Consider the following 72,089-nt stretch of genomic DNA (forward strand, 5'->3'; position numbering starts at 1 on the left):
ACACTTTGGGTGTGGCAGTTCACATTCCCTTACCATTGGTGTCTGAGGCACGCGATTTGCACGGAACGGGTGGCATGATAGTCCTTGGAGGCAGGGCTAGACTCCATCCTGTGGCGGCTAAGGCTGTAAACTGGTGGTAGTGCTGGTGGGCGTGCTGACAGTGGTAGTGGGAAGCTCCAGCCCTTCTCCTGCAGCCTCGGATGGCTGCCCACTGGGGCTGCTGCTGCTGGTAGTGGTCCTACTGTCAGCGGGGCAGGTGGCAGTGCTTGCGGCGTGGCCTGTGGCAGTGCTGGCGGCGGTGCATATGGCGGTGCTGGCCATGGTACAGGTGCCGGTGCTGCCAGTGGTGGAGGGAGGTTCCAGCCCTTCTCCTGCAGCCTTGGACGACTGCCCGCTGCGGCTGCTGCTGCTGACAGTCGTGGTGCTAGCAGTGGTGTTTGCAGCGGGGCTGCTGGCGGCGCTGGCCGTGGTGCAGGTGACAGGGCTGGCAGTTGTGCTGGTAGCCACCAGGCCTTCACCTGCGGCCTCCGACGGCTGAAGTGCCTTGCCTGGTGATTTCTGCCCCTTCCTCACCTTGGCAGATGGTGGTATGACCTTGGCTCTGGCAGCTGGAGTTTTTGAGGAGGCCTTGCTGGGTGATTCGTGCTCCTTGCCCTTTCTGCATGCTGGCCCCTTCTTCACCTTGGCAGGTGGCAGAATACTTTTGTCCTTTGCAGGGGTTGGTGGCACACTGGCTGGGCTGACAGGTGCCTTCTCTGAGCCTCTGTGAGTTGCAGGTACCACAGAGGATGGCAACTTGGTGGCTGAGCTGCTGGCCTGGGTTCTGGATACCCTGGCCCCAGGGGAAGGACGGGGGGGGAGGGGAGGGAAGAGGTAAATGTTTGCCAGGAAAATCTTCTTAAAGACACTGGGGCCAGAAGAGGAAGAGGGTTTGGGAGTGGAGGAAGAGGAAGTGGTTGTAAGAGGTGTCTGCTGAGTTTGGGTGCAGGTGCATGGGCTGGATGCTGTTGTGAGGTGGATGGCTGTTGGGTGGGTGGGTGCTTGCGTTAGTGTTCTTTGGGAGGAGTGGTCACAGACACACTGGGAGAGAACACAGGGGACATGTGCATGATTGTGGGGGTGGTGACTGCTTGTGAGGGGTGTGTTGTGATGGGTGTGCTGGTGATGGAGGTAGTGGATGAGGATGTAGTGCATGCAGGTGTGAGTGGAGACGCTACTGGGAGGGAGGTGGACAAAGAGGAGGAGGGGGGCACAGTGGAGGCAGTGGATGTTGGTGTGTCTGCATGGGCATGGTGCTTGTGTGAGTGCCTGTGAGATGAAGTGTGGTGCTTGTGTTTGCCTGAGCGACTTTTGTGTGTTGATTTGGGTGAATGCTGGTCTGAAGTTGTGCTTGGGATAGGCTTGGTTGAGGGCATTGGGACTGGGTAGAGGAAGTTAGACGGGGGAGGCTAGAGACAGGGACAATGGCTGCCATCAGTGCAAAGGCCAGAGACTAGAGTGAATGCCCTCTTGGAATGCATTTGTTTGTTGCAAATGCCTCTCGACACCCTGGATGGCATTCAGTATGGTTGACTGCCCAACAGTGAGGGATCTCAGGATGCCAATAGCCTCCTCACTGAGGGCAGCAGGGCTGACTGGGGCAGGGCCTGAGGTGCCTGGGGCGAAGGAGATGCCCACCCTCCTGGGTGAGCGGGCACGGGAAACATGATGAGGGGCTGCTGGGAGGGCAGTGCTGTTAGGGGGGGTGGTGGCTGTACCTTTTGTTGGGATGGGCACAGAGGTGTCTGCCACCACCAGGGAGCTTCCATCGGAGGAGGAGTCGCTGTCTGTGGTCTCCCCTCCTGTCCCCGTGGTGGTGCTCCCCTCGCTCTCCGTCCCACTGGTGCCCTCAGCCTCAGTGGATTCGGCCTCCAGGCCCATGTGGGATGCAGCTCCCTCCGTCGCCGGTGCCCCTCTCCTCCGCCAGATGATGCTAATGCACACAAGGACAGGGTGACAAAACAAAAAAGGGGGGAGGGACAGAGGATACATTGGTTAATGCCAGCAACAACACCGCCGTTGGCATACACAACACACAGTGAGCAGCCCTTTGCACTAGTCCATGCACTACCAGTTCCTAAGATAGTCACCAGTCCATGGGCTACAATGCCTAACGCCATTAGCTGCACACCTGAAACCACAGGACCCTGCCCTGTAGTAGATGCCCACTAACACTATTGGGGTAGGAGTGCTTCAGAGCCTGCCTAACAAGGAACCTACCCTGCCATCTTCACCCTGGCCTAGGGGCACCCATAGCCCCCATCCCCCACCAAGGTAACTCGTAACGCGTGCAAAGTCTGGATTCAGAATCTGTACTCACCCCCTTGTGGCTGCTGTGATGCCCTCAAGCGCCCATCCAACTCCAGATAGGCCACCGCCAGGACGCGGAACATCAGGGTGGTCATGGTGCGACGGGCACCCATTCCTCGTTGGGAGGCCAGCCCCAGCTGGGCCTCCGCCATCTTCTTTGCCCAGCGGCACAGGTCCTCCCACCTTCCGTGGCAGTGGGTGCTCCGCCTGTCAAAGACCCCAGGGTCCACACCTCCTTGGCGATGGCACACCAAATACCTTTTTTCTGATGGGCGCTGACCTGCATGGAAAAGACAGCAGAAAAGGTAATTAGTAAACCATCCGGGCTGTCATACTCATGGCCCACCAGATCCCTCCCATCCCCTGACGCACATACATTGACCACCTTACATGCTGCACTCTGGCCAGGATGCCTCTGCCCCCCCAACATGTGGCTTACACACACAGCACTCCATACATTCATGGCCCACGCATCATGCTCACAGTGTACTCACCTGTTTGTCTGGAGGACCATAGAGTAACGTGTACTGGGGTAGGACCCCATCCACCAGTTTCTCCAACTCCTCTGCAGTGAAGGCAGGGGCCCTTTCCCCAGACAAATGAGCCATTGTTGCTTCCAGACAGGTCACAGCAGCACGTGCATTGTAGTTCCTCTCTTGTTGAAGGTTAGGTAGCAAGTGAGTGAACAGAGAGAAAATGGCGATGACGTCCGCGGTGGTGCGTACTGTCACCGCCGGCGTACATCGCCATTGGCTCCTGGAACCCATAGGGCCCAATGATAACCAATGCAAAGTTGCGTGGTGGTCATTGACCGCCTACCGCGACGGCGGACAACGCCAGCGGAATTACCTAATTTCCACTTGTCCCTCCTCACATGTCAGGCAGCTGCCATTTCAGGGGGGCACAGGCTATGGCACCTAACTATGTCACAGCAGACATTGTCACAGAAACTGATTGTCGGCTTCACATACTAGTTCTCTAAAGGAAGAAATTCATAATTAGTGTAATAGATCTGTGAAAGTGACCCTCTGCTCACCGTTTTCTTCCATAGGCTCCAACCGCTGAGGCTGAATGTGAGATGGCAGCATCCTCCGGTGGACCTTGCGACAATCGAGGGCAGACACATTATCAGAACCTACAGACTTGATCGTCCAAGAACTGTGTGCCCAATTGGAGCCAGACCTGATGTCAGCTATCCGCCAGCCCACAGGTATCCCCCTCTAGTGTAGGTCCTGTCAGTGCTGCATTTCCTGGCAAGTGGTTCCTTCCAAACAACAGTGGTCATGGCATCAGTGATGTCTCAGCTAATGTTCTCCGACGTGTTGACCAGAGTGTTGTCTGCCCTGCTGAAACACATGCGCAGCTACATAGTATTCCCCCAGGTGGAGGATTTGGCCACAGTGAAAGCTGACTTTTATGCCCTGGGACATATCCCCAACATCATTGGTGCCATTAATGGTACACATGTGGCATTTGTCCCCCCCCCCCGGAGAAATGAACAAGTGTTCAGGAATAGAAAAAGCTATCACTCTATGAATGTGCAGATGGTGTGTTTGGCGGACCAGTACATCTCCCATGTGAATGCCAAATACCCTGGCTCTGTGCATGGCGCCTTTATCTTGAGGAATAGCAGCATCCCATATGTGATGGGCCAACTCCAGAGGCACCGGGTGTGGCTAAAAGGTTGTCCCTAAGGATTAGTATGTGTCTAACAGTTGTCCCTCGATATTTGCAAGTGACTGGTTACCCCAACCTCTCATAGCTACTGACCCCAGTGAGGAATGCCAGGACAAGGACAGAGGAACGTTACAATGAGTGACATGGGCGTACAAGGAGGATTATTGAAAGGACCTTTGGCCTCCTGAAGGCCAGGTTCTGGTGCCTCCATCTGACAGGTGGATCCCTGTACTACTCACCCAAGTAGGTGTGCCAGATCATTGTTGCATGTTGCATAGGCATAGGAAGAAGATGTTGACAACAGAAGCAACATAATACAACAGTACTTCCAGTGACACACAGGTAAGACACTGTAACTTAACTTATCAGTTATCTGTTGGATATTGTACATGGCAGTCTGATTTCACTATGTCTATGGCCACTTACTGTACCCTTTGGCATCTCTATTTTCAGATCTTTGTGGCCCACTCTGGCTCCTGTTATGCGTACTGCTGCCCACCAAAGGTCATTTCAAGGTATATTTGAATGTCATTTGACTTACAATGCTTTGATTATGTTGAACTAATACATATTTGAAACATTTGACAGACTCCAGATTAGTATTTGTTCCAAGGGTGTTTATTTACGTGCTCATAAATAGAGGGGGATGTGCAATGGGCTGGGCTGATGGTGGAGGAAAGTCCAAAGTAGAGTCCAGTCTCTTGGGTATCACAGGTGCATTGTCCAATGGGGCACAGGAAGTAGAGCAATGGCAGTTCAAGGTGGACAGGGTGACAGAGTGGGACAGAAGGGTGACAATCAGGAGAGTCTTATTTCGTGGCGGGGGTCTTGGCAATGTTCTCTGGCTTCTTCCTGGACTGTTTGCGGGTGGTTCTCCTTCTGCAAGGGGTGGGGTGCTGGTGTCTGTTGTTCCTGTGGCGGGCCTCCTGTCCACTAGTGCCGGCGGAAGTGGAAGGCTGTTCATCAGTTTGGCTAGTGTCAGGGGCCCGTTGGTGTGCCACTGCCTCCCTCATGCTGTTGCCCATGTCGCCCAGCACCCCTGCAATGGTGACCAGGATGGTGAAGATGTGTTTGAGGTCTTCCCTGATCCCTCGGTACTGTCCCTCCTGCAGCCGCTGGGTCTCCTGCAACTTGGCCAGTATCTGGCCCATCGTCTCCTGGGAATGGTGGTATGCTCCCAGGATGTTGGTGAGTGCCTCCTAGAGAGTGGGTTCCCTGGGCCTGTCCTCCCCCTGTCCCACAGCAGTCCTCCCAGCTTCCCCGTTGTCCTGTGCCTCTGTCCCCTGAACCGTGTGCCCACTGCCACTGACCCCAGGTCCCTGACCGTCCTGTGTTTGTGGGGTTGCCTGGGGTCCCTGTAGTGGTGGACACACTGCTGATTGACATGTCCTGAGGACAGTGGTATGGGCCCGCTGGGTGGATGCTGTGCTGGTGTTTCTTGACGGGGGAGGCTCTGTGATGGGTTGGGACTGTGGCAGGGGAACCAATTGTCCAGAGGTCCCGGATAGGCCAGGTGGTCATCCTGATTCAGGCGTGCAGAGCTGCTGTTCTCATTGTGGGCCTCTTCCGTGGGGGGACTGGATGTAGCTGGCACCTCCTCTCCGGTGACGTTGAGTATGGGTCCTGTGGGAATGCAAATGCAGTATTAGGGTATTTGCGTGTGCCATCTTGTGCATAGGTGTGTTTCCCTGTATGATGGTGATTTCTCTGTCAGCCTGGCCTTGTGTGAGTGGTGATTTTGTGGGCTGGGTGAGTGGGCATGCTGTGGTGATGGGTGTCCATTCAGGTCTGTGATGGCGGTCCATGCATTGGTGTTACATGCAGGGCTTGGTATTGGGATGAGTGGGTTGTGATGGTGGGGTATGTGTGAGGTGGTGGAGTGATGGGGGTGAGGATAGGAGTAGGAGTTTGTGATGGCATGAAGGTAGGGTGTGGGGAGATAAAGTAGTAAAGATTTGACTTACCAGAGTGCATGCAGCACTGTCCTGCGGATTACAACCACATTCTCTGCCAGCCATTTCCAGCACCCTCTCAATGTTTACTGTTCGCTTTGCAGACAGTGAGCGTTGCGAGGGTGCACCCTGCAGGCAACAGCATTGCTGCGCCTCGATTTTGAATCGGAGACAATGCTGCCACCTGTTTCCCGCTAGGCTGACGGGCAGAAACCGAGAGTTCCGTCCGTCAGCCTAGCGGGAAACACCTAATAGGTCCGCAGGGTAGACCCCATTACAGCAGCAGTCACCCTGTCAGGAGTTTGGCAGACGGGTTTTCACCAAACTCAAAATGAAGCCCATAATTTCATTCAATAAAGTTAAGGCACATAGAGTATATGATTTTTCCAGTTCTACAAGGAATGCACTCCAATACTGAGTTCAAGTGCAACATTTTTCAGCAATAACGTTAAAACACACAGTATGTAGTGCTAAGTGCACATATATAATGCATATTTGTGACGGTAAGGGGGAGCCAAAATTACCCTGCTCCAGTGTTCACATGAGAATTTTATCCCCATATAATTCAGTTTGTTTTAATTGTCGAAACAGAAAATAAGAAGAGACTTAAATAAATCAAACCTCCTTTAGCCAGCCTCAACCAAATTAACTGCAAGCAGTGGCAGCTCCTCTTAATAAACTCGGGGGCTAAACCCCCCCCTCACCACCGTTATCTGGACATTTTGTTTTTATTATGCACGTGAATAATAATAATCCATAAAAAATTGCTTACTTTGTTCATGTCTACCAAAACTCTCTGTCTGATGGCTGGTGCAAGGGCACTAAGGTATCTACACCAGCCTTCAAAGAAAATTACCAATGCTAGTAAAATCCCATTCCTGGCCTTGGGGCTCTGGCCTGCCTCTGTGCCTCCACATGCTAAGTGTCACAGCTAAATGTATACATGGGAGCTGCAGGGTTAAGCCATGCAGTGCCCATGGCTACATGCCAAACAGCCTGTCACCCCACCAATTCCCAACTCATCACAGATTTGGAAAAGGGTGGGGTGAAAAAGCAGATACTGAAATCCAGCCCCTGCAACTGCGCAGGTTTGAGGTTTCAGTGTTATGCCCTAAAGCCGAAAGCTGAAAGGAGCAAAAGTCCAAACAGGACCTGTAGCAAGGTAAGTTATAAAAAAAACTTCAAAGCTTTTATATTTTGTGTACTATACATATGGGGAAGAGTGTGTGTTTGTGGGTCAAAGTGTATCTGTGATTGAGAGTGTGTGCATATTGGATGTGTGTGTCTGTGTGTGTGCGACTGAAAATGAGAGAATCAGTGGAGACATTCAGTGGATAATGATGAGTGATAAGAAGAGTGAGTATGAATGGGAATGAACAATAGTGACTGTCGGGGGAGTTATCCGTCACTGGTGCAGAGATCTCCCTATGAAGATTAATAGTGAATTTTCATTTTCAATGCAAATAATATATAAATATTTTTTATTCAAATGCATTCCCTAAATTCTGTTCACCTAGAACTACGACAGTAACAAATATCAACACACCTGCTCTAAATATTAACATATTAATAAACTTTAACTTATTTTTTTTTACTTTTATGTCAATTATACTTTTGAAATAAACTAAATGAAATGTTAATTTTCCCTCCTCTAATTGGAGTATGATTTGCCCTGAGTGTGTCACATTCTTAGATGAAAGGTATATTTTAATTGATTTGTAATTATTTTTTCAAACGTTTATCATTTATAATATATTTTATTAAAATATTATCTATATAAAAAACAATGTTAAAAAAAAAAAGCTTAATACCATTCAAAGCAATTTAAATAAAGTTCAACTTAAAATGATATTTAAAATACTTGATGTTATGTGTGCTTCTATTTTTTAGTTTTATTGCCTGCCTCCACTGATTTCTTTAGGAGTGTTTTGCAGTACCAGTAAATGGTCATGTGTGGTTCTTGACTTAATGTAAGGCACGGCTGCACTACATATAAACCTGTTTTATCAACAATACCTCCAAAGTAGCAGTAGGTGTGTTTTTTTGTGAATGGGAATAGTCTTACTCATTTGTGGGTGTGTGTCTGCATTAGTATATTCCTTTCTAAACCCCTCCTAATTTTCCTAAATCCCACCCATTTTGTAGTAATTATTCCCCATTTTGCATTCACCTCCCTTGATTCTCCCACATTTACCAATAAAACCCAGTGGTGCTGGAACAATTTTCAGGGTGGGGTACTGCCATCAAGCCCATCACGAGACAGGGTTTTGGCATTCTCTCACAAGGGCGATGATTCTCCTGGGCTGCTAGCATGCCTGCGTAAGATCTTAGATTCTCTTGCATTGCTTCCAGCTGCGTCAGCAGCCAAAATGGGCTGCTCGAGAGGGCAAACTCACTTCTGAAGTTATTACTGTACTCAAAGGGATTGTGAAAAATCCAATTGTTACACAAAGAAATAGAGTAGCAAAGGACCCACACCCATTCATCAAAAGTCTGTTGCATGTTGCTGGTGGTGCATTTTGCAGCACACTGTTGCAAATATACTATTAAAGCATGGTGTGGTAGCCAATTGCCACAGATATCTCCAATGAAATGACCACTAAATTTGCAGATATACAGTTAGCCAAATCAAACTGTAGGATGCATGAACGATAAAATGTGGAAATCAGGTTTCAACAAATATTTGTAATTTGAGCATCCCCAAGTAAATTGTTTTTATTTGTTTAGATCCTATTAACATTTTTGATTCATCACACTTCAGAATGACAGAATTGCTACCCTAACTGATGAGATATTTTGAAAGATGTGTACAGTTGATTTATGGGTATAGGCTTCACATCCTGTTGCCTTTCCCTTCTCACTGGCAAGACGGTCACATAGTGCATTAAAAAAATAAACTCACATATTCCTGTTAGAGAAAGAAAAGTAAACCCCAACTTCAGTTTTTAGACGAAAGAGCAGCAATTTGTCAGACGATGTAGCCTGATATTAAACCTCTGTCTCTTTACTCACAGCAAATGTGACAAGATGAAAACAAATTTAAATGCATCTGTATTGTTAATTTGTCTTCAGAACTCCATAATAACTAGTTTGGGTGTGCTGCAGCACCTCCACACCCCTACTTCCTTTGCCTATATTAAAACATATACTTACGTGTCCGGAGAGCTCTGCCAATGGGGTGGCTAGTACTGAACAGTGAAGATATGAGAGGTGGAGAAGGAGATCTCTGGCAGGAGGTTGGTACATTTAATTTTGGAGTATATAAAGTTGTGCTACATTATATACTATATACTGACTTTGGATCAATTGCATTTCCAACAAGCAATGTATGAGGGCATTGCCCTTTTGTTCCCCTAAGTATGCTTTGTATTGACTGCTTATGCTATGGCAGACAAGTAAATCTTCCTCTCTATACCTAAAAATCACTCAAATTAAAAAAAGAAATGTTATCATATGCGCAACTTCCTGAGCCCTAGGCCTCATCTCTCTCTCATGTTATCAACTGCAGAAAAAGTCAGAAAAGATCTGCCATTGTGTTACATTGTTTTTAAGATGAACATATATTTTATGGTAGGTCAAGCTGTAGCAGTATCACTATAGCACCTTATTGAGTCAATCTTGTGTTACCGCTCTCTGATCTGCTGGGGTGGGTTCCAACTGAAGGAAATCTAACATTTCATTTACAGTTGCAAGGCAGTTGAAAGATGCCAAGGTTTGTAGGGGCTGGTTCTGGGTTACTCCTTTTCATCCAAACAAAAATATATATTAGAATTAAGAGAAAATCTCACTGTCACTGGAGTGTGCAGCCCTAGAGCACACATGCTTACCCAAAGACTCTGCTTCACCCTCTGAGAATTTTGCATATTTCATACTTGACATTAGGCCTCGGCATAGAACTCCGCTCCACCACCTAAGTCGACGGAATTCACGCTCACAAGATTGGGTTTTGGCAAGGGCGACAATTCTACTGGGCCGCTTCTATATGCGCGCAAGATTGCACGTCCTCTTGCATTGCTTCCAGCTGTGCCAGCGGCCAAAATGGGCTGCTCGCAAGTGCAAACTCACTTCTGAAGTAGATTTTCTACTCCAGAGCCACTAAATCTAGTCAAGAAGTGCGTTTTTGAATAGATTTTCTTCTGCAATGGTCCCTGCAATTTGTTTTTCAGATTGAGGAGCCTTTTTTTTCAAACAGGAAGGAAGTGTGTCAGAGACTTTAACTTCCTGTTCTTGTCCAGCAGGCTCCTCCCAGTGCTTTGCCCATCCCCTGGTCACTTTTTACTTGTATTCCGCTGTGGAAGATCACTTTCTATGTCTACTGGATATACCTTTTGATTTAAGGACTTTGTTTTTGTGGAATCATCACACAAGAAAGTTCTAAAATTATATTGAATAAGGGTGTTGTTTGTTTGCTTGGGCATGCACCAGTATTTCTTTGTACTTTAATTTGATTTAAAAAATGTATAGCAGTGAGTGGCCTGGAGTTTAAGTATGGGCCTGGCTATTATTTATTTTTCATTTCATTGACTTTTTACCCTTTGTAAAGGACAACTGTTGCACAGCTCAATAACTTTTCTACATGTTTCCATTTGTAATATTACTTTAGTATGTGGCCTAGATTTCCAAAGGGCCATTAAGCCAGTCATCCCAGGCCAGTACTAGTAGGCATCAGTGCATGAAATAAATGTTTCAGTGGTATATGTTTTTAAAACTTCAGGCATTGGATTTAAAATGTAAAATGTAAAATGTTTGTTTTTTTAACACAAAGTGCATTCGTTGTGGGGTAATAATATTTGATGGCATAGGAGGATGTTGTTTGACCATGTGGCTGGCTGACACCCATTTTGTCCGGCCAGCCATTGTCCTTTGCCACAGGCTTGCTTGTGTTCTTTGTTTTCCAAAGCCTCCTTGCTACTTTTTGTTGTTGTTGTTTGACCATGTGGCTGGGTGGCAGCTTTGCCATAGGCTTGCATGTGTTATCTTTGTTCTCCCTGTTCCTTATTGTTGTTGTTTGACCATGTGGCTGGCTGGCAGCCATTTTGTCCGTCCAGCCAGTGTCCCTTGCCATAGGCTTGCATGTGTTCTTTTTTCTCCATGCTTTCTCCTTGCTCCTTGTTGTCTGACCATGTGGCTGGCTGGCAGCCATTTTGTGCGCACACTGTGCAGCCAGTGTGTCTTTGAGTTGATATAGGCTTACATACAAACATCGTTAATTATTGATCATTTGTTTTTTATGTTTATTTTTCTATTTTATTTTTTACATTTTATTTTTAATTTAATTTGTATACCATTTATTTCATTTTTTTATTTACTTTTTTATTTTAATTTTTATATTTTAGTTTTATTTTTTATAATTTTTTACTTTTTTCAATTTTTTTATTTTCATTTTTATATATATATTTTTTTTTAGTTTTTTCATTTTTTTTAATTTTTATAATTTTTATAATTTAATGTTTTTTAAATAAATGTTTTACTTTTATTTAATTCTGCCTTGTGCCTTGCACCTCTCTCCTACTACCCTATGTGTATCCTTAGAAGATGTAAATAAAGCAAAGAGCTAGAGCTGCCTGTTGTGCTGTCTGCGTTGAAATCCCATTTTTTTATGGTGTGGTGGTGTGTTTTGCCTTTACAGTAAATACTAGATATATTACATAAGTAACCAACCACACTAATATTGCATCTCTCCGTACTATTTTCAACCTGCTGCAACAATGGCTTGCCACATTTTATCTACTACACGTTTTTCCTACTTGGTTGTTTTTAGGTTTACGAGAGAAGAGACCCCACATCACTCGCAGTACTGCCAAAGAGAAGGCCCTGCTGTTACTTCAGTCCACAGGCACCAAACTCTTTTGCTTGTGCAGCTTAGCACCTTTGCCAACCTCGAGCTAGTTAAGATGGCCTCGAAGAAAGTTGCTCCCAAGAGAGTGGCCAGTGAGAAGAAGCAGCTTTCTGCCAGTGGAGTGCCAACTGCAACCTTTTTTGGGAGACGTGTGCCCGCTACCACACCAGCCTCCGGGGAGAAACCTCGGAGCACTCCCACAACAACAGCACCACCCCAAACCAAGCACAAGATGATGTCTGTCAGTGAGGCAGCCACTGCAATCATGGTGACCACAACGAGCAGTGATGTTGAATTGGATTTGTCCCTTTCACAATGTAGTACCCAATCAGTTTAGGAAACAGAGCAAAGTGGACAGCAGCCAGATCTTCCCAAAGTTGGAGCAGAACAGGAGGTCGAGCTTTCTGTCGAGCAAGAACCTCCTTTTTTAGAATCAAGGGCTCCCAGATCTCCAGCAAGAAAAAGGAAGGGTCCTACTACTCCACCACCTTCTCCAAGCACCACTTCTGATGACAATGATAGCGACATGAAGTGGACCGAGCAGAGTGTGGAAGACGACAGGAGAGGCAAGGGAAAAGAAAAGTTCAGAAAGCCTTGGAATCATGGAAGGGGATGATGAGGAGGATGATGATGATGACAACACAGTCATTGTAGAAGCTGTCACAGAGAAGTGTGACATTACTATTCAACTTGCTCCGAGGGATGTGGCACAGACAGCACCACCAGCTCCCATATTTGTAAGGCCCCAGCAGAGATTTGCACCAACTCCTACCTCAGTACAAGTATGCACTGCTGAGAGGGAATCGACATGCACATCACTGCATACTAGATCTATTTTCTGGCGGTAAAGCAAAAGCTATCTACAGGTCTTGGTCCTGAAGACATTTTTAAGAGTGTTCGGCGGTATGCAACAGTAGCTACGTTTGCCATGGAGAAGTCACACACTACTACAAACACCTTGGAGGAATTTAATAGCAAGGTGTCTGAATGGCTGCGACCCCGAAGTCCTTGAGTTGGATTTGTTGCCACGGACAATAGCAGTAACATAGTGAAGACCATGGCAGATGGTGGTTATTTCAGGGTCCTGTGTTGGGTGCACTGCATCAACCTGGTTGTGCAAGACTTTTTTTAAATGGAAGACATAATCAGCAGCATAATGGCCACCTGCAGAAATATTTTCACTCATGTCAGCCATTCTTTTAAAGCCCGTAAATAGTTGCGGATTATTCAGTGTCATAACAGAGTACCAGTTAAAGCCCTGATACAGGAGGTGCCAACACATTGGAACTCAACCTATTATATGTTGCAATGTCTGTTTGAGCAGTACAAACAGATAAATGACTATGTAATTGAAAGAGGAGCTGATGCAATTGGGAGAGTTATGACCATGAATGTGGACAAATGGGGCCTAGTGAAATGCCTCACACAGATGCTGCTCCCTTTTGAGGTTTTCATGCCGTAAGTGAGCTAGGAGGACAGTACAATGGGCCAAGCTAACCCGTTATTGATCTGCTACAGGAGCAGCTAAACCAAAACCCAGAAGGGCATGCCTTGATTACTAGCCTAAGCTATTGCTTGACTTGTAATGCAAGGCTGCACAATGACACCATCTCATCCAAGAGTACACCTGTGCCAGCCTACTTGATCCACGCTGGAAAAAAAAATCTTCCCACTGTCATTCCTTTTTCTGAAGGGGATGTTTCACAATATAAGAGGTGGATTGTTGAGCAAGCAGGTGAACAGGAAGAAGAATGGCTGGAACTTAGAGTCCCATTCCGCAGCCTTCAACTTCCAGAGAGGGTGGTCTTGTCTCATACCCACCAACCCCACCAACAAGAAAACCATTGACAACAGCAACAGAAGAATCGGACCCAACCTCTGCAATGGTTGGTTTCAAGTGAGAGGTCTGAAGTCCAGTGCAGAGGCGAAGGAAAAAGTGGTCGAGCAACTGGCAGCACCAATGGCCATTCAGAGGATGGTCCAGGAGTATCTGGATGACCCGGAAGAGGTATATGTCGATCAAAACCCATTGGTGTTTTGGTATCGGAAGGTGTGCCAATGGCCAGAGCTCAGCAGGCTGGCAGGCTTGTCCTATAGCCAGCGTATCTGCTGAACATGTGTTCAGTTCAGGTGGTGTAGTTGTGAGAAGGACCAGCCTCTCTCCTCAAAACTTTGAGAGATTGACATGCATTTCATACCACCTGATTTACACCATTCCTGAAAGACCCCAGGAGGAGGAAGAGGATGATTGGTCCGAATCAAGTGTGTTAGCTGACCAACTTCTGGTTGACCCACCAGAGTTTGAGGACAAACTCTACTTCCCTGACTGAGTATGCCAATGCCACCACAGTTTGAGGACGAACTCAACTTCCCTGACTGAGTATGCCAGTGCCACCACAGAACCTTTTCATTATTTCTCGTTCAGCTTCTTTTTCTCTTTCTTTGTTTTCAAAACAAATGCCAGTGCAGCATTATCTTTGTGTCAGATTTATGCTGCCCCACCATTGATTTTATAGTCACATACAAGCCCGGATTGGAGTTGACCCATGTGCAGTGAAGAAGCCCCCACAAGACGTTGGAGATGCTACCTGCCTCCCTCACATGCCATTGTCTATCCTATTTCTACATCCTCTAGCAGGGATGACCTAGATGATCATTGATTAAAAGACTAACAGTGCCAATGTCTAATTTCAATGTGTAGATACCATCAAAGAGGAGGTATTATTTTGTTCAACTACCATGCTTGGATTGGAAGTGGTAACTAAGTAATTATTGCACCAACGAATGGTGATTTATTGATGGATTGTGAATGTGTGAGTAATGACTGATGTATGTGGTGGCTGATAGTGAGGGAGCGAGTTCAACAAAACTGCAAACTTGTTTCCGATGAGTTGCAATGTTTGGGGTCTGATGGGTGATCATCTTACCTGAAAGTGAATGGCCTTTCAAAACTAGTGGAATTTACTTTCTCCAGGGTCTACACTTTTTTCTGGTTCCTCCTAACAAAGCAGCCACTTTAGTTACAAATCTACACAAAAAATGCCCCAGTTCTGTTTTGTTCTTCAACAGTAGCACACTTCACAAATCTACCTTGCTCAATTTGGGACTGGGACGGAGTTACTTTAAATCTGGAGGAGGAAGATGGAAGTGTTGTGTAGCCATTTTAGCTATGGTTTTATACATGTAATTTTAGCAAACTAGGCCTGCCTCTGTGTACTTTAACCTAAGGTATATTTTATTCAGATTTGTTTTATTATTTCAACAATAGCCACATTTGCGGTCTTGTTTATTTTCTCTATCTAGCTGTTCTTTGCCTCGGTCAGCACTGCATTCTTAAACAAGACATTTCTTTCACTCTGTGCTTTTCTCAAGACTGCAGCAAGATAGGTTGCTGGCAAAAGTGGTACGCTTTGTCTCCAATGTTCACAGAAACATACACACTCTTACGTGGGGATCCTTTCTTGGAACATCAGATGTTTTATTATAAAAACATCACTTTGACCCATGTACATTAGAGGGAGATTACAGCCAGATGACCATGACTGTATTCTGGTTGCTTTGGTACAGCTGCTTATGTAGACTACAGGCCTCTTGCTCAGGTATGAGGGATGATATCTTCCCAGGGGGAACCTGAAAGGCAGATTTAGAGCTTAACATGCTGTGCTCTAACATCTCTACAAAGCTTAGTGAGAGCATTGTAGCGTTATTCTTGTGTTTTACTCTCCTTGTCACAATTTTAACCTTATTGTGCTTTATCGTCCTAGTAATTGCAATTCATGCTTTTTTATCTAAGATGCAGTTACTTCAATAGAACCTTATTGAACCATACTCTGCCACTTATCGTCTTTGCATATGTGAGACTAATGTAACTGAGAGAAACAGATGAGATCTGAGTGACCACGATTCCCCTGAGGGGTCATGTATGCTATGTGCCCTGTTGTCCTAATCATCCCTGCTCTTGGAAGGAGATGAGGCACTGCTAGTTAGCTTGAAACAACCCAGATTAGGCCGACAGGCATCACATGGTATGGGATCAGACTCAGTCCCCCGCAGTACAGGTGATTCTGCCACCCGAATCCAGTAGTCTCATTAGGATAATGAGAACCTACAAGAAAGAAGGACTCAGGGTGGGACTACCTCAACAGCTAGAAAGGAGAATGTTTTCGACTGCAAAGAGAACCTATGATGATGGTGAAGACTCTGAGGCCTAATACTCACTCAGCTCTGTAAACTGGAGAGAGGTGCGTTGATTTGGAAATGCTGCTGAGTATGTGGTTGCTTCATTTCTAGATCAAACGTGAAACTCCTCTTATGTTCTTGCTCTGCCTCTGAGTCTTCTTGGTACACTCCTGAGTCCTTACTCCTCATGAGGCTTACCTTGCTTTCTTTTGTACTTTTCCTTTACTCTATAATACAGTTACTATTTTTTTCAAAACACATGCCTTCTCTTAGTCCTCTCTTGCATGAACAAAACTTGGAAAGCTCAAGACTCCAGCATACCTACCAAACAGGTTCAGAAAGGTACCAGAGTGATGGACATTCCAAGAAGAATGGAGATGCATCACCCAATTTGGCTATACAGTATCATTTTTCTTTTAACAATCATAATTTTTAGAACTGTTACGGTTACAGTAATCTTCCATATTTCAAAACTAAAAGACATAGGATATACTATATGTAGTCTCACTGAGCAGAAGGACTATTTCTGAGGAATATACTGAACTGTGTCATACTTTCTTACTTGTCCCTTTGTTTCCTTCCACAACAGATTGATGATGGTGTGCTGCTCAACGCCCCAATGAGTATTGTCGTGGTTTCTTTTCTTTCCCCAAATCCACTTTCACATCCATTCATTAAGCCCCTAACCCTCTTCCCCTGGGCTGTGTGATTTATTGAGGTGTGACCTAATTTTATACCATAAATGAATCACACACTTGCTGGGGTGAATGTGGTAAAAGCAACATGACCTTCTACCTTCTATTATATGAGCAACATTCCACACTGGCTCCATCAACATCTTCTTTCATGCCTTGTGTGTGTGTTCCGTGAAAGCTTAACCTGGTCCAAACACTCTTGAGAATAAGCCCACTTCTGACTCCATGATCTCATTTCCTAAGCTTAGTTGTATATTATAGCTCCACACCATTGCTCAGAAAAAAAATATTCCTATATTTTATTATCATACCGAGTCTTCTTTTCTGTATGTCAATACTGTCTTTATGGTAGTATGGTCTCAGACTTCGTACAGTTACTATATATGATGATGATCCACTAGCTATATTTTCTTTCAAATAATTTGACAGTGATGGATAACCCTTTGATTAATCCTGTAGTTGGAGTTTGCATAGGTGGGCATGGCACTTTCTGTCAAGTTCTGTCTTCCCTGTTAGCGTGCAAGCCTGCTACTACTACTACCTACCTATCACCCCCTTAAGATGCCATCTTGGGAAAACCCTGAAGTAAGAAGAATACATTTGCTTCATCTATTCAGGTAGGAGAAGAACTATGGGTTGAAGTGAACTTGTTCCGTTAGTATTTAACTCCTACTGAAGAAGATGTTGTTTTTGTGCACTGGCTTTTTGAAGGCAAAATAGGAAAGGAAAATCATTTCCTAGCGGTCATTAATAGTTGTAGAGAGCAATATAGCAAGAGTCTAAGTAAATGACATACAGCTTGTTTAGCAGATTAAAAATAACATGCAACACTAGAAGACAGCAGTGCAAACTAAAAGTCTAAATCGCCAAAATAAAGATTTGAGATGTACATGAAGTAAAAAAAAATACCCTTTATTATTTAGAAATATAAAACTCTCCCTCTCCACCCACAACAGTCCCACCCCTCTCCCTGACCAAATATAACCCTGTCCTCAGAAAGTCCAATGAAAATGAAGTCCAGACTTTAAGTCCAGCCCAAATCCCTTCCCATTATCTCCACCCACAACCAGTCCCTCTGACCAAAAAAAAAAAAGAAAAGAAAAAAGGGCTTTAAAAAGGGCCCTGCCTATATGTTTTGGTAGCTGGTCGACGCTCTGCTCTATGCTGGCGAGCCGGCTCTCCATCCGGTCTATCCGCTGCAGGATGCGTCGGTGAAATGCCCTGGAGGAGCGGGAGGGTGCAGCAGCAGGTGTAGCCAGGGACCCTGACAGCTGGTGGCAGCACCGGTGAGTTACTGGCCAGAAGGCTTGGAGCTAGCATGCTGTTCTTCTGGGTCCTGGGTCAGAGGCAGTTGTTTCGACCTCTTCCTCCTGCAGGATCACCAGGCACTGGTACTCAGCCCAAATGTTCCCCAGTCTCTGCTGCCGCAGACGGGGCCGATATCTGCTGCCCAGTTGGTGATGGTCTTCGGGCAGGAGTAGCTATATCAAGAAAAAGAAGAATAACAAGACACATTGTAAACAATGGCCTGAACAAACACTTGTTCAATTGACAGATAGTGGGTGGCACACTAGCAATACATTGCTGGTCCCCTAGGGATGACTGAATTTGATGTTATTATTATCCATGATTAGGAGAGTCACAGGGCCTATATTTTATTTGTTTACCTTCACATGCCTCACATAAGAAGCACTAACTGTCTGGTAGAAAAGAATTAAGGCAGAATAAGACCAGATTAAAAAGCTGGTGATTTCTTTTTTTTTTACTTTTAAAGGCTTTAGTAGTAACTAATTAGACACATAGGGCCTCATTATGACCCTGGCGGTACAGAACCGCCAGGGTCAACGGGGGCGGGAGCACCGCCGACAGGCCGGCGGTGCTCCCTTGGGCATTCTGACCGCGGCGGTAACGCCGCGGTCGGACCGGGACAGCTGGCGGTCTCCCGCCAGTTTCCCGCTGCCCAAATGAATCCTCCAAGGCGGCGCAGCATGCTGCGCCGCCTTGGGGATTCTGACACCCCCTACCGCCATCCTGTTCCTGGCGGTTCGCCCGCCAGGAACAGGATGGCGGTAGGGGGTGTCGCGGGGCCCCTGGGGGCCCCTGCAGTGCCCATGCCAATGGCATGGGCACTACAGGGGCCCCCGTAAGAGGGCCCCGCTAGTATTTCACTGTCTGCATAGCAGACAGTGAAATACGCGACGGGTGCAGTAGCACCCGTCGCACCTTCCCACTCCGCCGGCTCGATTACGAGCCGGCTTCATCGTGGGAAGGTTGTTTTCCCCTGGGCTGGCGGGCGGCCTTTTGGCGACCGCCCGCCAGCCCAGGGGAAAACTTGGAATACCCTCCGCGGTCTCTGGACCGCGGAGCGGTATTTTGGAGGGGGGAAGTCTGGCGGGCGGCCTCCGCCGCCCGCCAGACTTAGAATGAGGGCCTTATAGTGGAAAAATAAAAAAATAATTAACTCTCATTATGATGAGTAAGACAATATGCACTATGGAGTACAACTTGCTGTGCCAAATTTTTGGAGGCATGCTAGCCAGCGTTTCAAGTATATTGCTACTTTCTGCAGCTCGGGCAGGTGTAGCTGACAATTAGCTAGCTTTAATTCCAATGGCCCTGCTCTTCCCCCCATCCCTTTCACTTAGTTTAGTTTCTACCCTGACTTCAAAGAGGCTGATGAATAAATAAGATACATCACCCATGTGATGTATAAATTGAGGATATATTTTATCCTGTCTGCCGTAAGTAGAGGGGGGGTGATTCACTACATTACAGGGAAAGGAATGGACTATATAGTTTTAATTTGGCATGTTTGTCACAGAGTGTCCCCTATGTCAAACTTACTAGTCCCACTTCACTCACTGGTCTCGCCCACCATCACAAATTCTTTCCAACAAATTGATTTGCTGGGCGGTAAGGAAAGTAAAGAAACTTGACTTACTGTATGCAGAGTGAGGCAGATGGATTAGGCAAGCAGGTAGAGCTTTCGCTACAGAAGAATAGAGGGGCATCAAGGATCTATCTATAAAAAAGTGCTTACTTCTTTATTCATCCAAGCAATTATTCAGTCCTTTCATTCTTCCCCTAGATACATCCATAGCCACCATGAATTAAGTTTTACATTCTCTCATCCAGTCTTCCACCCAAATTCACAATCCTTTATCCTTCCATTGAGTACCCCCAATATCCACCCTTTCTTTCAATCATCATTTCACCCATTCCTCCATTTTCCTAAGACCAATACTCAACCATGCATCATTTTTCATCCACCAATGCATCCGTTCCTTTAATTCTTTTTACTCATCCTTTTTTTACCCTTCCATTCTTTCCCATTTCTATCAAGCCATAATTTGTAGTATACATTATGTGTGCTTTTTCTGGGTTTCAGATTAAAGAGGTCATAAGTAACCAAAACCACAGCTATTGCTGTAATTCAGGGGGTTCATAAATCCGATCACGAAAATACCCTTGTAGCTAGTGAGTAGGAGTCATTGTCAATAAGTAAGCAATGTGACTTACCAGTGCGTGTCCCTGGCACACTGAGTCTCCCCGTGCTCCATATGCTTCTACAGCGGTCAAACTTGAGCCTGCTCCACCACTGGTGTTTAGGATGGCTATAAAAAAAGGAATACAGTTTTAGATGCCAGATCCCATTCTTCATTTTTAAAATGAAAAAAAAATACAACCACAATCATTACAGTTCGGTTAGCACTGCAGTATCTTCTGTCAAAAATATCACTCTGGGCATTTTTTTGGAATGTTAGAAAATCCAGGTAAACCAAAAGCTTCGCATAATAGAGGAGCAGAGCTATAGCCTATGATTGACGATGACTCAGAATCATTGAAGAGCAACAAAGGGGTGGAATGCAAAATGGTCAATGAAAGACTGAAAAAAGATAATGGTGGGATAACAGGAATTAAACAAAACTTGGATGGGGGAGTTGGAAAAAAAGGGAAACAGTATAAAAAAAGTAAACAAGGCAACATTAACCTGTTAGGTGCGGGCGTCGGCCACTGGCCGACGCCCACACACCCTCCCTGGTGCGGGTCACGACCAGTGGCCGACACCAGGAAGGGTATCAATAAATCCTCGGGTGCGTCGCACCCGAGGATTTATTTTTTTTTTTAAACCCCCCCCGGGAGACACGGAAGCTTCCGTGTCTCCCCCCGCCCCCCCCCACCCACCCCTTTGTGACGTCAGCGCGCCTCGCGGCGCGCTGACGTTGCAAAGGTGTTTTCCCCATCAAAGCAGGAAGCAGCCTTGCGGCCGCTTCCTGCTTTGATGGGGAAAACGGCCTTTCTCACGTTCGGGAAGGCTTTGTAAGAAAGGGGAGACACTCCCCTTTCTTACGAGGCCTTCCTGAAAGTGTTTCCTGGCCCCCCGGTCGCAGCTGTGCTGCGATCGGGGGCCAGGAAACACTTTCAGGTTTCCTGGCCCCCCGATCGCAGCACAGCTGCGATCGGGGGGCCAGGAAACACTTTGAAAAGGCCTCGTAAGAAAGGGGAGACTCTCGCCTTTCTTACGAGGCCTTCTCAAACTGTTTCTGGCCCCCGATCGCAGCTGTGCTGCGATCGGGGGCCAGAAACAGTTTGAGAAGGCCTCGTAAGAAAGGGGGAGAGTCTCCCCTTTCTTACGAGGCCTTCTCAAAGTGTTTCCTGGCCCCGATCGCAGCACAGCTGCGATCGGGGGCCAGGAAACACCACTAGACGCCAGGGATTTCACTTTGGGGGGGCGGCCCCCTCGGAAAACGGGTGCCCCCCCCCCCCGGGGGCATAATTAATAAAAAAAAAAAAAGGTAGGTGCCCCCGGGGGGGGGGGGAGCGGGGGCGCGATCGCGCCCCCCCCCCCCGGGGATTGTTTTTTTTTTTTTTTTTTAATAATAAAAAAAATAAAAAAATGACAGGGGGTCGCCCGTGGGCAGGGTGACCCCCTGTGGGGGCAATTTTTTTTTTAGATGTTGTAGGGTTTCCCTGGGGGCCATTTTGGCCCCCAAGGAAACCATACAACAACTAAAAAAAATAGATCTAGATTTATATGTCTATGTAGATAGATATATCTATGTACATGGATATATCTATAGATATATCTATGTACATAGATATATATATATATATATATAGAGGTAGATCTATATATACCAAAGAGATTTATAAAGTGTGCTACTCACCTGTGAGGGTCTCAAGGCGCTTGGTGGGGGGCGGGGGGAGGGAAAGGGGCTGGGAGGTTCACTGTTCGAAAAGCCAGGTTTTGAGGCCCTTCCTGAAAAGAAGTAGGTTTTGGGTCTTGTGAAGGTGGGTTGTGAGGGCGTTCCAGGTTTTGGGTGCAAGGTAGGAGAAGGATCTGCCCCCGGTGGTGGTGTGTTTGATGCGGGGGACAGAGGCGAGAGAGAGGTCAGCTGAGCGGACGTTTCGTGTGGGGGTGTGGAAGGTGACTCTCGTTGAGGTAGGCAGGGCCTGTGTTGTGGAGTGATTTGTGTGCGAGGATGAGGATCTTGAAGGTGATCCTTTTGTCAATGGGGAGCCAGTGGAGGGATTTGAGGTGTGGAGAGATGTGTTCGTGTCGGCGGAGGTCGAGGATGAGTCGTGCTGCTGAGTTCTAGATGCGTGTAGTTTGCGCTTGAGTTTTAGAGTGGTGCCGGCGTAGAGGGCGTTTCCGTAATCAAGCCTGCTGGTGATTTGTGCGTGAGTGACAGTTTTTCTGGTCTCTGTGGGGATCCATTTGAATGTTTTTCAGTATACGGAGTGTGTTGAAGCATGAGGAGGTGAGAGCGTTGATTTGTTGGGTCATCGAGAGGGAGGAGTCTAGGATGATGCTGAGGTTGCGTGCGTGGTTGGCGGGGGTGGGTGCAGGGCCTAGCGTGGTGGGCCACCATGAGGGGTCCCAGGTGTTTTTGTGTGGGCCAAAGAGGATTATTTCGGTTTTGCTTGAGTTGAGTTTCAGGTGATTGGCTGTCATATATATATCACTTTTGTCAATATGTGTGTGGTTTCCCTGGGGGGAAAAGGGTCCGACTTGTCTAGTGGCAGTTTTAGTGCCATAAAGAAGCGCAGAAGGTTTATATGCCTACTGCAAAGAGCAAATCTGTATTTTATGTAAATAGCTGAGTACATTAGCAAAGTCTATGGAGAGATGAAGGGCACTTTTGCTGGGTGGTAATGAGGGAATCCGAGGAGGAGGGAGTGGGAGCACCAATAATGATTGTTGGACTGGGCGCAGGAGGTGCTAAAGACTGTGACGAATGGTATGTGACAAGGTGTTTTTTGAGTGTCTTGAAAGTACATGCTGATTGAGGGAAGAAGCGCAGGTAAGGTGGCCTCTACTGTTGCACGTATCTCACACACCATCGATTTTGTGACTGTCTACGTAGGCTAGTGTTTTAGAGCAACAGTTTAGCCAATAGCAGAGATGGCATCTTGATGGATGACTGCTGCCTACACTCGGGTTATAGAGGACCGCTCTGACATAGGATCAGAGACTGAGACATCAGATACTGAGACAGCATCTGAGGGATAGGACAATGGCGCAGACTCTGGGAGTGATTTTTCAGTCAGAGGAGTCCCATTCGATAACTCCTCTTCCAGTACATTATGAGGGAGGTGATGAGGACAGTCCTGCTGTCCCTTCGCAAGCTGTGCAACTGGGTAATAGTGGGTTAGGTCAACCCAGAGAGCAGGTGAATGCGGCGGCAAGCAGAGAGAGAGTGCTCTCTTGGGAGCTCCCCAATTTAGTTCAGCCCCAAATTCCACCACCCAAATCATATTGTGGAGACATCAAAATTATCCATGGCAAAACAAACTGGTTTTGTAAGGCAGGCACCTGTGTTTTTGGTCCTGGATTCGGCGGCCATATAGAGAAACACACTAAACCCAAACATTTCTGGAAACTAGACATTCGGGGGAGTCCACAGAGGTGTGACTTGTGTGGCTTCCCCAAAGTTTTCTTACCCAGAATACCCTGCAAAGCTGAAATGTTGAAAAAAAACTAAATTTTTCTCGCATTTCTGTCACACAAACTACAGGAATATGCTGGGATCCACAATATTCCTACCACCCAGTGACTCCTCACCTGTCCTGATAAAAACACTACCCCACTTGAGTGCCTACACCTAGTGTCTGTGTCAGGAATGGATCACCCCAGGGTCAACAGCTGCCTCACGTAAGGACCAACATTGACCGTTGTGTGATCTATTCCTGTCGCAGGCACCAGGCCTAACCACACAAGTGAGGTATAATTTTTATCGGGAGGCTTGGGGGAACGCTGGGTGGAAGGAAATTTGTGGCTCCTCTCAGATTCCAGAACTTTCTGTCACCGAAATGTGAGGAAAACTTGTTTTTTTAGCCACTTTTTGAGGTTTGCAAAGGATTCTGGGTAACAGAACCTGGTCCGAGCCCCGCAAGTCACCCCTCCTTGGATTCCCCTAGGTCTCTAGTTTTCAGAAATGCACAGGTTTGGTAGGTTTCCCTAGGTGCCGGCTGAGCTAGAGGCCAAAATCTACAGGTAGGCACTTTGCAAAAAACAGCTCTGTTTTCTGTGATGTGTCCACGTTGTGTTTTGGGGCATTTCCTGTCGCGGGCGCTAGGCCTACCCACACAAGTGAGGTATCATTTTCATCGGGAGACTTGGGGGGACGCTGGGTGGAAGGAAATTTGAGGCTCCTCTCCGATTCCAGAACTTTCTGTCACCGAAATGTGAGGAAAACTTGTTTTTTTAGCCACTTTTTGAGGTTTGCAAAGGATTCTGGGTAACAGAACCTGGTCAGAGCCCCGCGAGTCACCCCATCTTGGATTCCCCTAGGTCTCTAGTTTTCAAAAATGTACAGGTTTGGTAGGTTTCCCTAGGTGCCGGCTGAGCTAGAGGCCAAAATCTACAGGTAGGCACTTTGCAAAAAACAGCTCTGTTTTCTGTGATGTGTCCACGTTGTGTTTTGGGGCATTTCCTGTCGCGGGCGCTAGGCCTACCCACACAAGTGAGGTATCATTTTTATCGGGAGACTTGGGGGGACGCTGGGTGGAAGGAAATTTGAGGCTCCTCTCCGATTCCAGAACTTTCTGTCACCGAAATGTGAGGAAAACTTGTTTTTTTAGCCACTTTTTGAGGTTTGCAAAGGATTCTGGGTAACAGAACCTGGTCAGAGCCCCGCGAGTCACCCCATCTTGGATTCCCCTAGGTCTCTAGTTTTCAAAAATGTACAGGTTTGGTAGGTTTCCCTAGGTGCCGGCTGAGCTAGAGGCCAAAATCTACAGGTAGGCACTTTGCAAAAAACAGCTTTGTTTTCTGTGATGTGTCCACGTTGTGTTTTGGGGCATTTCCTGTCGCGGGCGCTAGGCCTACCCACACAAGTGAGGTATCATTTTTATCGGGAGACTTGGGGGGACGCTGGGTGGAAGGAAATTTGAGGCTCCTCTCCGATTCCAGAACTTTCTGTCACCGAAATGTGAGGAAAACTTGTTTTTTTAGCCACTTTTTGAGGTTTGCAAAGGATTCTGGGTAACAGAACCTGGTCAGAGCCCCGCGAGTCACCCCATCTTGGATTCCCCTAGGTCTCTAGTTTTCAAAAATGTACAGGTTTGGTAGGTTTCCCTAGGTGCCGGCTGAGCTAGAGGCCAAAATCTACAGGTAGGCACTTTGCAAAAAACAGCTCTGTTTTCTGTGATGTGTCCACGTTGTGTTTTGGGGCATTTCCTGTCGCGGGCGCTAGGCCTACCCACACAAGTGAGGTATCATTTTTATCGGGAGGCTTGGGGGGACGCTGGGTGGAAGGAAATTTGAGGCTCCTCTCCGATTCCAGAACTTTCTGTCACCGAAATGTGAGGAAAACTTGTTTTTTTAGGCACTTTTTGAGGTTTGCAAAGGATTCTGGGTAACAGAACCTGGTCAGGGCCCCGCGAGTCACCCCATCTTGGATTCCCCTAGGTCTCTAGTTTTCAAAAATGTACAGGTTTGGTAGGTTTCCCTAGGTGCCGGCTGAGCTAGAGGCCAAAATCTACAGGTAGGCACTTTGCAAAAAACAGCTCTGTTTTCTGTGATGTGTCCACGTTGTGTTTTGGGGCATTTCCTGTCGCGGGCGCTAGGCCTACCCACACAAGTGAGGTATCATTTTTATCGGGAGACTTGGGGGGACGCTGGGTGGAAGGAAATTTGAGGCTCCTCTCAGATTCCAGAACTTTCTGTCACCGAAATGTGAGGAAAACTTGTTTTTTTAGCCACTTTTTGAGGTTTGCAAAGGATTCTGGGTAACAGAACCTGGTCAGAGCCCCGCGAGTCACCCCATCTTGGATTCCCCTAGGTCTCTAGTTTTCAAAAATGTACAGGTTTGGTAGGTTTCTCTATGTGCTGGCTGAGCTAGAGGCCAAAATCCACAGGTAGGCACTTTGCAAAAAAACAGCTCTGTATTTTGTGAAAAAATGGGATGTGTCCACGTTGTGTTTTGGGGCATTTCCTGTCGCGGGCGCTAGGCCTACCCACACAAGTGAAGTATCATTTTTTTCGGGAGACTTGGGGGAACATAGAATAGCAAAACAAGTGTTATTGCCCCTTATCTTTCTCTACATTTTTTCCTTCCAAATATAAGAGAGTGTGTAAAAAAGACGTCTATTTGAGAAATGCCCTGCAATTCACATGCTAGTATGGGCACCTCGGAATTCAAAGATGTGCAAATAACCACTGCTCCTCAAAACCTTATCTTGATCCTATTTTGGAAATGCAAAGGTTTTCTTGATACCTCTTTTTCACTCCTCATATTTCAGCAAATGAATTGCTGTATACCCAGTATAGAATGAAAACCAGCTGCAGGGTGCACCTCATTTATTGGCTCTGGGTACCTAGGGTTCTTGATGAACCTATAAGCCCTTTATATCCCCGCAACCAGAAGAGTCCAGCAGACAAAACGGTATATTGCTTTCAGAAATCTGACATCGCAGGAAAAAGTTACAGAGTAAAACATAAAGAAAAATGGCTGTTGTTTTCAGCTCAATTTCAATATTTTTTTATTTCAGCTGTTATTTTCTGTAGGAAAACCTTGTAGGATCTACACAAATGACCCCTTGCTGAATTCAGAATTTTGTCTAGTTTTCAGAAATGTTTAGCTTTCCGGGATCCAGCATTGGTTTCACACCCATTCCTGTCACTAACTGGAAGGAGGTTGAAAGCACCAAAAATAGTAAAAATGGGGTATGCCCCAGTAAAATGCCAAATTTGTGTTGGAAAATGTGGTTTTCTGATTCAAGTCTGCCCGTTCCTGAAAGGTGGGGAGATAGTGATTTCAGCACCAGAAACCCTTTGTTGATGGCATTTTCAGGGGAAAAACCACAAGCCTTCTTCGGCGGCCCTTTTTTCCCATTTTTTTGGAAAAAACTAAATTTTCACTGTATTTTGGCTATTTTCTTGGTCTCCTCCAGGGTAAACCACAAACTCTGGGTACCATTAGAATCCCTAGGATGTTGGAAAAAAAGGACGCAAATTTGGCGTGGTTAGCTTATGTGGACAAAAAGTTATGAAGCCCTAAGCGCGAACTACCCCAAATAGCCAAAAAAGGGCTCAGCACTGGGGGGGAAAAGGCCCAGCAGCTAAGGGGTTAAAAGTAGTATAGATGTGGGGAGAGGTAAAAGTTAGAGAAACAATAACAATAATAATAATAATAATAATAATAATAATAATAAATAATAGGACTCACTGTAGTAAGCAGAGCCATCAGCATGAGCCCTGGTAGTCAGCACCTCCCAGCTCCTGCCGGACCCGCTGATGTAGTGCCCTTCTTCTTATCCTTGGATGCTGATGTAAGATTAGAAAGAAGAAAAAGAATACATTAATGGTACAGTTAATCTCCACAAATTTTTTATATAATAGGCAAATGCAGTAACATTGTACTTAAATCAGATCGCGTATGGTACTATACTAATATTATCAACTATTGTTGAGTTGTCTATACTCAGCTTTAGGTAACAAGACCTATGTTGTTTACCTGTATGTGGAGGAATATACTGAACACTGGTTAAACTGTGAGGTGTGAGGTCCTTCTTCTCTGAGATAAAGTTTTGGATTAGTTCTTCAACTCGTGCATCAGTGTGTGGATCACTGTCTGAAAAAACACACGGGATCAAATGAGTGCTTTTAAAATCTGATAATCTTTCATCTTTCTAGACCTATGTACTTGTTCATTTTTACTTTAGAACATGTTGCATGTATAACAATGTCTCAGTAATGCACGGCACAGTAAGGGTTTAAAGATAGCACGCAAGAGCTAGACATAAATTGGGGAGTGTTGGTCATGCTGGTAGACACAAGCATAAGGCTTGAAAGGTAGCATGCAAGAGGCAGACACATAGCAGTGCATCCAGGATGGTGCCCTAATAAGGCTTGCAATGTAATCAGAGCTACGCAGCCCTCTGTACCTTTTATGTAGGTAAGTAGTCCCTGAATGTCCCACTTAATCAAATTTGATTGCAAGATTAAAACGTACTACAGTAATAATTCACACCTACAATGCTGCTTTTTTCATTTCTTAAGCCACCATTTCAAAAGGTGTCACAGCAGAAGCCTGTTTTCGTTCTGGAAAAGGATGAAGGCTTGTAAGGCCCCTTAAGAATTTGAATCTTAGAACTGTAAGCTCAAGCTCTAACCCTTTGCCATGTGAGACCACTAGAATCCCCCAAACCCTTCACAGCATACAAATTCAAATTGCCTTGTTTAACGGCACACTATAAAAACCATACGAGGATTCCAGAACATATTAAGTATGGCTTGTTTAACATAAATGATCAATATACAATAGCACTGACAACAGCTACAGCATGCACAAATCCCATTAACAAGCCCTTCGAAAAGCTTGCTCCCAAGCCCATTTGTTTAAAACACCATCTTTCAACACCACAAGGTATTTTACAACACGGTTTACATTACACTCATCTGCTTGAAACTGCACAGAATCAATCTCCTCAAGAGACACAAGAGCTTTATTGCAGACGATTAGAAACAAACTAATTTTTAAACAGAAGGCTTTGTAGCATCTAATAAGTCATTCTAGCTGCACACAGACAGGGTATCTCGTGAATCACTTTTAAGTTCCAGCCTGCTTATATGTGCGCACACACACACGCAAACAAACACACCACCTTTATTTACATATCGACTCCCCTAGACAAATGTGGATTGATTTCATTCTTTGAGAATAAAGCATGAACAAAGCATTTGATCAAACGTAAGTTTAAAAAATGAAGAGATATAATCACCCCTCTTCCATGTTTGCCCATAATGTCTATGTACATAACAACACACACCAACACCTGTGTTTAGATATCAACTCTCCTAGACACGTGGATTGATTTCATTATTTGAGAATAAAGCATGAACAAAGCATGTTATGACACATAAATTTAAAATATAAAGAAATATAATCACCCCTCTGCAATGTTAGTGCATAATATCTATGTACATTTTAATACACATACAATGCCATTAAAAATAAGTGACATAAGAAGCTTAATGTTATAGCGATGATAGTTGAGGCCCCTACAGGACTCAAACTTAAAATAGATAATACAGGATTCTACACCATATTGATTTTACATTGTTTAAACACATACTGCATACATTATCTGTGGTATACCCCAGTAGCTCCCCTCACATATTAGAATTTCTGCCGACTGCTTTCTCCCCTCATGCCTCACTAAGCACGCTAATCCTATTTCCTCAGCCTTTTGAAAACAGTCTTGTTCTCGAAAGGTTGAAATACCCTTTTTATTTAAAACTGAGCCCTGCAAAGCCGTCCTGTAAGAACCGACATTTTAAGCACTGTATTACATTTGAAATTTACAGCATGCAAAAATGGTACTACTGGGACATTTTATTCATCACAGTTTGGAACATTTTCCTGCAAAAATCCTTATCCTCTAAACCTTGCAAAATACTTGTAACAACATACTAATATTTAAACAGAAGCATTGCAAATCTAATTAGACACACAATAACAACAGTGATGCGCCCTTCAGTCAATCTAAAGAAACAGCCCAGGCTTTTACAGTGGTTCAATGATATCGAATTTCCTGTTATAAATCCAGTAATATCCCATTAAAAAACTGTCTAGAATTTGTCACCCCAATAACAATAGGTTTTTTTCTTTCATTTTGCTTTTTAGCCAGATACAATGGTAAATCAAATACACGTTTATTAACATCAATTCATTAATGTAACAAATACATGATCAAATTAATAGATTAGTTCAATGTCTATTGCCTTTTCAAACATGCTGTTCTGCTTAACAAAATAAAACCTTTTCAACTGAGCTATACCTTTCAACACATCATAATGATATATTATATCAAAGTTTTTTACCTGCAGAAAAGATGCTTGAGTGTCTGCCTCTTGAAGCCCTTCAAGGTCTGCACAGCTCAGAGTTTTCTATCCTGTCCTGTCAGAGGGACATCTAGGGTTCCGTTGTCTCAAAAGATGTGTGTTTTCCAGCTGCAGGCAGCATAGACAGAGAGGTCTCCCAGAGGGGTGATTTATACTACAGGGCTCTTAATTATGCGCCCTTTTTACAACAAAAGAGCTGGGAGTTCCCATGGGGGGTTACAGTGGGACCCTAACTCCTAAATTATGCTTACATTTTAATAAAAGGAGGGCTTTATTTAACACAATGAATAATTTATTCATATTTGTTTAACAATAGTTTTAATTTATGCTAACTTTTTCAACAATAGTTTTAATTTATGGCCAGTTGGTCCAACAAAAGAGGAGTTCCCAGGTGTAACAATGCTTAATTTATTCTTCTTTTTTAACAATAGGCGGTTCCAATGCACTGAAACTTGCTGCATGCGTAATGAGGCCCTGTCGCCTTCATAGAGAAGGGGAGTGAGAGTGCTGTAATCCCAGCTACCCGGCTTATCTCATATAAGCATTGCAAACCATGCTGGCAGCTTTGCTCATTTTTCTCTCTCACACTATGTACATATCTTTCTCTCTCACTCATTCACTCACTCTCTTTCTGTTTCTCTCTCTCATTCTCTGCCCCTCACTCTCTGCCCTCTATTTCCCTTTGCCTCTCTCTCTGCTTCTCATTCTCTGTCTGTCTCTGTGCCTCCCTTTCTCTCTCTCTCTCTCTATGTGTGTCTCCTTCTGCCTCGCTCTCTTTCCCTCTGCCTCTCTCTCTCGCTTGTCCTGTCTTTGCCTCTCTCTCTCTGCCTTATGGTGTACCTTGAGCAAAACATGCCCGAGACTTGTTGCACCCCTGCCCAAGAGGGTTGCATTGAAGACAGCTGAGGTGTACTTGTAAGTAGTGATGAATGTTGCTCTAGGCCTCAAGGCGGATTTCTGCCTAGAGGTGCCCACACCAATATTATGCTTTGCTTGCATATATGGGGAACGGCTATAAAACCACACAAGATGCACCGCCATGGAGTTGTACATTAAAAGGTTTGCATTCCACCATCTGGTTGCTACATGCCCCCTTGGGGTAACTCATGGCCTGCCCACTGACTAAAGTCATGTCACATGCTCTTCCAGGTCAGGCTTTACCCTTCCATCTGTGGTTCATCTGTGACATCTCCACTGTCACGTGATTGCACACATGACTAAGGTGGTGTCACACCCCACATGACCACACCAAAGGTCACATGACTAGGGTGATGTCACACCCCAGGTGACCTTCACCAAAGGTCACACGACTAAGGGAATGTCACATCCCACGTGACTACACCATAAGTCGCATGACTAAGGTGATGTCACACCCCATGTGACCACACCACAGGTCACACGACTAAGGTGATGTCACACCCTACATGACCACACCACAAGTCACAGGACTAAGGTGATGTCACACCCCACGGGACCACACCATAGGTCACATGACCTGCACAGTCATATGACACGGATGTGACTCCACATCCGAGACGGACCCCTAGGGGCCTAGAAGTCCCGGCCATGGAAGTTACATCACTTCCAGGGTGGGATAACTGTCACTTTTAGTTTGATGAAAGGTATCATATTATCCTACTAATTTTTATAAAGAAACAGTTATTTAAAGTGGGATGTTAGTCAGATAAATATGTTTTTCTATATCCGTTAGGAACTTAAGATAAGATGGAGTTATGTTTTAATTTTTAGCACTCCAGGCAGAAAAGAAGTTTGACATTTGGAGCACTCCCCCAAACACAGAAAAAAGGCTATATTATGGACTTTTAAAGGCAGGAAAACATTTTGCTATCCATAGCACTCCCCAAGCACAGAAATAAGACTAAGGGGGTCATTTCGACCCTGGCGGTCGGTGTAATAATGGTGGTCGTACCCCCAACAGGCTGGAGGTACATACCGCCACTATTATGACATTGGCGGTTTGGCCAAACCGCCAAGTTAACACACCGACCCCCACCTTCCATCCACCTCCACCTTCCTCTTCCCACGCCAAATCCCCGAATCCCTTACCTACCCAAATCACACGGACCGACCCGCAAGCACCCACCTCAACACACCAGAGCAGCATAAACAGACACAAGCACCAAAAAACACACTGGCACTCAAGCAAACAACAGTCACCCACAGACACAACATCAGTCACCACTTCCGCAGATACCGGCACTGGCCCACACACAACATTAAGCATACCCACAAGTATTACTACAACAGTCAGTGACACACCCACCACACCCAACATACCAGCATACACCACCCCATCAGACACATGAACATACACCACACCCACCATATCCGCAAACACGACCCAAACAGACACGCAGACATCTACCACATCAAGTATACCCACAAACGCAACCCCAACAGACACACACCTACCACTCCAACCCTCAGCACCTCCACCGCTCAGCCCCCAAGACACACAAACACACACACTTACCCATGCAACAGACACTACCCAAGCACAAGCGTACCTCCCACATGTATGCACCCACAACATCCACACTGACATAGCAGACTACCACTCCCTTGACCTCCAAATTCCCACCCGCTTCTGCTGACCGGCCCCATGTACCTAAGAATGTTTTTTTTTTTACTTTGACCTTTCCTCTGTCCTCCACCCCATCCCAAACCCAAGAGGCTATGACCCTCTTCCCAACCCCCCTTCCACCTCCAAGTCCTCCCCTGTCACCCCTGCCCCCCTGCATGCACCCATACTCCTCCCCCTAAGAAGAAGCCCACCCTTCCCAAGAAGCGGTCCACCTTTCTGAAACCCAAGACCAAGCCTACACCTCCCAAATGCAAACCCCTTCCCAAGATGATCCCTGAGGTACCTGCCTGCCCACTTGATGCCCCCATCCTGCATGAACTGTGGGGGTTCAGTGGAGCCGAGTTGGGGCATTGTTGGGGAGTCCAGAGAGTGTTGGGGTCCGAAGCTGTTGTAGATATCCTTGATTTTCCGATGGAAGAAGGCGGCTAGTCTGTTGCAGAGGTCCTGGTGTAGTGGGATGTTAGTGGTCTTAGCTTGTGGTTTGGCAAATTCCTTGATGACAGTGAAAAGTTATTTTGTGTTGTGAGTGGTGGCATTGCTACTATCCTGCAGTGCGGTTTTTCTAGTGGCTCTGATGAGGCCATGGTGGAATCTTGTGGCAGATTTGAAGGCTGCAAGGTCTTCCGGAGATTGCTGTTTCTCCATCTTTTCTCCAGTCTACTGCAGGTGCACTTCGATTCCTGGAGTGCGGAGTGAACCAGTTGGCTTTCTTGGTGGTGTGTGTCTCTGTTGTTGTTCAGAGTAGAGCTAGGGTATTGGCGCAATTGACGATCTAGTGGCAGAGGTTGCATGTTGAGGTGTTGGCATCTGTTGTGTTTGGGGTGGCGAGTTGCTGAGGGTGTTGATGAGTTGCTCCTCTGTGGTCTGGTTCCATTTCCTGTGGAGGGGATGGGTGGTGTTAATGTGAGCTGTAGGTGTAGTGACAGAGAAATGGATGCAGTGGTGGTCGGTCTGTGTTGAGTCATCGATGGTTACGTTGCTAATACCAGAAAAAATGGGGTTGAATATGTGTCCGGCGATGTGCGTTGGTGAGGTGACCAATTGCTTGAGACTGATTGTATAAAGGTTTTCGAGTAGTGAGGAGGTGTTGTGGTCGTTGTGGTCATCAATGTGGAAGGTGAGTTATCCGAGGAGTATGTAGTTGGCAGAGGTGAGTGCGTGGGGGGCTATGAAGTCAATGATGGTGTCGCTAATGGCTGGGGGGGGCGGGTGGTCTGTAGATGAGGGTGTTGTGGATGGTGGCCTTCGGAGAGATGTGGACTTGGAACTGGAGGTGCTCCAGGAGGGGGGAGTGTTCCTGTGTGTTGACTGATAGACAGAGGGTGATATTATGGGCGATGACTAGTCTCCTGCCTGATCTAAAATGTCGGTCTTTGCAGATCAGTTTGTAGTCACTGGTGATGGTGACATCCGCTTCTGATGCTGTGTTTGTCCATATATCGGGGAGAAAGGCGATGTCCAGGTGAGTGGAGTCTTTTAGGTCCCAAAGTTCCACGGTGTGCCTCTGAAGGGAGTGGATGTTGAGGAAGATGCACTTGAGGTGATCTGAATGGGTGTGTGACAGTTCTGTGTCTGGGGGGTTCTGGCGTTTGGAGTGCGGAGAAGGTGCGGTGGCAGTTGCGGCAGGTAGAACGTCCGTGGGTGTCTCTAGGGGAAGCGAGGTGGCAGGTGCTCGAACGTCCTGGGTTCAGTGCGTGGAGGGTTTCAGCCTCATATCATTGGATAGTGCGAGAACAAGGGTCTGTGGTGCTGGGCGCGGTCAAGGCGTGAACGGGCACAGAAGGGCTTGCCTCTGGTGCACCTGTGGTGTGTAAGCAGCACCGCTGCCATTCAGCAGCCACCCTTAAGAAGGGGAGGGAAGGGAGAGGAATTGGTCAGGTGGGATGGTGGGAAAGCGCTTTGAGGGCAGGGGGCGGGGCCACGGGGCAGCAGCGGCAGTGAGGAATGCGCAGGTGTGGCAAAGTTGCAGAGCACCAAAAGAAGGAGCCAGTGAATACGTGCAAAAAGAGAGAGAGAGAGTAAAAAGGAGGAAAAATAGGAATAAGAGGAAAGACAGAAAAACAGACACAGATGGCCACTAGGCCACCAGGGATGAGGCTCAGGCTGGTGCCTGCGGGGGGAGGCAGGCCTCGAGCACAGAGCCGGGAGGCTCTGTCAGTCATACACAAGCAGCAGCAGTAGTGGTCACGCAGGAGGGAGTGATGGATGCTGGCCAGAAAGGTCAGTGGAGCCACCCCTCACTGTGCAGCGGCCACCCTTAAGAAGGGGATAGAGGGAGGAGGGATTAGTCAGCTGGGAGGTGGAAGGTTGGGAAAGTGCTTAGAGGGTGGGGGAAGGGCTGCAGGGGCAGCAGGAAGGGGAGCATGGGAGCGGCAAAGGGGCAGAGCACCAAAAGCAGGAACGACTGAATAAGTGCAAAAAGAGAGAGAACAGGAAAAAAGAGTAAAAACAGAAAAAAGAGTAAAAACAGACTGACACTGATGGCCACTACGCCACCAGGGATGAGGCGCAGGCGGGTGCCTCCAGGTGGAGCGGGGCCTCAAACACAGAGCCAATAGGCTCTGTCAGGCACACACAAGTGGCAGCAGCAGTGGCCACCCAGGAGGGAGTGACGGACGCTGGCTAGAAAGGCAGTGGAGTCATTACGTGCAATATGTCAGGGAGAGATGTTCCCAAACTCCACAACACAATGAATCACCAAATCCAAGGGCAATCACCACTAATGTCTGGCACCCTTTACAATGCCATACTCTGTGTGCATCAGTAGATGCCATTAGTCCCTTGGATGTTGGAGAGACCTTGAGATTTGCAAGTACTTGCTGAAGCCCCTCAACATGTTGCCCCATTTAAAACTATATCATTGTCTCCATTATGGTCATGCAGACCCAGATGTCTGCCTGTGGATGAACTCTTCTACCCAAACACATGTGATTTCAACATAACTGCAAGTCCCTCCATGATGCATGCCAACAGTCAGGTCACAAACCTTACCCATTACATATGTGCAGTGCACTGTTCCACATGATGCTACTTCAAGGACATAGAAATGCACATTGGGGCTCAAACCACCAGGCCTACCTGTCATGTCCCTCGTTTCTACTGCAGTTGTACATGGAAAATGACATGGATGGTGTCAGCCAATAAACAATGGTGTCACACTGCTGTCTGTGGCACAACATGAAATGTACCCCCACTGTAAATGTCCCATTCCTCACACAGTTTGCCATGCACGTATATGTGAGGGATACAGACATCATCCTATCAACATAAGAAGACCTTGCATGAAACAGCAGCTTACAAATGTTTTTCAAAGGAGAAAGGGACACATGCTGACATGTGGCACAAAAAATGTTGGAAACAGTGATGGCACATAAATCATGTCAATGGATATTCCCCACTTTCCAAGGGACAGTATTGATCTATAGCTGCACCCAAAGTACAATGTACACTCTGTCACATGTGTGATGGCCATCTTCACATTACAGACTGCAGTGAGGCACCAGCACCCATCATACACTAAAGACAACTAGCCTCTTGGTGGCAGATGCCAATATACTAATTTACCCAGACACATGCTGAGGAGAATGATCTATTACTTACTTACCTTGTCTGTATCTGGAGTAGTAGTATGTTGCATAGCATTTACACACACTATAAAAACAAACAGTACTTGATTGACCAATGTACACAGCCAAGAGGTTGATGGGTTGTATATAGTTGTGTCCTTGGTCCTTGGGCTAACAGGCAAGGCATATCAGTATACAACACATGCCATATCTACACAATCAATCATATTCTGTGTGACACATGGCTCATCCCTAATTGTCAGGGGGAGCTGTCAGAACATTCACTTGGCAATGTGACAGGCACAAATATACCCTGTACTCACCCCCTTGTGGCTACTGTGCTGGCTGCCATCAGAAGCCCATCAAGCTCTGGAGAGGCCACTGCCAGAATGCATCATGGTCTGACGGGTACCTTGCCCACATTGGGGGACATCTTCAGCTGGACCTCACTGATTGTTCTGGCCCAGCATCTCAGGTCTTCCCACCTTTTCCTGCAGTAGGCACTTTGCCAGCTGTGGATAGCCAGGACCTGCACCTTCCTGGCGATGACTCCCCATAGTGTCTTCATTTGACAGGCATTGACCTGCCTGGATGTAAAAGACAAATAAAGAGATCATGATCACAAGTTTCATCACAAATGGTTGAGTCACATACATGTCAGTAACATCAAGCTAGGACTTTAATATTTGTCAATACTCCCTAAATGTGACACACACAAACCAATAAGTACAGGGATATGACTAAACACATATATATTTGCATCTGCAGACTAACCGACTTCCCTGCTCATGGCCTACAATGACTAAGCTGATATCAGGTAGCCCATGCTCTAGGAACCTGTACTTTGATGTGAGCCTTTATGAAACACTACACACATATGTGGCTTCTGGAGAGAGGGTGAACTCCTTAGGCATGAATGGACCAACACATTAACACTCTGTGAGAATGACTCACTTCATGCAGTCCCTACAGGCAATGGCCACAGTACAAATTCCAACATTATACATGAGTAACAAGTAAGGGGCTGGCATGCTGGGTGTAGTGTTGCACCCGTGACAGAACGGGGTCGTGTGCAGTACCATCATGTTAATGATGTGAGGGGTGTTGCGGACGCAACCCCTCCTTGTTCGCAGTTATGTTGTGGCCCTCGGGTCACATGTGAAGCCCAATAAGGCGTGGCAAGCAGGCATATTTGGTCAGATTTGGAAACAGCAACCATGACCGCTGGGCCACTGAATGATATACACTACACAGTAGTCCTGGCCTCATTTCATCCAGTGCAAGCGACCAGCAGATGCACGACTGCAAACAGGCCATCATGTCTGCTGACACAACAGTGAGTACAGAAAGTGTGTTACCTGTCAATGTGTGGACATGTGAAATAACAAATGCAGACTTGTGACAATTTATGGGGTGGGGTTCTGTGATATGTACGTATAGCACAGAACACTCCTTTGAACATTTGTGTCCATCCTACAGAGATGGCTTCCAACTAACAAAGGCATGCATTGTACAGTTTCTTCTATTATACCAAGCTACTGACTCACATATCATGGCTTCCCAGGAATCCATAACCTGTCTGCACTGTGGGGCTGTTAGTTATGCAATAAGCCTGTACAGGACACAAATGACTTGTTGGAAGGTGCCAATAGAGCTGTGGGAGTAAGGGACCTGTCATGAGTATAGGACACACACTGACAATGATGCTAAGTACACATATGGACTAGATTAATGATTTACCTCTGTACACATTCCTGATCTAGTCAAAGCAATTTGTCATTCAGGGCAGGTTTAGCTACCAGAGTCTCATACTGGCCACATGAGAGGATCTGCTGGGACACAAGGACTGGGTACAGTTCCACAGTTGGAATGCCACAGTGACTTGCCCACAGCCTGGACTAGGTCCAATACTGGGAGATACATGTGACATGCCATAGTCTCTGCAGGCTGAGCTGACAGAACCTAGATGACACTCCATTCCCATGACTTCCATGAATGATAGTACATTATGTAGCCAACAGCAATTTGCCATGTGTTGTGTCTGGCAACCTGAAGGGGCCCGGTGAGTCATGAGATGCCTTCCAAACAACAGTGTAGCAAGGGCAGATGCGATTTACAATATCCGTGGCACTATATACATTGCTCACATGACTCTCAACTGACTCATACAACATGCATACACAGCTCATGCTGTCACGCACATACATGTTGGCTGACATTTACAACAATCAAGAAGAAAAAGATGTCAGTGGATGGCAGTAATGTTTCCTCACCTAGTTATGTGCATCCAACACAAAGGGGATATAGGACCCCAAAAACCTCACACAACACAATGTGACTGAACATAACATATGGCACTGGCCATCAATACCTGCATATTGTCCCTCCCATTTATGTCACACACACTAAAACAACAGGCACATGAGTAGTCAAACTGGCACACATGTGCACATTCTAGCCTGTGAGGTGAGAAAGGATGGTGAGGTACAGAGAATTTTTTGTACTTGAGGTACTTACCTGCTTTTCTGGTGAGCCACAGAGCTGTTCATACAGGGGTAGGACCTCAGTCACTAGCCTCTCCAGCCCCTCTGGAGAGAAGGCAGGGGCCCTATCACCTACTGGACGTGGCATGATCGCTCCCAGAGGTGGCACACAGCAGATCAAGTTGTGGAGGTCTTGTGGGCAGGAGTGTCAGGAGTCAAGTGAGTAAACCTGCAGAACATGGTATTCACATCTACCAGGTATACGGTTGTTACCGCCGGCGGACACAGCCAGTGGCCACGACCATCACTGCAAACAACGTGTCCACCACAGTTGCAACCGGCTGCCACCATAACGACTTCCACTGGCAGTTGCAGGCAGTTCTTAATGTCCAGTGGCGTAAGTCAGGCAGCTGCCACTTTGGATGCCTGAAATGCCATATTGGTCTGTAGAAACTGCATCACACCTGCCAAATGTATTTTTGAGCTCACAAACATGCTTATCCTGTCTTGTCATGTAGGTCCTACTACCCAAACACCACTGTAGTATGCTGTAGGACACAGATGGTCTTTAACAGTGAGGCACAGTCCACTACCAATTTTGGTAATTTTGGCTGCAGGGATAACCAGTCACATCATGTTACCCATCTCTGATTTTGGTCCATATACATGTTGTGACCACGTGTTTGTAAAACCATGCTGGCCACATGTGACCCTTGTGTTATATGCAGCTATGATGTGTACTGCTTGCCATGTCTATCCATTCAGAAATGCCTTGTCACATGATATCATTGACATGCATCATGTTTGTTGCTGTGTACGACTTGACTAAAGTTAGAAATCAAGTCTTGTCATACATAGGTATACAGGGAGAAGGAGGATGCAACAAACTCCTGTCTACCGTCCATTGCCAGATCTTCAGATGATGAAAGAGCGCCACATTATCCTGCTATATCATCTGAATAGGCAAACCATAGTGGACCTATGCCATCGGTTGGAGCCAGATCAGAGGCCAGCCTTCAGTTATCCAACCAGCATCTCACCCATTATACAAGTCATGTCAGTATTGCATTTCGTAGCCACAGGGTCCTTCCAAAATACAGGGGACCTATCAGCTGGCATGTCCCAACTTATGTTCTGCCTGGTGTTGAAGGGTGTCCTCTCAGCAATGTTGAAACACCTGGAGAGCTATATCCACTTTCCGCGATGTGAGTGTTTAGCCGATGTGAAGGCAGACTTTTATAGTATTGCATGCATCTCACGTGAGGTGGGGGCCACTGATAAGTGTGGGTATAAGAAGAGCACCCAAAACCCCTGAAAATCAAATTAATTCTGGAACCAAGAGGAACCTCTGTCAAGGAGAAGAGCTGGAAGCTGGAGGAAGAGCACTGCCCTTTGCCTGTGAGTGTGCTTTGCTGGTTTGGCCTGCAGTAGCTTCTTCTGCCTGAGAGAGAACAAAGACTGACTTTTGTGTGAATTCCCAGTGGTGAAGAATCTCCAAGGGTTTGAACTGAGCTTGCCTCCAGTTGTTGAAGGCTCATGGACATCAAAGACTTCTCTCTGCCAGCACCTGGGCTTTCTGCTGAGAGTCCTGCCTGCCAAGTGGTGCCCTAACCTGTCTCTGGGCCACTGAAAGGTGAAGCTGGTGCAAAAGGAAAGACATCCACACAAAAACTGCCGTGCAGGGAAACTTTCGATGTATCACCCACCTCGCGGCTGAGGAGCGACATGCCGCTGGCCTCGTGGCCAAAATCGACACTCCACCTGCATCGCGGCTAAGAGATCCACCCAACGCGGCTGGAGAAACGATGTGCAACACCCACAGCAGCTGCTGTTAATGACGCAAGCCCCCATGCAGCGTGGTTTCTTGACACCGTGTGACTGGATTTTGAAGCAACATCACTGGGAGCAGAAAATCAACGCAAAGCCTGTCCAGATCGACACATCACTCTCTTGCGGGAGAGAAGAAACAACGAACGCTGACCCGACCGGAGAAGGAACAACGCACGTTCTCGCTTGCGGGTGAGAAATCGACACATCACTGGCCTTTTTCAATGCACACTCGCTCGTCCGGCTTCATTTTTGACGCTACCCAGGTACTTTTGTACGCTAACAATGTTATCACTGTTTTCTAAAGGATTGTAGACTCTTTGGCTTTTGTAAATTCATAACTTGACTTGTGTATGCTGGATTTTTGTTTTTTGGTATTGTTTTGTTCAGATAAGTATTATCTATTTTTCTAAACCTGTGTTGTGTCATTTTGTAGTGGTTTTACCGAGTTACTGTGTATGTTGGTACAAATACTTTACACATTGCTTCTGAAGTTAAGCCTGCCTGCTCGTGCCAAGCAACCAAAGGGGTGAGCAGGTGTTAACTAAGAGTGATTCTCCTTTACCCTGACTAGAATGAGGGTCCTTGCTTGGACAGGGGATATTGACTGCCAACCAAATACACTATTTCTAACAGCCTGCATTTCCTGGTGAGCTGCCTGTGCTGGGAGGGAGGGAAGGAGTGGTCACTCACCCCTGAAAGGGTTGAGCTTGCCCTCTCACAATGCAGTCTCCAAACCCCTGGTGTGTGTCTAGGGCCAGGCCTAGGCAAGGCAGGATCTTACAAACAAGTGGGACTTTCCTCTGAAGTTTGCCTCCTTCAAAGGCAGAAAGGAGTATAAGTAGTGCACCCATAACCGCTGCAAATTAGCACTTCTAGATTAAAGAGGAACCCCTGCCAAGGAGAAGACCTGAAGAGCTGAGGAGAAGTGCTGCCCCTGCCTGTGACTGTGCTTTGTTGGGCTACCCTGCAGTCGATGTATCTGCCTGTGAAAGGGGACAAAGACTGTACTTTGTTGTGCATTCCTGCTTGAAAAGAATCTCCATGGGCTTGGACTGAGCTTGCCTCCTGTTGTTGAAGTCTCAGGGCCATCACAGACTTCCCCTACCAGCACCTGGGCTCTCTGCTGAGACTCCTGCCCTATCCAGGTCCTGGGCCCTTGAAAGTAAAGTTGTCAGACATGAACTGAAAATCCACGCACAGACCGCTGTGCAGGGAAATTTTCAATGCACCTTCTGTGAAGCGGCTGATAAATGACGCGCCTCCAGCTTCACGGCTGAAATCAACACTCCACCTGCATTGCGGTTGGAGGATCGACGCAACGCTGCTGGAGAAATGACGTGCAACACGCTAACGGAGACTGATTACCATGCAAACCCCACGCAGCATGTTTTTTTTTATATTGTATAACCGGATTTTCCATGCAATGTCCCTGGGCATCCAAGTCAACCCGACTCTGCGCGGATCCGAGGTGTCCCGTCCGGAAATCGACACATCGATCTCTTGCGAAGGAGAAAAATTACACATTGCCAACCCGACCAGAGAAGGGAATGACACACAGCCTCACTTGTGAGTAAGGAATCAACGCATCGCTGACTTTTCCTATGCGTGCTCACCCATGTGGCTTTATTTCTTATGCTAACTAGGTACTTTGTGTAACAACAACATTCTCACTGTTTTCTAAGGATTAAGGGCCAGATATAGGTAGATTCCAATTTGCGACTAGGAAATTGCGAGTCAGAGCGACTCGCAATTTGCGAGTCGCAAATTGGAATGTAGGATGGTGTCCCTGACACCATTTGCGACTCGCAAGGGGGTTGCAAAGGCCCACCTCATTAACATTAATGAGATGGGTCGCAATTTGTGACCCCCTTGCGAGTGGCGGCATTCACAGGGATGGTGGCCTGCCCCGGAGAGCAGACCACCATGTCTGTGACTGCTTTTTAATAAAGCAGGTTTTTTTGTTTTGTAATGCAGCCCATTTTCCTTAAAGGAAAACAAGATGTATTACAAAAAATGAAAAATGAAACGTTTTCATTGAATTTTTTTCAGATAAGGCAGTGGTCCATAGGAAAAATGTTTTTAATGCCATTCACAAAGGGGAAGGGGTCCCTTGTGGACCCCTTCCCTTTTGCGAATGGGTTAGCACCCATTTGAAATGGGTGCCAACTGCGATTGCTTTGCGACCACGTTCGCGGTCACAAAGCAATCTAGCATTGCACTGCAACTCGCAATTAAGAAGGGGACTCCCCTTGCTAATTGCGACTCGCAAACCTGTTTTGCGATTCGATTACCAGGTTACCGAATCGCAAAAGGGTTTTTGTGCATTGCTAAGTGCAGTTTGCACGTCACAAACAGCAAAATTCGCTGTTTGCGACGTGCAAATTGTTACCTACATCTGGCCCTAAGATTCTTATTCTTTTGAAAATTCATATCTTGACTTGTATATGTTGGATTTTTGTAGTTTTTATCTTGCTTTGTTTAGATACATATTAGCTATTTGTCTAAACCTGTTATCTGTGATTTTGTAGTGTTTTCACTGTATTACTGTGCGTGTTGGTACACATACTTTGCACATTGCTTCTGAAGTTAAGCCTGCCTGCTCGTGCCAAGCTACCAAGGGGGTAAGCAGGGGTTAACTGGGGTGATTCTCATCTACCCTGACTAGAATGAGGGTCCTTGCTTGGACAGGGGATAACCTGACTGCCAACCAAAGACCCCATTTCTAACAAGTGCCTAGTGGGCTTTGCAATCAGGTCACTCCTTCTGCTTCCCAACATTTGAGAAATGTTATTATCCCAGGTGACTGAAGGGTATTAGAGAGATGGCAAAGTGGGGTATATGGGCAACTCTACTCTGGGCTGGTGTTTGGTTTTGGAGAAACAAAGGCTATTGGATTTTACAGTCGTGTCACTCCCTCTACTTCTCAACAGTTAGCCCATGGTATCTTCCCAGGTGAGAACACTTCAAATGGGAGTTCAAAAACAGGAGTTTTTGGAGAAAAGGAAACTGTGCTGGTGTTTAGAGTTTTGAAAACAGCACCTGCTGGGAGTTGTAGTCATGTCAGTCCCTGTACTACACACACTTGTCAAATGTTCTCCCCCCAGGTGAGTACACTTCAATTGGAAGCTCACAAATAGGGGTCTTTGGACAGGTGACCACTGGGCTGATGAGTGATGTGGCAAAAGGTGAGCTATGAGCATGCATGACAAGGCATTTTGGTGACATTTTTGTGTTGTGACTTACCAGACTCCACTCCCCCAGGTATTCCTGTCAAGCCCTCAGGATGTAGGATGGTCAAGACCTTCTCCTACCATGGAAATAGATATAATGGGGCAGTGGGAGGGCCACTACCAGTCTTCTTGGCCTGGAGCTAGTGCCTTGAGACCAGGAAACGGACCTTGTCTGTGAGGTCATCCGGGTGATGCCTACACTATTGACTCTGCCAACTATCCAGTCCTACATTTCTATTTTCCTACTAAGAGGAGTGTGCTGGACTTGTGCTCCAAAAATTGTGGCTCCATTCTTATGATTTCATCCAACATGACTCTGAACTCATCTTTGAAAAAACTGGGATTTTTTTAACGTGACAAGGTGGAACAAAAAAATAAATAGTATAAGAATGGGTGAAAGTGACTTACTAAACATGGGTAGTGCAAGAGGGTGTGAATCAAGTGAAGTGTGTGTAGGGCGTTGTATGGGATATTGAAAAAAGGGGTGCCTAATTTATGGTGTGTGGATATGTAAATGCACTCTGTCTTGCTGGGTCTTGCTGTGAAGATGTAGAAGATGGTGGTGTGTGAAGGGGTGTGTTTTATTGAGTCCTTTACAGGTGTGTCCAGTGTGGCAATGCGTGTCAGCTGTGTTGTTTTCAAATCCATCCGATGTGCTGTTGTGTATTACTTTAGTGACCTTGGGCCACCATGAGGCCCCCTGTACCCATTCTCTGCCAGCCTTTTCCAGGCAGTGCTACTGCCATGAAATCGCTGGTGGAGAATGAGGTCGAAATTCACAGGGCAGCACTGCTTGCGGCACTACCCTGGTGGATTAGGACTGCAACAACTGGTCAAAACGCTGGGATCTCTGATCCTTGCGGTGCTGACGGTTCCACTGCAGCACGACCGCAGTGGTCTTAATATAGCACTCGGACTGCCGCATTGGTGGCGGTCCGACTGCCAGCACGAGTCTGCCAGACTCGTAATCTTGGCCAGTATGTGTGTTTGAACAATGGCCCAGGAAAGGAAAGTGCCAGCAGTAGCCAGAGTTGGTGTCAAAGTTTAACAACTGGAATGAATGACTGCAGGAGTCAGAGAAAAAGTGTGTAAGTTGGGTACATAATACGCCCAAGAGCAGAGGAGAGCAGAGTCTGGATTCAAAGATGAGACAACTCCTTTCACAGAGATTGGTGTGTGCACCTGTCTCTTTTTAAAGCATGCATGAATCAGTGTGTACGGATGTGCCACATTTATATGTGCCAATTGATTATGTAGTCGTCCCCCTGTCTCTCCTAACCTTAGTTGCCACCTACCATATAGTTATGACAGATTTGAGTGATCACAGTTTGCAAAGCATGGAAATTAAATATAGCTATCCAATGAATAAGGTTGCTGTCACTTATCCCAGAAATATTACCCCAACTAATTATGAGAAGCTTCGATGGTTTGGTGATTCGATCAAAGCTATCGGTATTAATTCAGAGTTGCTGTTGACCCAAATTATTTGTCAACAGGCTCGGGTTCCAACTGGAGATCCTATCTCCCAATGGTCAGCTTTCCTGGATACATTTGCAACTGACTTTCTTTCTGAAAAACATTACATGTTTTACCAGCATAATGCAAAGGAAAAAGCAAGAAATAGAGATAAAATAACAATAACAACTGTTATCATTCAAATGAGGAAAAAGAGGAATAGGCTTTAAGACTTGCAAAAAAGAACCCAACTGATCCTTGCATTCAGAAAGATCTAAAAGAGACAAATAGCCTATGTAGGAAACAGATGTTGGATGAAAGAACAAGGAAAAGGCAGGATTTCTGGGTCAGGGCATTATCTCTAAGTAAAAAAAAGAACTCCCAGGCATTTTGAAAAATGGTAAACAATTTAAATAAACCCCCTACGATCTTGACTAGTTCGGATATTTCTGAACCATTTTGGTACGCTTTTCTAAATCATTATTTTAACCAAGCAAAAGATAGTAAAGAAGTGGTGTTGAGCCAGGGGGAGTTAATAGGGTTTCACGATCAGAGAACCGTCAACACTTTTACCAGCCCAAAACTTAAAGAAGGAAATGACCATTTGTTTACTGCCGCCCAGATCACTAGACTTATTAATAAGAGTAGGCAGGCTGGTGCTCCGAGCCCAAATGGGGTCCCTAATGCCCTATATAAAACAAACCCCGTTTTTTGGGCAGAGAAGTTGGCTGAGGTTTTTAATGATGCACTGCAATTTGATATCATTCCAAATTCTTGGAAGGGTGCTTTCAGTCACCCAAATTTGAAAGGTGATACACATACCAATCCCGAGAACTATCGCTTAATCACCCTAACTGACTCAGAATTCAAATATTATGCTGGCTCCCTTTTGGAGGTTCTCAAGAGTTGAGCAAACAAAAACAACATCATTCCAGTCAATCAGACAGGTTTTACCCAAGGGCAGGGAACAGCAGTTAATATTTTATCTCTTACCACTATTATAGATAAATGTATTAAAAATAAACATCCTGTGTACGTATGTTTCATGGATTTCGAATCTGCATTCAATTTGGTTCAGCGTGGCCAGCTATGAGCAAAACTAACCCAATGGGGTATTCCAGTGCAATTATTAAGAGGTATACAGATGTTATACACTGACACTTGGATTAGGGTTAAAGAAGGGGACGGCTCTTTTTTATCAAGAACAATTAAGACTGAGCGCCGTCTCAACAGGGTTGTGTGCTCATGCCCTACCTTTTTAATCTATTTGTATTCGATTTATCCACTATGTTTAATTGGGTAAATGTGCATCCTCCTAAGCTTAGGGAACTCTCTATTTCAAATTTGTTACATGTGGATGATGTAATACTTTTAAGTCACACCAAAGTAGGATTAGAATGACTGAGTGAAATGATTAGAATTCGCTGAACAAAGTGGAATGGTTATAAATGAGAATAAAACAAAAACTCTGGAAATAAGTAAAAAAATACATAAAACGTATAAGTGGTATCTTCAAGGCCATGAACTTGAACAAGTAAAACACTATAGATACCTGGGGTAATATTTGATTAGAAGGGGTCTTTTACTCCCCAGAAGACTGACATAATGTGTAAAGAAAATGCTCTATTGCTTGCCTTTCATACCCTGCAAAGATCACTAAATGGTCCTAGCTAACACCCTCTGCTTCAAGTGATAACTGCTAAACTGGTTCCTAGTATCACTTATGGTAGTGAAGCTTTGAGGGACAGTGATGCAGCTACAGTGAATGGGATAGTTGGTAAAGTCTTCAGAGCTCTTTTTCATCTTCCAGTAAATGCATCTCAGGCCCAAATCTGGTTGGAATTTGGGTATATGAATCAATTAATCGCAGACAGGGTGCCTTTATAAAAGTTTGGAAACAGTTTCAACAAGCAAAGGGAGTGGGTTAAGTCAGCAGAACCTCCTCAGGGGGTCCGCAACTTCTTAGAAAATTAAGGCCCTCATTTCAAGATTGCGGTAAATGCCGCCTACCGCCGCCATGACGGCTGGCAAAAGATCGTCACTGCGGCTAACAGCTGTCCACCAAATTATGACCACAGCTGGATTTCTGCCACAAGAAGGGCGGAAATCCAGCTGTGGCCATACTAGCAGGTGGTGTTAAGGTGGCACTGCTACTACCAGCAGCACCACACCAGTAGACCGCTGCCAGACGTATTATGAAAAACAGTACGGCCTTGCGGTGTTCTGCTGGCGGGCGCTGTTGGTGGTAGCAGCGTCCCGTCCCCTGCCGGAAGGCCCCCTGGATGCAGGTAAGTCAGGTTTCCGATAGGGGAGGGGGCGGGGGGTGTTGTGGGGGTGTGTGGGGGTGTGTGCATGGATGTGTGAGTGTGTGCGTGAATGTGTGTGTAATGTTGTTTGCATGTGTGTATGCATGTGTGTATGCATGTGTGAGAATGTGTGTATGAATGGAAACGTGAATGCATGTCTGCGTGTCAGTGTGAATGTTGTGTGGATGTGTTTGAGAATGAATGAATGCATGTGTGAATGAATGCGTGTATGCCTGTGTGAGTGAGTGTGTGTACGGATGGATGCGTGTCTGCGAGTGTGCGTGTATGGGGGTTGGCGGATCTGAAGGGGAGTGTGGATAGAAAGGGGGGCATCTGGGGAGGTGGGTGGGCCTCCTACCAGTAACAGGGAAAGAATTCCCGGTCACTGGTAGGGCTTACCGCCATGGTTTTCGTGGTGTTGTGAATGCCACGAAAACCATGGTGGTAGGCAGGGTCATGATGCCGCCGGCGGTACAATAGCATCTGGCGGGCTGGAAATTCTTATCTCCGGTCCGGCGGCTGCTACCGCAATGGCGGTCAGTATGCTAAATGGGTGGGTTGGCTCCAGCCAACCCGCCAATGTCATAATGTGGCGGTATGTACCGCCAGCCTGTTGGTACTGTACAAATTTACATGTTGAAGTGCAATAAGGTGGTCGCAGCCTGGTAGCTGACCTATACATTACCTGGACCTAAATGAAAGTTAATCGGTTGTGAGTACTTCTTACAAACAAATATTGGAGTTTTAGATCCATGTGTAGAGGTCAAGTAAGACTAACTTACAATTATATTTATTAAATGATTTTGCACTGGAAAGAAGTTTAAGTGTTATTTAAGGATAATATTTAGAACTTGGTACTGTACTGTAAAATTATTTTTATATGATTCTATGGTATTTTATGAAATGTGTATTGTATCTTATTGGGGATGGTGTAAAGTTTTTTTTTAACTATTATGCACTTGAATCAATTAAACAAAAAACAAGTGTGTCAAAGGGTCAGGCATCACCTCTCTACCTAATCGTGTTGCTCCTGCAAGCTATGCACAATATCAAGTACCATCAATGGTATGTGTTGCGCCTCATCACACAAGGTTGATCTCTGGTACAATTGTTTCCATAGCTGGCATTAAGATATATTATGGCCATTCTTGGTCTAGCTGCGGAATACTGGCATGCATCACTGATATATAGTGAGCAGCACGACTTACCTACTTTTGGACATTGCTTACATAATGGTGGCTGCCCTGGCATAATAAGGGCCATGAGTGACAAATTGTGGGTGTCCTGGCCATTATGGTACCCGGACTTAGCACAATGGTACTGCATAATGGTGTACATTATTGCCATATCATATATATCTTTGGTGTTACGGGGATTATCCATGTCATGTGATCATAATGCCTGGAAATTTGAAGTACAATCTTTCCATGTGAGGCATTTGTGCATCTGAGTAATTATTTAAAATAACAAGCTGGCATTTAATAATGGTATATTAAAAGCAAAAATTATGTTTCTTTCAGAATCATTTTTAGGTTGAGTATTAGCGTTCGACGTGGTGTATACTTCAGTATACTTATAATGTGGTTAAAGCAATTTCATTTGTCGGTTGCCCTGTCCTGTTGAAAATTCTTGCTCGCTAGTGGTCAGTCCTGCCTTTTTCTCCCTCCTTTTTCTGCTTCGGAGCAGTGACCTAGTATTGTTTTGTTCCACTTTGGTTTCTTTATCTGTTGCTGTGTGGGACTATATTTGACATTTCTTTGGTGCTCCCTTTTAGGCTTGTAGCTGCCTGTGTTTTATTGCAGCATTCCATTTCTCCCACCTCACCCCATGGGGCTGGCATTTGTTTTGGCTTTATTCTAGTGCTATCCTCTACCCTGCCCCTAAAATAGGCTTATTTTACTAATAAGCTTATTTTACTATAAGCTTAATTTAGTAAATAAAATCACCATATGTCCTCACATTGCATCACAGAGAGTCTATCGCTCTTTCTCTTTCTTTGACAACTTGTTTGAAATGTGCGAAACCTATTGCATTGAAAATGCTTGTTTTTATTATTAACATGTACCTTTTATTGCAAGCATGTGGCTGCCACTTTAGGCAGCATGTGCTTTTCGTTTTAGAGGCATCCTGCTTGATAAAATAACCATTGCAACAATGTACTAAGGGCACACACTGCTTGAAGTCTAATTTTACTGGGTACAGATTTCCTTGAAAGCGTCAAGTTGTGGGACACTTTGCTCAGAATGCTTCCGGGTTCGCAAGCCTTGCTGCTGACTGAAAAGATTTTTGTCAGGCAGCGTGTATACCAACACTGATGAGAAACTTGAGGAACATGATTTTGTCATGTCTATTGTGTCAATGGCCCAGCACAACAGAAGGGGAAAAGCTGGTAAGTCGCAGAAAGGATTAGCCATGGGTGTGACTTTCTTTCCCTTTTGAGTAAAAGCAGTGTGAAGAGAACAATATTCTTCTTGCAGGTTTAAGGCCACTTCTGAGAGGAATATGAAAGCAAAATCTAAAAATATACCAAGGCATCAATGCTTAGTTTGTAAAAGTATGAGTGCCTGTGCCCGAAGATCTGAACGTAGCATGTAGAATAGCAAGCCTCACATGCCTCTTTTATCGATTGCCAGACAGTCTTGCAGGTTCCTGCTTTTCTCCCTTTGTGCCGGTTTTTCCACTGTTCTCTTCCTCCATTCTTCCGCTGTGTTTTTTTTTCTTTCTCTCAGTCTAGAGAAATGTTTGATGCTGTCCCATAGAATAATAGAATAAGTGCCGGTGGCCAGCACAGGCTCATATTAAGCACTGGAAAGTGGTGTAAACATGGTAGCTGCGGCCACTGTAATTACATGGCAGGAAAAGATGAAATTATGAGGCAGGGTTGACCAATTTATGTGGCAAGAAAAGTCCAGTTATGAATTTTCAATGCCAATAGCTCTGACTCAAGAAAATGCTAGACCTATTGCATTGCAAATGCTTGTTTCTTTGTGTTACTGATAAACCTGCATGGGTTGGTCAGTAGTGTAATGTTATCATATTTGATCACTATTGTGCAGTGTTATTTAGTAGTAGTATTTTCCTTGAAAAGAAGGATCTCTCAGTATATAGAAGGTTGGATACCCGTGAAATAGATGTTAAAAATATAGTACATTAAAAGATCACGGTATTTAATATATATGTCATACTTTTTTTGTTTATTACTATTATGTATTTGATTTAAAGATACCATTTGATAATTAGTTTGTTATTTTTCTAAGGTACTTTAGGGGTTCAGATGGGTAATGTTTAATGTTTAAAGGGATGTTTTAACATTTGAAATGATTACATTTACTTTTTCCTTTTGGATTAATGTACATTTAATTTATTATAGTTTAATTAAATGAAATTGTTAAGCTCTTGGAGTTCATGAAATGTTAATTTTATTGGGTGGGTAGTGGTTTACTGGTGAACTATTACATTTTACATACAATGTATTTTAATGTGAAATTTGTGTTGTAATTAAATGTACATTATCAGTTTTATTGTTTACTTAAAGTTCAAATATTACAGATTTTTTACATTGATTTTTTAGTCATTTGAAATGAGGTTTGTTTTGATTTTGGCATTTCTGTTGGTTTTGCATTTGTAGTAGTTTATTTTGTAATTGGAGCATTTGGTGTTTAGGTGTATTTAGTGTTTAAAGTGTGTACTTCTTATTTTTTTAAAGTCTGTACTGAAATGTTTTATGTTTCATTAGAATAATATGTTGTTATACAAATAACAGCTTCATGTACAGAGATTTCACATAGGAAATCATAAATCACCACTAATACGAATTTGAGATTTCCTTTTTTAACAATAAACTAAAATGGTTGCAATTTGCGCACTGGCTTCTACCAAATGTATTGACAATTCACAAAATGCGGACTTGTTTTCAGTCACAATTTGACCTAACTCACCAACACGCATGGGGTAGGTTGCGAATTGCGACCCACTACGACTGGACACAATCACAAGGATGTTGGCCACTAGGGTCAGCAGACCACTGCGTCTGTGATTGCTTTTAAACAAAGCAATATTTATTTAAGGAGAAAATAGATTTATAGATCCAAATGGCTCTGCACAACTCAATGTAAGAGACCAGAAATGCTACTGGTCTACAAGTTACAAAACTCATTGAGGCCCTAGGGTGAATATTGTTTTCACAAATTATAAGCAGAACATAAATTATTACAAAAATATAATTATTATTTATGTCATTATCACCACAAGACAATAATCTCACATTAGTTCATATATTCATTTCACTCTTTTCTAAATAGACTTTTTATGATCTAACAATCATAGTCCAGCAGTTGTCAAGATTTAACAAATGTATTCCCACATCCAACACGTGTTTCAGGAGTTGCCACTTTCTCAGGGCTCAAGTGGAAAGGTTGATGTCTGAAGTGAACTTCTGGCTTGTATTCACTCAAAGCAGTGTTTGATCGTCTTAGGCTCTCCTTTCTCCACTGTTCCAAACAGGACACAGCATAAAATCAAAATGAATGCAAATTAATTTGAACTGTATCACAAATTTCAACTATACAATCACTCAAAGTACTTCATCACTCATTTGGTACTCCAATAATGTGTTCACTTTCAATAAATCAGACAGCGGGTGATCAAGTCTATATACAAAAATGTAGTTCATCAAAACTCCTCTTTCATGATGCCAATTTAATGGATTGAATGTAACCACAAAAAGGCTTGTGACTTGATCATGTCCCATCAACATTCTAATTAAAGAATAGGCTTAGCTAGATTCTGAGCTCAAAAATTAGAAGCAAATTTTAATGGTAATAAATCTTGACCAGGCAAAAGTGTTACAAAATATCCATCTGACAAGACGATTTGCAAAAGTTATGTTTAGGTTTTTCTCAAGGAAATTGTTGGATGTGATATGCAAACATCCTTTTGAGACATGTATTTTGTCTTTATTTTGTGGGGGGACTGAGATGCATTATCTGCTGGGGAAGAGGTCTTTATGGTTTTGATATTCTACAGCTTCAGATCTGCAAGTAGTTTTTAAATTGCTTTGGTGGAGTGATTAAGAGATGTTTAGTTTGCTATATATTTATTTAGGTAGTCTTAAGGTTTTGATAATTGTATGTGTGCATAATGCATAGAGTGGGTAATGTTTTAAATATTTTTTAGGAAATGTGATGTACTTACTACATTGCTCCTAATTCTAGTTAATACATAGAAAAGGTCTGTGTTTATGTTGGATGTAATGTTTTGGAATGTGTATAAGTTACTTTTTTGGTTTTGTATTTAAGAAGTATAATATCATATATATATATATATATCATGCTGGTGGTCATTTTCATAGACAAAGCATTTTTTATTTTGCTAATAACTTTGGTGCCATTTGACGAATCGTCATGAACTTTTCCAAACTAGTTTGCAACAAACTTCAACTTCTGTTGTGAAGGTTTCAGGGTGATTAGTCAAGCGGGAGCCAAGAAAAAGAGGGGGTTCTAAAATCAGTTTTTCCCATGTAGTAGCCAGTAGGGATTTTGAACACGATTACAGCTCAATCTCTTTTTGTGATTTGGTGTAAATCTGTTCAGTAGTTTTTGAGTTATTGGAGAAAAAAGTTATGGATATCTAGGGGTTGGGTAGGTCCGCGAATCCGAGAAATCTCATGGTGAGATCTGATTGGCTACCAACACTTCAACCAGAAAGTGCTGTTAGCCATTTTGGGACAGGGACTCAGCTGAGTCTCAAGAAAAACATTAAAAAATAGACAAAGGTGTAGGGTATAAACACCCTGACCCCCTTGGCCTGGTGGTTGGGTCCAGAGGGACCCCGCAAGGGGCCCAAATTCTTTTTTAGTTTTTAATTTTACTGCAAATTCCTGGAGGATCTGTGAAACCACTGTGAACTTTTTCACAAGATGACTGACAACACTTCCTTGTGGAAGTGTTGGCAGAAAATCAGCAAGGGGACAGTTGGATCAGCGTCTCTATATTTTTTGTCCTTGAATTACCTTGAAACTACTGAATGGATTCACATGAAACCACAAAAAGCATAATATGGGGAACATAATTTAACTTTTTTGCCAAATTTGGTGTAATTCCGTTCAGTGGTTTGGGCTGTAGGCATGTCTAAAGGTCCTATAGAAAAATGAATGGGGAGAACGTGTTTTGGGGCCACCCCTATTTCTCGGCCCCGCTTGATGGATCACCTGAAACTTTCAACAGAGAAGCTGAACTTAGCAGAGTATTAGTTTTGAAAAATTTGTGAAGATTCGGCAAGGGGCGCCAAAGTTATAGGCAACACAAGAAATGCTCTGCCTATGAAAGCTAGGTCCTAACCATAACTACCTAGTGGTTTTATAGAAAAATATTTTTTTTACTTGCCTATAACTTTGCCACTGGTTAAAGAATCTTCACAAACGTTTTCCCAAAAATTTGACGCTCATATCAGCTGATGTCTAGAAAGTTTCAGGATGATCGGTCAAGCAGGGGCAGAGAAAAAGGGGTGTTCCAAAACATGTTCCCCCCATGATAACTCCTATAGGGATTTTGAAGAAGAATACCGGCTAAAACACTAGACAGATTTACATCAAATTTGGCAGAAAGCTATCTCTTGGTCCAGAAAGAGCCCTTTTTGTTATTTGGTGTAAATTTTTTCAGTAGTTTTTGAAATGTTAAAGACAAAACAAATTTGTATATATAGGGACGTGAAGGCTCTGGGAACCCTCCTCATCTTGTGCTGAGATCTGATTGACTGCTGACACTTCTGGGACTTGGCTTTAGATGTGTCCCAGAAAAAAAGGTAAAAAATAACAAACGGGGCCAGGGTAGGGACACCCTGACCCCTTAGCTCTGGTGCTAGGGTTTCAGATCGATCCTCACAGAGCAAAAACTTTCCTGTACTCGTTTTGTAAACTGCCCACTGGTGGACAAGGCCCTGGAGGCATTGAAATTGTGAATGTGGGCGGGGGAGTGTGGCCCCATCGCAGCCCTGGGGACAGCCATCTCCCTGGGGCCAAACTGTAATGACTGCAGGGGGCCGCCCATCCCCCTCGAAGCTCCAGGGACGGCCACCTCCCTGGGCCAAACAGTATTAAATGCAGGGGGTGCCTAGTCCTTGAAGCACTAGGGACCACCATCTCCCCTGGGGAAACACGGTATTAAAAAAGGGGGCCATCTGGCCCCCCCAGCCTCGGGGACAACCACCTTCCCGGGTCTAGTTGAAATGTTAGAGTACAGCCATGCAGTCCCCTGGTGGAGCTAAAAATGGCCCTGGGGTCCGCCACCCCTCAGGGCCCAGTCCTGTTATGTCCTGAGGTGCCAGCCCCCAGGACATAGCTGTTTGATCTGACTTGATGGGAGCTTGGACAGCCCCCACCAAGTCAGAGTAAACACTCTGGTTCCAGCACTCGAGAGCTGTCAAACAGCTCTCACTTGCTGGAAGCTGAGGTTTCCTCTAGTTCCCTGCCAGCAGAATTGTGCTCATAGACAGGGAGCTGCATGTTTAGCAGCTCCCTGTCTATGACAGCAGTGCCTGCTCCCCCAGGAGGCAGGGAGCTGGCTGGGACCATGTGGGCCTTCAGGCTTACCCCCGCAGTCCCCGGCGATGGTGACTGGGTTCCTTGGGAGGCACCCAGTTGACATGGCTGGGCACCGGTGGATGGGGTCCCCAGGGCCGATATCGGTCACGGGAGGGAGGCTGTGCAGTCCCCGTACTGCCCCCCCCCCAAAAAAAATGTTTAGGCCAGGCCTCGAGATATGGGTCCCTGGGGCTGAGATCAGCCCAGGGAGGCGGAGGCAACATGGCCTCCCTCCCCACTTAAAAAAACACTAACACCAGGCCCTGGAGATGTGGTCTCCGGGGCTGAAATGGGCCTGGGGAGAGGGCCATGTGGGCCCTCCTCACCCATACCCAAACAATTATAACTATGCCCCTCTTTAGAAACTGCAGCTGGTATTTGGAATAGAATGAAAACATTGAATATTTGAATTACATTGTTTGCTATTTGTTGAATTGATCCAAAATCATGAAATATTTTAAAGCTTTTAAAAGTATTATGACAGGCGATGTGACAACTCCAGTATGGGAAGGTAAAGAGGCACCTTCTGACGGTACATAAGTACATTATATAGCCATGAGTATTGGGTTGCATACATGTTTGTAGCTTTGGTAATGGTGAAAGATCACTGAGAATAAGAGTCCTTTGAGTTTTCCAAGAAATGGTACATTTGAACTAAGAATTATTGAAAGTTTGAGAGAAAAGCCATATGAGAAGAAGCCACCACATAGACCAACACAATATGAAGCATTAAATGCTTGGGAGAAAATAGCACATGCTAAAGAGAGAGAAAAATATCAGAATAATGCTAAGAGATCAGTGTGTAATTCTGCAGATGCTCCATGAGGTAAGCAACAGCAAAGGTGGAGGGAAGCTATAGTTGATGGAGTTCGACTGTATAAGCAATCACTATTTAAAAACCTGAAAAGTCGAAAAAGAATAAAGCACAGGAGAATGAAGATGAAAAAGATGGACATTAAGTCAGATATCAATAGTGATCAAGGGATGAATGTCTTTATATATTATTGGCTGCAAGTCCATTACCTTATGTGGCCCCTGCTACAAATGCTGATGGTGCTTCAGCATCTAATGTCACAGTGGCTACAGCGCCTTTTGGCCCAAATGCAATTCAAATTGAAAGACCACTACAAATGGCACAGCCTGTTGTGCAATGTTACACCCAATGTTGTGCCTGACTGAGTTGAAACTGTTCCTACAGTGATGCGTCAAGGTGATACTGCTCCTGTTGTGACTGACCCCGCACCTATTCCTAGTGTTATAAAAGCACAGCCATTAGAGATTCACACAGCAACTGCTCAAATTAATATTGTTTCAAATACTGTAGTTCAAGGACCTGTCACAAGAGCACCTGCAACAGGGTTGATCACTACATCGCAGAATTCACAGATTGTTGCTTCGATGCCACACAAAACTGTTAACACCAGTAGCACACGGAGAGACAAATCTATTTGAAGATGGGATTTTTCCCTATTGGTTTGAAGAAACTGCATAAAACAAAGAGACAGGAAACCAAAAAAGTAGGTTGTTGTTACACAAGAGACAGAGTAGTAAAGACCATTGAATTTCCAGAGATTAAAAATAGAGTTAGAAGAAATGATTAGATTATGTTTAGATCTTGAACAAGTGAATCAATTCTAAAAATAAAAGCTGAACTACTTGCGCAAAGAGATTACTAGGCATGCAGCAGCTACACATGACAAATTGACTGAGTTGGCCCGAACATATAAAGTTGATCTTTCAAAAAGTGTCCCATTAGAGAAAGGTCTCAGGGCACAATTGGATGGTGAAGCTAATGAGACAATGTGTTCCTCAGGAATGTGACTGCACATTCCTGAATTAGTAAAATGCATTTGTAAATGGGGTGGTTTTGAGAAATTAGAGAGCAATTGGTGGCTTAAGTAAATGGTAAGGCACCACCAGGTCTACCAGATGAAGGAGAAGCTTCACCTTATCCATTAAGAGAGACACCAAGAGGGGATGTTCATGTACCATGAAGTAGAGGAGATGTTGTAGCATTTATGAATAATCTATCCAAATTGAGGGAGAGTCCTGTAAAATGGTAGACACAAGTCAACTGATTTGTGAAGCTTTCGAAAGTGCTGTGGACTGACTTGTATATGATCTTTGATATTGTGGTTTCGAGTGATTGTTGAGCCAAGTGTAAAATTGATGCACAGTGGCCACGTTCAGAGCAACCAAGAGTTGCACTCACTACTGCACCATCTACTGTAGTGATGAATAAATATGATGAGGTGATTACCTTCCTGAAAGAAAACGTTCCTCCAAAGGACACTGATTATCTGAAAATAAAGAGTACATCATAAGAACCAAAAGTGCATGACTAATATGAGCGATTGTTGTAGGCATTTCAGCAATCTGAGTGATATGAGTTGCTTGTGTCACAGTTTGTTCTTGGGTTGAGACCAGAGACCAGTATGCATATACAATAGAGTGTGCTTTGCTGGCAGACAAAGCCGTTGGACGAGATCATGAGATAAGCAAAATATTGTAGGGATGAACAGAAAATGAAGCAGGGGGTATTTAAGGGGGTGTTTATGTTGTCACAAACACAAGTAGCTCAGAAAGTCAGACCAACTATTTGCAGGGAATTCTTGAGGAATGCAAGGTTTTGGTTTTCTAGCTGGAGTCCAAGGTGTTCAAGGAGGTATGATGGTTTCACAGGGAAACGGTTAAGGAGTTCCAGTTGATCTGGATTCTGGTTTAAATGTTGCAAAATTGAAGAAAATTACTTCTTGTCATATCTGTAACAACATCCGGCATTGGAAGAGGGAGTGTAGCCTGAGCCCAGATAGAATGAGTGGTGATAGTCAAATGCAAGGAGGAAATCAAATGCAGATGTAAAATGTACCTGTTCAGCAAATACAAGTACCAATGCAGACACTGGTTCCAATAATGCAGGTCCCACAAGCCCAGATGGTCTCACAGAAAAAACAGATACACCCAGAGCAAATCCAAACCCATTCTAGGCTCAGAATCAGAACCCATTTTAACAGTTCCCTGAGTTGGACAGTGAGAGCCTTGGCTCTGAATTTTGCCATGACGGTGCCTGAGGTAGGAGGAAGATTACAAACTTGTCAAAGTCTTAGAGGTAGACCATAGTATACTATTTGTATAAGGCAAGGTAAATGGTCACCCAGTGCTTTTCGTTATTAACATTGGAGCTACCCATTCCTCTGTTAGAACAGTAGATGTCCCAGGCTTAGAAGATCCAAGTTGTAGGAGTTACAAATAAACAGATCACAAATTCAGTTTCAGAAGAGGTCCCATAAAAAAGGTGCATTTGAAGAGAAATACCAGTATGTGGTGTGTGATTTGAGTCCTATAAATCTGCTAGGAAGAGATTTGTTGTGCAACCTAAATTGCCCAATTTACTGTACACTGGATGGTGTTGAGTTTCAAACTCATGATGAGGATGTTGAATTCAAAATGGCCCCACAAGAAACAGCTGTAGGACTGTATCCAGTGAGGACAGTATAGGATTTTCCCACTGATTTGAGACAGACCGTGAGCTCAAAAGTATGAGATCTTACAGGGAAAGACATTAGACTAATCAAAGGTGTAGAACCAGTCTGCATTACAATGAAGACCAATACAGTTTTTCCAAGAATGCCCCATACAATTTAACACCAGAGACAGAGGCAGGAATAACACCAATGATCGAAGACATATTGAGGAAAGGAATTTTAAGGAAAATTGTTGTGTACCCTTGCAATTCACCTATCGTGGGCTCACAGAAGCCCCATGGAAAATATAATTTTTCAGGACCTTAAAGATTAATGCCATTTTAGTCCATGTTGTCCCATGGTACCGAATCCAGCCACCTTCCTTATACAGATTCTGTGCACTGCATAATGTTTTACGGTTGTGGATCTCTGCCAAGCCTTCTTTCCAATTTCATTGCATGAGGACAGTCAAGTCTTGTTCTTTTTTCGTGTTCTGAAAGAGAGTTTTGGCATGATGCCAAGTTCCACAAAGGTATAATGAGGGTCTTTCCATATTTAGTCAGATTCTGAAGAAAAATCTTAAGTTTCTGTAGATGTATTATAATTCAGACCGACCTACTTGTGATACCATTGCTCTGCTGAACCATCTGGCTGAGAATGGAAATAAGGTATCCCCAAGTAATTGGAATACTGTCAAAAAGAAGTCCAATACTCAGGACATATCATTGAAAAAGGAGTGAGAAATGTGTCACAAGAGAGAGCTGAAATTATTCTAAGAATGAATATACCCAGAAGACAGACAGAAAGCTGAATGTTCCTGGGAATGTTTGGCTACTGTAGAATGTGGGTACCAATCTGTTCACTAGTGGCTAAGCATTTACTGAGTCTGACACACAAAGATGGGCCCAATGATTGAAAGCTTTCCCAGAGCTGAGAGATAATCTCTGTTGTGCTATGCAGTAGGTATGCCTGATTAGAGTAAAATGTTCACATTGTTTTGCAGTGAGAAGGAGGGCTGTGCTCTTTCAATGTTTATTGAGAAGCATGGAGATTCTCAAAGACCTGCGGCCTACTTTTTGATTACCCTTGATTCAGTAGCCACAGGACTGCCTAGCTGGTTTCATGTGGTCACAGTGATGGTGTCAGTATAGAGATGTGAAAACATGATGATGGGACATCCTCTAATGGTTATGGTCCCTCACTTTGTACAGGGTCTGCTTACTGGAGCGAGAACACATTACATGACTAATAGTAGATTTACAAAGTATGAGCAGCAAATCCTTGCCACCAAGAACATCGATTTGAAATGGTGTCAGACACTGAATACATCAACACTATTACAACTGCAATTATTAGAATAATGGGGAAATTGGATATGATTGTTCAGATGTCACAGATTTATACACCAAGCCAAAGCCAGACATGAAAGATGAACCTTTGATTGACCCTGATTATGTAACCCTTGTGGATGCCTCATGTCTGCGAACAAATGAGGTTGTGTGACCTTTGTGGATGGCTCATGTCTGAGAAAGAGTGAGGGTGTCTTTAGAGGAGCTTACGCTATCTTTACAATTGAAGAGGTTGTGGAACCTTCATGGCTTTGAGGTATTCCTCACCACAAGTTGCAGAACTGATTGCCCTTAATGAGGATACACAAATGGATCTGAAGAGGACACTACTTTTTTGCTGTTGTTGTCAGTAGCTGATACATCGGAAGAGCTCAAGAGATTACAGGATGATGTTCCAGAAGCAAACAGCAGGGTTGGATCAGAGCAGGAAGTAGGAAAAACACAACTTGGGTTTCAACACATAGAAGTCCAGTGTTGCCAGGCAGTTTGTTGTTTCCCATTACATGAAGTTTCCATGGCCCAGCACATCTAGGGTGATTTTCAGCTTTCTTTGGAACATTGTATCTACGTATGTTAGTATCATTAATAGGGAGGCAGTACAGTGGACCATTAATCTCCCGATCCCCTGTTTGTATTAGTATTCAGCACAGCAGCTTAGCTGTGGGATCTTTGTTTTCCTAGCATTAGCAGTATTTCATCCCTGAGATGGAGAATTTCCAGGGTTTACGTTTTGATAATGATATGGTGTCTGCGATTCTGCAGACTCCGTCTATTCTTGGTAGTAATGGCTCTGGTCCCTCAGGGAGCCTTAAGGAAGACTGGGACAAATTGTTGGTTTTAAAAATAGATCTTATCAAAACAATCATGCATGGAACTATTATGACAGAATATTTGAGGGGTTGCTGCGAATGGCTTACTTGTGTCCAACATGCCTAGAACTTTTTTACAAGATTTGATATTTAGAAAATATTGGGCCCAGATTGCCTGGAAGTGCACTAAGGATTGGTTAGTCCTTATAATTAATACATCTAAACGGTTAGCTGATTCCATACTAATCCGGATTAATCTGGTGGAGAGCACATTAAGAGCAACGGATTCTTTGTCCACGTTTAAGAGTCGGTTAGCAGAAATCAACTTGAATTGAATGAAACAAAAAAATTCCTGACCCAACAAAAGATTACTAAACTGCAGAAGGACATAAATAAATTCAGCAGAGATAAGGTGTATCCATATATCAAGGAAGATTTTGAGGCTGACACTCAGTCCCGATCTTCAGATGAGTCGACTTCTTCTTTTAAGAAGTCCCATAACTATAGTAGTAGTTCCTCCTCTGATGGTTGGAGCACTGATGACAATATGCCACAACCATATTTTAATTTTCCACAGTTCCCTGCCAGTTCCCTGCCAATCAACCTATAGCATGGCAACCTCTGTACCCTTATTTCTAACATCCTCACCCAATGATGCCTTACATGCTTTTTTTAGGCCGAGGCGTGGCAGAGGAAGAGGCAGACGAAGAGGGAGAGGCAGACACGTGCATTAGGCCAAGGAAGAACCCCAGATGGTGACTAGGAGCCAGGGCAAAAATCAGCCAGTGAGAATTTAATGGTTAACTTGTCCACCAGACCACTTTCCCTTGACAAGATCAATGCCCTGAATAGAGTCCTGGGTTTTGAACCAACCCCCAAAGAAAACTTTTTTCGTCTTAACTGTGAACTGTCTCAGTTTTTTAGAAAGATCCGGTTACAAGTCTTCTTTAAAGACAAACCTGTTGATTCACCGAAGGAGGATTCTGGACTCAAAAAGCCATCTTCCTTTGTACCTCCTTCTACCGCCGTGCCTTGTGCGGTACTTGCATTAAAAAAAGCAGTAATGACAGATGTAACTAAATTATGGCCCAAACAAACCTTTGTCAACATTCCGACAATGGAGAGGAATGCTCTTAAAGTTTTGGCAGCTGACCAATCTATTGTGATAAAGTTAGCAGACAAGGGTGGAGCCATAGTTGTGATAAACACAAGTGATTACAGACAGGAATGCACATGCCTCTTAAGTGATTCCACTTATTATGCTCGCATTACTAGAGATCCTACAGAGAGATCACAGGTCCAGATACGGAGTATGGTTGGGGAAGCTCAAATCAACTCATGGATTTCCCACAGAGAGGTGGAATTTTTGCATACTGTCCATCCACGCATCCCTTATTTTTATTGCCTCCCGAAGATACATAAAGGGAAGGTACCTCCACCCGCACGCCCCATAGTTTCAGGTATAGGGTCTGTTCTAGAGCCTCTTTACATCTTTTGCGATCATTTTCTGCAACCTGTAGTTAGGGAATCCACTACTTACCTGAAAGACACAAAAGATGCCTTGAATTTGATTGAATCCATTAACTCCACTGTGGAAGTCCACACACTCATCACACTAGATATCAAAGCCTTGTATACAAATATACCCCAGGAGCCCACACTGCGAGTAGTGTAGAATGCTCTTCTTGACGAAACATGGACTTCATCCACTCCAGTTCATTTTGTTATGCAATGTGCCAGTTGAGCCATGACTGAAAATTTCTTTCAATTCGAGGATCTTCTTTTCCATCAAATACAGGGGACTTCTATGGGCAGTACTTTTGCTCCCAGTTTGGCCTGCTAGTACATGTATGATTTTGAAAAGCGCTACATACTGTCCACCTCGAATCCTTTCTGTGATAATATCAAATCATGGTGTAGCTATATCGACGATATTTTGATTGTATGGCAAGGCCAAATGGAGAATGTGGACTCCTTTACCATGGTGATCAATAATCTTGATCCCTTTTTTAATTTTCCTCCTCTGTCTCTCTAACTCACATTCCTTTTTTTTTGACCTGATGATTAGTATTGAGGGGGGCAAATTAAAAACATGCACTTACACAAGACAACAGATCACAACAGTTTGCTACTATATGAGAGTCATCATCCAAAAGCATTACGTGACAACTTGCCTTATGGATAGTTTTTGCGATTACGTTGCAACTGCAGCAGTGCTCAGTCCTTTGAGACCCAAGCCACTGATCTTATGTCTAAATAACATGAATGACATTATCCAGGCCATGTAATCAATACAGCCCATAAGCGGGCTCGGAATAACCATAGAGAAGCACTTCTGAACACATCACCTAAGGAACCTGATACTTGTTTGACCTGTGTTTCCACATACACTCCGCTGTCCAATACCATAAAGAAATTGTTCAATAAGAGGTGGCCTATTCTTGTGAGTGGAGGAGAACATATTCCAAAACCTCTGTTTGCCTTTAGAAGGACAACCAATATCAAAGATATGGTGGTACACCCCCGTCCACCATTGAGTCCAGTGGACTCTAAACAGACTACATTGTGGCAGCTCCCCCCTGTTTCACGACATCATCCATGTGGTAATTGTAATGTTTGTTCACTTACCAGACATTTGAACACTCTTGATCTGGAACCCATAGGCACATGGCAGCTTGTTAACCATACCAATTGCCACACCCGCAATTGTATCTATTTGATCACTTGTCCTCGTGGCCTGCGCTACATTGGAATGACTACCAGATCAGTCAAAATGAGGATTAATGAGCACTGCAGCAATATCAGATGTGGTTGTGCCACTACTAAACTTAATGTTCACTTTTTGGAAATTAACCACACCCCTGATGACATGTGGTGGGTAGTCTTAGACCGCCTCAGGTACGTAAGCAGTGGCTTTGGGTTTCTTCTGGAAAAAGAACAACGATGGGTGTTTAAATTGGGCACTCACATCTATGGGTTAAATGATGACATCCCATGGACTAGCCTTTCCCACTAATCCCCTTATCCAGTTGATTCATATGAGTCACTAACCTTTTGACAGTGTCCCTAGGTTGAAATGCTATTCATATTTCTTATGTGGGCCTGAATATTTTTTTACGCCTCAAGGTGCATTATTAGATCTTTCGACAACCTATTGTGACGGGGACTCCTCGACCTGTTTGGTTAACCCCCCTTTTTTTGTAACTGATATTGTCTGCCATTATTTCTGAATTGGGTACCTTATTGAGAATTGTCTATGTAAGGTGACTACGCCCAGCTTATAGTTGCATGCAGTGTGTTTTTTCAAAGTTGAATTTGAGACTGAGCTACTCTCTTTAGCCAATGGCACTCCCCTCATTAAGGGATGATTTCTACCATCTGATGGCACAGTGCCGTTCTTTATCTTTTAGTCCTTTGCTTGTGTTTGTTATGAGGGCCGTGCCGCCGGGAGTCCTTTGTTTGTTGTGGCAGTCACTAAACCTCCTGACTTGGGCTAACCTATCAGCGTGGACTTTGCTGGCCTGCTCCCCGGGGCGATCGGCCTAACTACGCTTCAGAATGTGTTCCCTGAAGGAATGCAGCCTTGGGGTAGGTGTACTCCCGGAAATCCGGCAACCGTGATGTAAGTCACATCGCTTACTTTCTTACAACCCCTCTTATTCTGGGTCTTTGAATGCTTGACAACACGCTTATCGTTATTGGGGTCATTCCGATGTTTAATGAATGAGTAGCCCCATGAACAGGCATCTGTATTACCATTACCTCTACGCCTCAGATGAGTCTATGTGTGCCAAGGCTCATGTGCCGCTGCAGATCCTTTCGAATGTTTGGTTGAATACTTTGGAGAGGTCAGGTATCTGTGGTGTGTTGCAATGTATGGTGGCCCTTCTGCAGTACATGCAGGTTGATTCCATCACTGACCTTAACGAGATTTGTGGAGAGATCATGTCTCAAATGCATGAGAGCCCAGAGTATTCTATCTGTTGAATTTGGAGGATGCCATTGTGAGGCACCTTTATAATAATTTTGTTTTTGTAAATATATTATTATAGTGAATGCGCCGATCTCCCGGCATGCAGATTCTTATGAAGCCTGATCCATAAACGGGGACGGTAAGCAAACTTCACATCCCACACTACCACTAGGCATGAAAGCACTTTTTTGTACACAGAGTGCCACCTCACCGTTTATGTGTACATTGTATGTCATTACATGCTTTGGGTTGGAATTTAGCCCCTTTTTGTTGTTTCTCCACAGGTCCTTCTTTATATATGACTAGCTTGACATGCAGTTGTTTTTAGTAAGCGACCGGAAGTTTCCTGATTGACAGTCTAAGATTCATTGTGGTCTCTGTGTATAGCTGAGGAGAAGTGTTATGTATTTTGGTCCTGATGAAGCATCATCGATCCGTATGAACTCTTGAGATGCGAAACATGTTGACCCATTACAGGGGGTGAAGGTAGTCCCCTCCCCTCTTCTTGACTGTATTTGAGAGCGTGAATGAGCATTATCTCATTTCTCACTCTCCCTTATGTTTTTACCTTGTCCAAGACCCCTCCTTGATCAATAAATAGTGGTTTTGAGTTGGGTTTTCAACCATCTTTAACCTTTTTTTTTTTTGCTCTCCTATCGTTCATGTACCTGTGGGTTGGCACTATCTCTCACCACGGCACAGTACTATTGAGAAAAGATCTCTGGTAAAGAGCCCCCTCTATGGGGTGCCCATCAGACATTGCACTGCCGGTCTGACGAGGAGCAGTTCCAATGATGAAGCATGACATCCAATAGGTTGTGTGAGGGCATTTGCTTCTAGCAATAGGATTGCCCTGTGGATTCCTATAATTTCAGCTTTCTTTGGAACAGTGTATCTACGTATGTTAGTATCACTTACCTTCATCACCTATAGAGGAGGTGACATATCACCACATACCTTCGTCATATGCAATAACATGTAGTATTTTGCTTAGCTTAGTACATAGGCATGAGCACTTTGAATATTAATATTTTAATTGTGACATGATTCTTTCAAACATTCTTTTACAAAAGACCACAAATTTACATCCACAAGCAAAAGAAATAGAGACAGCTTTGCATTATTTTTGACTATTTTTTACCTAGGGTCACTGTTACAGGGTAGGATCACAATTTCACCTGTCTCGTAAGATCATCAGAGAAGACCTTCATCACGATGTTGGAAGAAAGGTGGGCACACATTTCACATAGCAAAAGAAGAAAATAAGCTGTTTTGAAAAATGTTTGGAATAAAGAGGAAGATGATGTCAGAAAGAAAACAATGTATTCTAAATTGAAATTAGACTCAATACAAAAAGGAAAAGTATGTGTTTTCATGAGAAAAAAACAACTTAGAAAGAGACCTGTAGGAAATAGTAATTGTGAACACAAATTTGAATTATCAGAAGGTTCAGCTTTGATATTTCATAATATGTTTTTGGTAAATATTATAGTTTCTTTGACAATGACACCATTACACAGACACACAGGTAGTATAAGTGATGGATAATAATTATTGGAGAAATGTTTATAGTAATCATCCAACCAGTGGGGCTTGTCTTAGATTACAAAAAGATTACAAAGTTTTAAACAGCAGTGAATGCATTGGCAACCAGTACTTCTGGAGCTTTATAAGTTGTTAAAACAGAATTAGTGGGTGTTAGATCAATGGTTTAAAAAAAACACTTAGCAGTAGACATTTTGCTCGCACATTTTGCTCACAGGGAACGGAGTAGTCTGCAAAATGCTGAAAGCTCAGCATTGCTGCACCTATATACCTGATGACAGTAAGAACATTTTAGAATACACAGAGAACACTTCTGATCTGAAACCTGAGATAGAATCATTAAAAACCACTAGTGTTTTAGAGAGTTTAGGTAAAGGTGTTTCTGCAATTGGCAACTGCTTTACAAAAGCAGGACGAAGGATTATCAAAGCAGTAGTAGCACCTATACTCATTTTTAGTTTTTACTTCCTGACCGTATTAGGATTTTACAAAGGTATCATATGTTATCTTTAAAAGAGATAGAGCAGAGAGAACAACAAACACATGAAGAGGGAATTGGAATTAAATGATCACATCAATCGAAAACATAAAGTGTGAAGGAATTTTGGAGTTTGAAGAGAAAAAGAAAAAACTCAAATGAATATGAGAGTGAACTTAAAGATTCAATTTGTGAGGACATTATGATAGTTGATAACCATCAGAGGGGGGAAGTTGTGAATGTGTTTTAAACGCTGAGACAGAGGGCTTTAAACAAAATAAATGCTTTTAAATGCTAAGAAATGTAACAGGAAATCATATTTACATGTCATAGGCCTGAATATCTGAAGCAGCATTTTTTGACAGACAGATCTGTTTTAACATATATATACATAGACATATTTTTCATAATGAATAATAGTTGCATAAAATGTTTTCATTTAATTCTGTAAATGTTTTTACTTACATAAAGAACACAGCCAAATAATAAATAAGAACTAAATTCACTTCAACTTTCATTATTGACTGAAAATACAATTGAAATCGTGATGATCATTTGATGTACAACTCCTGGTTAATCTCAATTAACGAAAAAGACCCATTGGCCCAGAGCAAAACAGCAGGTATTTCTCTCCAGACAAATGGCAAAACCTTTTTTCGTAAACCAATAATTTAACTGAGATCCTCTCTCTTGCAGTTTGCACCTGTGAAAAGTGGTATGTGGGCAGCATAATCCACCCAGTAAAGACACAGGTTTTAGAACATTGCACAGGTATCAGCCATGATCCCAAAGGATATCCTATAGTGAGATACTTCACTCAATTTAATGGTGGGAACAATAAATATAAAAGTTATTTGCCAAGAACACAATAAGGGCTCAAAAGGAGGAGGCAACAGAATACAGTCACCTAGGCGCTAGGAGTCCAGGTACATTCTGGAATTAGACACAAATGCCGCTATTGATGAAGAATTGAATGCACCTCTGGGCTAACAGTTTTCAAGCTCTCCTTTTTTCTCCTGCTTTTACTCATGAATGTTGGTGTTCTATAGTACTTTTAGGTTGTTGTGTTGTCTCCTTCTCCTTCTCCTCACATCCCTAGAGTGTATATTGGTTTTATTAAGTTTTTAATGCATTTTGTTTCCCCCTTTTTTGTACAGGGCAAGTGCAACATTTCCCCCCCCTCCATGGGCACCTCACCCCAGGCCACGCATCACTAAAGGTTGTGCGTGGTTGGGTGCCTACACTGGTTGGCTGCAGGTCCCCTGGCCATGGGCCAGTCCCTGAGGCCAACCCCTGCTGCACAAGGCCAAAGGTGTGGCTTGGGGGTGGGTACCTATGGTGGGTGGGCCTCAGGGCCTGGCCTGTTACAAGCACATTATAATTAGGAAATATAATTTTTTTTAAAACTTTGAAATTCAGTTAATAAAACAATGGTTATAGGGACATTATAGTTAGGTTCAGATTTTACATGCACAAAACCATGTAAATTCAACAGTTATAGTTATACTTATATGATGGCTCCCGCCAAGTGAGAGCAAATACTAACTCTACTTCCAGCAAGCAGCAGCTGTCAAAATGCTCCCGCCTGCTGGGAACAGTATTTTTGGAAGTTCCCTGCATGGAGAGCAATGCTGGTTCCCATTGGAGGCGGGGGAGCCGGTTAGTACCGCACGCGCCTTCAGGCTCCCGCCAAGATCCTCAAAAAATGTCAAACTTTAACTCTCTCTTCCATCCCATAATGGGAAGGAAGAGAGAGAAAGATTGTTTTGGTAATGGTTTCTCAATAGAATGACTTCAAAGCATCACACTAGAGTTAAGTTTTGAGGCATAGCAGAACTGAGTGACTTGAAGCCTTCTGGTAAAGCTTTTGGTCTGTCACTCAGTAGATTGAAGGTTCAAATCTTTGACTGTTATGGTAGTGCGTCTTTGAATGTTAAACATTTCCTGTGAAGTAACATTTACATCTTTTGGCAATCAAAATCTTTAGGTTGAATGTCATTGTTCTGTCTGGACACTGCAGCGTAAAGAGTCACCTGTAGCATAATTGTGAAGATCTCAGACTATCACACTGAAGGTTCCAGTCTAGATGTTCTAGTGGTCATTTCCCCTCTTCAGTTTCATTTCAACTTTGAATATTTAATGTACACACAGAAAGGTGATCTCACTCTTTTTACTTGACAAATATATTTTTCTTTTTGCTTTGTTTGGAAATATCTCATTCTAAGTATATCATTCATCAAAGCCTAAAAAATGTCTCTTGCGCGCTCTCTCTCAATTTTGTTTTCTCTAAATGCAACTCTCTCTCTCCTCTCTCTCACTCTCACACTTTCTCTGGGATGGAAGAGAGAAAGAGAAAGAGAGAGAGAGAGAGAGAGAGAAATTGTTATTGCATTGGTCTCTCCATACCATGACTTCAAAGAGTCACAGTAGCTAGATGTTTGGTTTGAATGTTATAGCTACAATTTGGCACACAGCAGAACAGAGTCACCTCTGACCAACTGGTAAAGCTTTTGGACTGTTACTCAGTAGGTTGAAGGTTCAAATCCTGTTATTTCAGGCAGTGTGTCTGTTTATTTACTCATGTTTTGAATGGTAAACATTCCTAGTAACTGAACATTTACATATTTGTTCTATCAAAATATTTGGGTTGAATGTTGTACCTATGTCTGGACACTGCATGGTAAAGATCTCAGACTCTCACACTGAAAGTTGATGGTTCCAGTCTAGATGTGTCAGTGGTCCTTTACCTGCTTTAATGTCTTTCAACTTCAAATATTTAAGGTACATTCAGAAAGGTGATCTGACTCTTTTTACTTGTCAAGCACATTTTTTCAATTTGTCAGAACATTTCTCATTTTAAGTATATCCTTCACCAATGCCTAAAAAAACTCTCTCTGTCTCTCTCTCTTTCTCACTCAATTTCTTTCTCTAAATCTCTCTCTCCCATAAGGGGAAGGAAGAGAGAGAAACAGAGATAGATTGTTTTTGCAATGGTTTCTCCATACAATTGCTTCAAAGTGTCACACTAGCCAGATGTTTGGTTTGGATGTTACATATAAGTTTTGATGTACTCCAAAATCGAGTCCCTTGCACCCTACTGGTAAAGACCTTGGGCTGTCACTGTGTAGGTTCAAGGTTCAAATCCTGGTATCTCATGATAGTGTGTCTGTTTATTTATTGGTGTTTCAAATCTTATACATTCCTGGTGATGGAGCAAAATCATTGGATTGAATGTCATAGAAATGTCTGGAAACTACCCGGGGGGCTTTGTTGAAAACTAGCGCAGGAGATCGCACTTAAAAAAAAAAAAACAATGGAGCAGATTTCAAAAATTTCTGCGATTTAGCAGCACATTTTTTTTTTAAATGCTTGTTTGCCCTGGTGGGGTTCCAAGGGTACCCCAGCACCAAGACTATGGGGTTAGGGTATTGCTACCCAGCCCCCTTTTCTTTTGTTTCCCAAGGCCTTGGTTGACAGCTTAATTGGGTTTTGGGTGCAGGGCCTGGTGCAGAGTTGGGTGCATATAGGGGGTAGGTCACAGCCAGGCCCTGCTGCCAAGCCTCACCACACACGGTCAGAGGCCATGGAGACCAAGTGCCCAACCCCTGTTGTGCATGGCCGAAGGCTGTGTGTGGCATGGAGTTGGGTGCACATTGGGGGTTGGCAGCATTGTGAAAATTGTAGTCCCAACCTCCCCAGGAGGAACACAGAGATTCTGGAACCTTAGTTTAGGGGTGTGGACCACTTTCCTGCATCAAGAAACACTTCTGTAAGTAAGTGTAAACGTGGGTCATTGAGGACAACTATAACTATTCACTGAATCCTGGTCCAGTGCAACCTTCCCTTTGAGCACTATTTGTTTCTAAGCGCCAGTTTTAGTTTTAATCTTCAAAATTCATATCTGTGGATCCCTATATTGGACTGTTGTTTTGGTGTCATTTAAAAGATAAAACTATTTCCTATTTTTATAAATTAGTGTGGGAATTTTATTGTGTGCTGTGTCTTAGCCACTTACTGTATTGGTGTATTTAAATGCTTTACATACCTGTCTCCTAAGATAAGCCTGCCTGCTCGTTGCCAAGCTACCAGGTGTTGAGCCAGGGGCTAATGTTTTGAGACCTTGACTGGACCTAACACTGTCTGGGGGCATTATTGCTAATGGTAGGTGCGTACTTATCTCTACTAATAACCAGCCTCCAACATTTGAGATAATCATAACAATAACTTCTGAATTTCTATGGTTTTGTGTGTGTAAATTCAGGACCTAACTATAACTTCTCTGTAACCTGTGGTTTTTTAAATGAATATATATTTTACTTGCAAGCAGAATTTGATTAAATGCACTGCAAATTCTAAGGTCAAGAATTATTGGGTGAGAAAATAAAAGTGATCATGCGGGTGTGGGTTTTGTAAGTGCAAAGCATGGGTGATGTGAGATACGCAATGTCTTCACTGTTTATGACGACTATGTGAACTAAAGGAACACCTAATGACGTGCAATCATTATGTGATCAAGGCTGTTTGCAGTGGTCGAAGCATGGAACTGCGGATCTGTTCATGGTAAAATAAATCACTGAATGGTGTGTGTGTGGTTTGTCTTGGTGTAAAATCAATCTATCTACCTATTTATCTATCTATCTATCTATCTATCTATCTATCTATCTATCTATCTATCTATCTATCTATCTATCTATATTTCTGCCATGAAAAACACACACACTCTGTCAATGGATATATTTATATATATATATATATGTGTGTGTGTATATATATATATATATATATATATATAAACAAAGGTTACAGGGATGGTATAGTTAGGTTCTGAACTTAGAAGTCAAAGTTAAAGTTATTTAAGTGTCTATTTGGGTCTGTGAGTGGGTGTGTGAGAGACTAAGTGGGTCTGTGAGTGGGTGCATGAATGTCTGAGTGGGTCTGTGAGTGGGGGTCTCTGAGTAAGTATGTGAGTGGGTGCATGAGTGTCTAAGTAGGTGTGAGTGGGTGCATGAGTGGATCTGTCAGTGGGTACATGATTCTCTGAGTGTGTCTATGAGTGACTGCATGAGTGTCTGATTGGGTCTGTGAGTGGGTGCCTGAGTCTCTGAGTGGGTCAGTCACTGAGTGTGTGAACCTGAGTGGGTTTGTGAGTGGGTGCAAGAATGTCCTAGAGGGTCTGCAAGTGGGTGTGTGAATGTCTAAGTGGCTCTGTGAGTGGGTGCATGAGTGTCTTAAGTGGGTGAATGAGCATCTTAGTGGGTCTCTGAGTGGGTGTGTGAGTCTCTGACTGGGTCTGTGAGTGGGTACATGAATGTCTGAGGGAGTGTCTGAGTGAGTCTGTGAGTGGGTGTATGAGTGTTTGTATGGGTGTTATTAGC

Source organism: Pleurodeles waltl, chromosome 6, assembly GCF_031143425.1.
Source record: "Pleurodeles waltl isolate 20211129_DDA chromosome 6, aPleWal1.hap1.20221129, whole genome shotgun sequence".
NCBI classification, from domain to species: domain Eukaryota; kingdom Metazoa; phylum Chordata; class Amphibia; order Caudata; family Salamandridae; genus Pleurodeles; species Pleurodeles waltl.